Source organism: Uranotaenia lowii, chromosome 1 (assembly GCF_029784155.1).
Source record: "Uranotaenia lowii strain MFRU-FL chromosome 1, ASM2978415v1, whole genome shotgun sequence".
Lineage (NCBI taxonomy): Eukaryota > Metazoa > Arthropoda > Insecta > Diptera > Culicidae > Uranotaenia > Uranotaenia lowii.
Genome location: NC_073691.1, coordinates 72900834 through 72972922, shown reverse-complemented (window position 1 = coordinate 72972922; position 72089 = coordinate 72900834). Strand labels below are relative to the sequence as shown.

At 37.4% G+C, this 72089-nt stretch overlaps 1 protein-coding gene across 3 annotated transcripts; it reads right to left on the bottom strand.

Moving 5' to 3' along the window:
• Window positions 1–25263: 25263 nt before the first annotated feature.
• On the bottom strand, window positions 25264–54221 carry LOC129738875 (myelin transcription factor 1-like protein). Of its 3 annotated transcripts, XM_055730189.1 has the most exons (8): window positions 53099–54221; window positions 31080–31952; window positions 30693–31012; window positions 30383–30617; window positions 30080–30295; window positions 26935–26997; window positions 26566–26855; window positions 25264–26489 (listed from the first exon to the last, which is right to left on the bottom strand). In XM_055730189.1, exons 2-8 carry the CDS (start codon window positions 31751–31753, stop codon window positions 26035–26037), a joined length of 2253 nt encoding a protein of 750 aa, XP_055586164.1. In that variant the 5' UTR covers window positions 31754–31952; window positions 53099–54221; the 3' UTR covers window positions 25264–26034. The 3 variants fall into 3 exon arrangements, with proteins under 3 accessions (XP_055586164.1, XP_055586162.1, XP_055586163.1); XM_055730187.1 differs by having other exon boundaries at window positions 30383–31012; window positions 53099–54220; XM_055730188.1 differs by having other exon boundaries at window positions 30080–30274; window positions 30383–31012; window positions 53099–54220.
• Window positions 54222–72089: the final 17868 nt, after the last annotated feature.

The window sequence follows — 72089 nt, the reverse complement described above, 5'->3', positions numbered from 1 at the left end:
AGCTGGATGATGCTGAACTGCCCTAACGAACGGAGCAGGAGCCGAATCAATGGTCGGAACACGAGACTCTTCGCCAGCAAAGCAGAGATCCGACATACGGTTGTATTCGTTAGTAACTTTTTTGATTTGACGCAAGGTTGCCGTACTCAGGGAGTCTAGTATGATGTTGGAAGGTGCCGAGAATGTAGAGTGCACAGAATCCGGGTACACCAATTCAAAGCGGGCAATGACGAGAGTATCTTCTTCGGGTGTGCAGAGAGAACCACTTTGGATATGTAACGAGAAAAAAGACTCCGCCAGGGAAACATCTCCCGTGCGATCAGGCGGCAGGTACAGCCCGCATACGTAGAGTTTCCGGTTGCCAAGATCGATGCGGGTCCACACAAGTTCTAAGACGTGCCAGGAGTCATCGTCAATAAGCTGTGAATGGAAATTGGATCCAACAGCAATTAAAACTCCACCTCTAGTGTTCTTCTTGCTATTACGGGGACTGCGGTCACAACGAAAAACAACGTAATCTGGTCCAAATATCTGATTCGAGATTTACTAATTTTTGATGACCACAGTCGGACTCATCGTGATTGAAAATTATTCATTTCCAGTGATTTTGTTTATTTTGATCTCAATGGAGCTAAGAACTTGATGCGCTAGTAGATAACTGTGTGAATGCATTAACTCGATACCGCGTCATTCGTCACAAGCGTGCAGCGAGTCAGTCGGTCAGTCAGTCAGGCAGCAAGCGAGCTAGCCTGGTAGCGCAAAGTTCCCTCGGTAGTTCGAGATTGGGTAGCTTCCGGGTTACAAACCTCCGGACAGGTCTGCACATTTGGCGACCGTGGCAGGTAATTTCTTGTTAACATAAAAACGAGAGATTTTAAAAAGAAATCAAACCAAAAAAAAAAGTAAACAAACGTAGTCTTCGACTCACGCTGAATTTATTTTTGTCAAACTTGCTTAAAAATCTATCAGTTTTTTAATAACCGTGATAAAATGAGTAATTCGAGTACTCATTAAGTGAAATGTAGTTGAAATAAAAAGCAGCGCTGTTGAATGATTTTCGGTGGCTATCAAGATTGAAGTGAAAAAAGGGAAAACGTGCCATTAATTAATTTTCTTTATTTGGCAAGTAGGAGGATTGTGAAATAATGCCGAAACTGGAATTGGGAATTCAGCATTGAAGTCCCGTTGAGAAGACAACCTGAAATAAAAATGAAATTTCAAGCGAGTCGTGAGGACAGCTTGATCATGTTCACAATTTCAAGCGGGTTGAGAGGACAGCTTGAAATTGGAAGGCGAGTTGAGAGGACAGCCTGAACATATCGATAGAAATTTCAAGCGAGTTGAGAGGACAGCTTGAAATTGGAAGGCGAGTTGAGAGGACAGCCTGAAAGTATCGATAGAAATTTCAAGCGAGTTGAGAGGACAGCTTGAAATTGGAAGGTGAGTTGAGAGGACAGCCTGAACATATCGATAGAAATTTCAAGCGAGTTGAGAGGACAGCTTAAAATTGTAAGGCGAGTTGAGAGGACAGCCTAAAAGTATCGATAGAAATTTTAAGCGAGTTGAGAGGACAGCTTGAAATTGAAAGGTAAGTTGAGAGGACAGCCTAAGCGTATCGATTGAAATTTTGAGCGAGTTGAGAGGACAGCTTGAAATTGAATGGCGGCTTGAGAGGACAGCCTGAAAGCATCAATATAATGTTCAAGCAAATTGAGAGAACAGCTTGAAATAAGAAGGCGGGTTAAGAGGACAGCTTGAAATAAGGTTGAAATTTAAAGCGAGTGGAGAGGACTATTTTCAATTTAAAAAAAAAAACGTGTTGAGAAGACTGTTTAAAATGATTGTGGAAATCTAGCGGGTTCGGGGAACAGCTTGAGAAATGAAGCAACTATGAGCGTGTCAAAGGGACAACTTGAAAGGGGAACAAAAATGTATCGAGAGGACAGTTTGAAGATTGCTTATAATAAGAATGAACCATATAGCGTGTCGAGAAGAATAAATATAATAATCAAATATAATCGAATAAATTGATCAAAATTTCATGCGAGCTTACAGGATCGATTTGAATTGAGAAAGCAAAATTCAAAAGGACAGTTTTCCCATTTAAGAAATAAATTTGAACTAAACAGTTTGAGATAAGAACTATAGAACGTTTCGAGAGAGCAGCTAGGTGGGATTTTAAAGTGAGTGATAACTGCTCCTGGAACCGAAAAGTATGTTGAGAGGACGGATTCGGTATCTTATCAAATTAATAATCAAGTTGGTTGAAGAGACAGCTTGAGATAATAGCAAACAATGAGAACTGCCTAAAGAATTAGTTTGAAATTTCAAGTGCGTTGGGTTGACAGTTGACAAAAATGAAAAAAGTGTATGTCTTTTTTGAGGGTGAATAGCATACCTTGATAGCATCTTGAGGGAAAAGCTTTAGTTTCTTATAAAATAAATAAACAAACGAGTCGCGAAGATAGTTGAGATGAGAGTTTTAAATTGTTGTTAAAGCCGAGAATCTGCGAGAATGAATTGTTTAAATTCATATCTGGGAACACGTTTAAAAATGAGAAAAGGTTCGCCGATTTGAACCAAGCGGGTTGTAAGAGAAGTTAGAGAAAAAAAATACAAGATAAGTACAATATACAAAAGTTCAATACAAAATAATCCATCTTTTCTGCGTGCTTTGAGCTTACCATCATGAATTTAGATCGGAATGCACAATTAGTTCATTAGAAATCACAATTAGTCAATCAGAAATTCATCTCATAGGTTTTCCCTGGCAGATTTTATCGAAAGTTTTTGTATATCGCGATTTAATAATATTATTGGCGCAGTTGATAACTGAAGCTTCAACGATGATAGTGCACATTTTTTTGAATAATTATTGCTTAGCGTATATTCTCATCACAAAGCTAGTCGATGATCAGATAGAAATCTAATTTCATCAAAGTGCTTAGGATGATTTCGTTCAACGGTAATTGAAAGAGAGGTGGAAATAAGATATGAAAGCATCGGCCACGCAAAGTAGCGTAAGTTGTTTGTACCTACTTCACATCAGTCCATTGATAGGATGCATGGCAGAAGCCAACTAGACGAGTTTCCTAAAAAAGAAACTTACTGTCGATTTGCATTTTTTTTACTGAATAAAAAGAGACGATATCAAAACAGTTTCTTTTTATTTATATTAAATTATTTTGTTTGGGATAGGAGGGGGATGTGTGAATGCATTAACTCGATACCGCGTCATTCGTCACAAGCGTGCAGCGAGTCAGTCGGTCAGTCAGTCAGGCAGCAAGCGAGCTAGCCTGGTAGCGCAAAGTTCCCTCGGTAGTTCGAGATTGGGTAGCTTCCGGGTTACAAACCTAGTGCAAAAAGCCTAATTATATTAATGAGTTAAATGAATGTTTTCTGCATTGCTTACAATCAGAGGTGCCAGGTGGTTTCGTCAAAAATCAGTACATTGCGATGAAAAAAATCAGGATTTTTCAGGACACCACTAACCACTTAATTGGCTAACCTGCATTTTATGTCGAAAAAACACCGTCTAAACTGCCAGGTTGCCCGGTTTTATCCGGGTTTGTCCGGATATTTAATAAAAAAAAAATGGAACAGTCCGGCCCGGCCCGGGTGCCTGGATTTCATTGAAAAGCCCGGATCTTGCCCGGATTTATTCAATTTATTTCAAAAATATATGTATGTATGTGTGGCTCCCCCCATATGTTCCACTCCGCTTGCAATAGTCTCTGCAGATTATCCCCAGATGCATTCCCTTTGAAATATTCAGTACCTACATTTAGTTATTTATACAATAGGTATAACACATCTTACCAGTTGGCAACTTATGGGGTTCGAACCCAAAAGTTTTCTTGCCGATACCGGGAATCGAACCCAGGAGGCTTGGGCTGCCAGATTGCGCCAGCCTTTCCACTAGACCACGCTCTGTTGTAAAAACTTTCAATTATGCGTCCAAAACTAAATTCACAAAAATAATCATAATAGGTATTTTTGTTTATTGTTTATTGTTTATTGTTTAAAACATCAACGGATCACATGTTGATCCCAATGATTACTAACTAACAAATTAAAATTAATATCAACATAAGACTATACAATACTTCATACTTCAATACTTCATCATTTTTCTTCGGAATACGTTCCTTGAGACGTCGAAGTCGAAATGTTCGGAAAACCGATTAAAAGTTTTTAGAATGCCGATGAAAGCGCTGTTAGCCCCGTAATTGTTCAGGCGAATCGGAACGTAGAGCTGCAGGTTCTGGTTTCGTAATCCTCGGGGTCGTACGCTGAGAGGTATGGCCTCCAACAGTTCGGGGCAGTCGATTCTAGCTGTGAGAAGGTCCGCTACAACTAGAGCACGTGTAGCATTTCGGCGTGCTTGAAGCGTATCTAAGCCTATGAGACGGCAGCGGCTTTCATAGCTTGGTAAACGAAACGGATCCTGCCAGTTTAAGTGTCGTAGAGCGTACCACAAGAAACGCCGCTGGATAGCCTCGATTCTTTCAGGGCACCAAACAGCTGAAGCGTACTCGAGAATAGAACGAACTATGCAACAATAAAGGTTTTTCAGGCAGTATACGTCTTTGAAATCTTTGGCCATACGAAACAAAAATCCAAGGCTTCGAGAAGCTTTGTCGACAACATAGTTCGTATGAATCTTGAAATCCAGCCTTCGGTCGAGAATAACGCCCAGATCGTTGATATGGTCCACCCGGATGATGGTTTGGTCTCCGGGTTTGGTCTCCTCTGAAGCCTAAAAGCATTTTTTCAATTTTTTTTTCTTTATTTTTGTTGAGTAATTTTTGGGTTTTAACAAAATTTGCCCGGATATACCTCGGATTTCTGGTCGTCAATTTTGAAAACAAATTCCAGGATTTTGACAGGTTTTTTTAAAGAAATTTGCCGGGATTGCCCGTCCCAGCTACGTGCTGAATAAATTCTGGCAACCTTAGTCTTAACCAAAGATTATCATCTGTGAAACTATTTTATTAGAGATTTGTTTAATGGTCTCATCATGTATGTAAAGTAACTATAAATTCAGTATCAAATAATACATTAAAAAAAAACAGGAAAAATCATGATATTTTACAAAACATTTTTGAAAAATTAGGACAATTCAAGCGTTTTTGAAAAATAAGGACGGCCTCTTGAAAATCAGGACAAATCCAGATGCCAGATGTCCTGATTTACCGGAATTTGTTAGGCCGTGAGACCGTCCTGTTTTTTTCAAAAACATTCTAGTTGTCCTGATTTTTTAAATTGGTCTCTGAAATGCCCTGATTTTCATAAAAATATTCTTGCATAAATCAAGGCATTCACAGCACTTGTATTTCCCCTTTAGTTATGTAATCTAAGTATAGCTGCTTTTTATTTCCATGAATCAAGAGGTGTCCTGAAAAATCCTGATTTTTTGCTTCGCGTTGTCTTGATTTTGGACTCTTGATTTTCTACAAAACCACCTGGAACCCCTGTGTCAATTTCTCACATTGCTTTGTTTTAATATCCTTCACCAGAGGTGCCACAGAATTTAAAATACAAATAATAGCTAAACGCATACAGGGATGCCAGGTGGTATTTTCAAAAATCAGGACAGCATGATAAAAATATCAGGATTTTTTAGGACATCAAAAATTTTGCTTGAAATGCATAAATAAAGACGACATACATATACTGTAGACGCCTTACATTATGCGCTGAAGCGAGCAGAACCTGCAGTTTATATGGAAAAACACCAATTAAATATTATCTGAACCGAACATTATAATCGATTTAAGTATTTTCTTAACGATTTGTTTGATAACCTATTTAACTTTAAATTCAATAATAATTTCCATAATTTTTTTTGAAAATAAGGACAATTCAGTACATTTTTCAAAAATCAGGACAATTCAGGGCTATTCAAAAAATCAGTACAGTCTTCCGAAAATAAGGACAGTCTTCCAAAAATCAGGAAAAGTCCTGATTTATCAGGACACCTGGCACCTCTGAACGCATGTGTGATTCTGCCTTTTCTCAAATCTTTTACTATTCAGTCTCATAAGGCAGAAAAACTTGATAATAATTTTGATGTTCTTTAAATATTTTCGGTTTCTGTATATTTTGTGCGAAGTTCACCTAGAAAAAAAAATTGGATGAACGTAAAAAAATCTTTTTTTTTTGTTTCGATTATAGTCGTTTTACCATCTTTATGGCATTGAAAAACTATCCGGTACAACTGTGTTCGATGTTTACTCTTGGGCTCGAACTCGCGGACATCGGCTCAGAAGACAACAGACTTGCCAAATAAAAAAAAAATCTTATTTTATAGAAAAATCCTAGCTCACGGCAGCATAGTCCAATGGAGAGTATGTTTGTAAAAAATACAGTTGCACGATAAATTCGATTTAAAAGCAGTGATGCCAACCTTCCAGATTTTGTCTGGATCTTTCAGACTCCAGACTTTTGTCGTTCCTTCCAGACATTTCCAGACTTTTCAATTTCGACATGAATTTTTTGACAAAGCGCTTAAAATTACAAATTTTTGTTGCAAAATGGTAGGAAATGATTCGAATTAGTAATTGTAAAATGCGGAATGCCACGAAGATGGTTGTAAAACTGCCGACACCACCACAATGGTCTCAGGCATTGATATTGTACAGAATGTATGATTATTATCAAGTAAGAGTATAATTTCCTGCACTGTAATATTGCGATCTGGCGACCAAAAAAAAAGGTCGTCACCTATAAAGTTCGGCATGCAGACTTTTCCAAACATTTTTTTTTTCAAAATTTTCCACACACTTCTGAAAAAGAGTTGTATCATCTCTGTCTGTAAGGTCTATTATCAATCGATCCATGCGAAGTAAATCGGTACCACCGCAAAATATTTAATCAGTCCATGAAGAGGGTGGAATAAATTGAAATAATTTCGGTGTCCTTATACGACGGAAGTTGGAACCTGGAAAGGGGGAACTTGATTAAGAAAATAAATCATTTAAAGGCTCAAAAGTACTTGATAGATTGTTCACTTCCTTCAGAGTTTTTACAATATTAGAAAGATAGTTTAAGCAATAAATGTCAGTATTTAAACCAACATAGAGGCGATTTCTGTTAAAATAATGAAAACTGCTTCCTTAAGCCGTTGTCTAAGGCGCCTCTATCCTTGTAAATTTCACTAAATTTTCCTTAACTCTGGGGTAAATTGAAGAATGTTCAAGAAAATAGCTCGCCAGATTCAAGAATAATTACTGCAGGCGATGTATTGTGATCCCATTTGGTTTCTCGGGTGGCGGAGCGTAAAGCGTTTAAGGAAAAGTAATTTTTCATGTTCTTTCAAATTCAGCACGGAATCACGCCTTCTTCCAGGCAGCAATATCAGAAGCAGCAAAAGCAGAAGCCGGTCCTTGTCGGGTTGTTGCTTTTAGGCGAAAGGCGAAGGGGGACGAGTTGGAAAATTGAAGAACAAAAAACCCAATAATGCCCCGAAGGATGCAAGGCGAGGAGGCGATCAATTAAAAGCAACAGCAACAAAAACGCAACCCCGGATCGTGATTTCCGACAAACGAAGGCACCCCAAACAGCCAGTAGCCGCTCATTTCACCCGCCGCCAAAATCAAAAACTCTACCCCCTCGCCACGGTCTTAGAAACTCCTGGCCTAGCAGCGGAAAAGCATTGATTAATTGAAATTAATTAAAAATCACTCGAGCTTAAAGGACTGATGTGCTGTTGACAGATTTTTAAGCCGCCCAGAAATGGTTTCTTCCGCTAATGGCGTGCCCTGCCCAGCATTTTTCGACGGGAAGACTGCGGCCGAAGTGATTATGAAGATTTCCAGCGAAGTCATCATCATCATTCGATTCCGACCGATGGGATTGGAGAGAGATTTTCGCTGCTGTAAACTCATTTGACCGGAAATCAGGCGGCATTCAAGCTAAACGCTATTCTAGAAGAAAAAATAGACCGTTTCCAAATTATCACATTTGTTCAACAATTGGTCGAAACTGAATAACTGGATTGTATCATTCAGCTGAAAAACAGTGTTTTAACACTAATCAGTCAGTCAGTCTTGAAAGGGCGGTTGAAAAACTACCTAATGCAACACTAGTTTACAGCATTTCTTGACCCAAATAAAATGAAATCCAAAAAACAAATCTCAGAAAAAAAGCTTTTGAGGTTTGTTCTAAATATCAAATTGTGGAAAAATAAATAAGGCACCAATGGGGTAATATGCAACACTTAACAACTTCAATGGCTTCTAAAAAGTAGGGGAGAGTGGGGATACTTGATCCCCTTTTCTTATTTTCACCATATCTTTTTGGAAAAATTTTGCAACTCGCCGTCTTTGACATTTTCTGACAGCTTGTAACTTCAAGTTTCTATACTCCAAAAATTAGAACGATACTTGAACCCGTTGATGAACTAGAAGCATTTTCGTGGGAGTAAAAAAATTGCGATTTTTCTGAAGTTAGGGGAGACTCGATCCCCTATTGAAGGAGACTTGATCTTTTATTGCAGAAGCCCTAATCCTTGTATAAAAATCAAACAAAACCCCAAGATAGAATGTTAATTGACTATTTTGGTCATGTTTGTTCTCATTTCACAATTTATAGCAGACATAAGAAGAAAATTCTATAACTTTGTTTCAACGCTATTGACATTGCATACTTAAAGGCGCTATTTTTTATAATTAAGAGAAAATTAATTATTTTTGCTCTTTTCTTCAGACAATTGTTTAATAAATATTAGTTTTTGGATAAATATTAGTAATTTCGTAATCAGCAATCATAACGATCAATTCAGAAGAAGAATATGCCGTTTGGAAGGGGGATCAATTGTACCCAACTCTAGGGGATCAATTGTACCCATAATCAACATTTTAGAAAACTTTTTCTGAAAAAAGTTGAGAGTTTTCCATTGCTTTGAAAATATGGCATTATGAAGTTCATTTTACGCTCGAACGATCGATACATTGGAACAAATATTTTTTTCATAATTTTCCCATGTAAGGAACATTTTAAAGTGATGAAAAAAGATCTTCAAGTTACATTTTGTGAAATTTTTCAAACAGAGTTCAATTACTCAAACAATTATATTGTTAAAAAAATTTAAACTACAAGCATTGTTGTTTTGCTCATTTTGGCACATTTTTCTAGAACATTTGATCTTTGTAAGACATTCCAGTCTCGAGATATAGCTAAGGAATCAAGTATCCCCAGGGATCAAGTATCCTCATTCTCCCCTATATATTCACAGACTAAAGCATGGATCACTTCAAATCTGTAAGCATTAAAAATGGTCTATCTCGGAGCTATGTAAACGAAATAGAAATGTTTGTACTAAAATTGTAGGGTTTTTACTGCACTTTTAAGGAAACATAATAAAAAATTATTCCGATGTTGTTTTGGTGAAATTTAGAACTTTTTGTCTAGGACCACTCATCATAGTTTGGAAACCCTATTCGCCGACCTCAGCGGCCATTTTGTTCCACAATCTCTTCACCTCTGTTGCATTCCGAGTCTTTCTATCATTCTTCTTTATCTTCTGATTAACAATTGCCCAAAATTTTTCGATAGGGCGGAATTGAGGGCAGTTGGGTGAATTGAATTGATCCAAATTCACCCGTTGTCCCGATACCACTGAAGTACCTCTTTGCTGTAGTGGCAGCTTGCGAAATCTGGCGAAAACTTTACTGGTCTTTTGTGAGATCTATTGTACGAAAAAAAACATTTTTTAAGGCACTCCTCCTTGTACATTTCGGAGTCCATGGTCTTGTTTTTCACAAAAACCGGGGTTTTTCGTCCGCAGCTGCAAATACCTTGCCAGATCAAACACTTTCTTGCAAAGTTATCGGCAAAAACGAATTCTAACTTGCCGGAGACATCACCCCGACCAGTGCAGTGCACCACTGCAGTGACTTTTCTAAAAATGTTGGCCAGGAAGCTGCCTAAATCCATCTTCACGTACGTTTCGTCATCCATGAGGATGCATCCGTCGTACTTCGTTGGAATCTTGTTGTATAACTTCCGGGCACGTCCTTTGACTACTAAATTCTGCTTCAATGTCAGGTTTGGTTGCTTACTGGTCCGATAGGATCGTATTCCTTCGCGCAGACGAATCCTTCTGACGGTGCATCGGTCGGCGTTGAATTTCTTGGCGATGTCGTAGTCAGACTACCCTGTGTTTGCCTTGATCGTTCTCAACACTTTCAAATGCAGTTTCCGATTCTTAATTCCACTATGACGCTTGGCAAGAACCTGTCGATCGATAGTATGCATTTCACGCAAACGTTTGAGAACGCTGCACACGGTTGATTCGACCTTTTTTAACGATTTCACGAGTTTTTAACCCGATCACGTCGGGTTTTTGACGTGGGTTTCCAAAATTTATTTTCGTTTCGCGGCTTCCATCATGTGTGACTTTTTTGAAACAAAACGAATCGTAATGATATTTTCAACACTGATTGAAGAAACATTCCAAAACAAAGTACTGTCAAAACATTTCAGATCCGACAACTAAGGAGTGTATAGAAAATTAACTATAAACATATTTGGGCCTTCTACTTACTAACGCGTGAACACGCACAACTGTGCTCACCTGTATAGAGCATCTTGATCTGTCAAAAGTGAACCAGCGCGTTGTTTACGTTTGAAACATTCTTTTCTCCAAAAATGTCGCGTATTAAAAAAGAAGTAAGGCATCTCGATGAATGAAGTGGCGAAACGTTTCGGCATTCATCCGGCGAGCGTAAAATCCATCATCCACAAGTTCGGCGAACACTATACGTTCGATGATTTGCCAGGAAGAGGCCGAAAACCAGGACCATCTGACCCAAATCTGGACCGTAAGGTAATCAAACTCATCAACCGATCGATGTCCATACGGAATTTGGCGTAAAAAGCTGGGACATCGATCGGAATGGTAAAGCGGATCAAGAAACGGAACAACCTGAAGACATACAAGAAGCAGAAAGTGTCCAAACAAACGGCTGAACAAAAATCACGAGCCAAATCCAGAGCCCAGAAGCTGTATCATCGGATTTTGCAGAAGCCAGATGCGTACATTCTTATGGACGATGAAACTTATGTAAAAGAGGATTCCAGTACTCTTCCGGGACCACATTTCTACACTGCAGCTATTGGTGAGGATGTGAGTGACCACAAGAAGTCGATTGAGGTGGAAAAATTTGGCCAGAAAGTGCTTATATGGCAGGCAATCTGCTCTTGCGGATTGAAGTCGGCGAGTTTCTTTACAAAAGGAACAATAAATGCTGATATCTGTTTGCAGAAAAGGTTGCTGCCACTATATGAGAAACATACGACTCCACCATTGTTCCGGTCGTATTTGGCGTCAGCCCACTACGCTAAATCCACTCTTAGATGGTTTGAGGCTAACGATGTAGTTTCCGTGAGAAAGATATAAGTCCCACCAAACTGCCCCCAGGTTCGCCCCATAGAACGATATTGGGCTATCGTCAAGAGAATTTTCAAGAAGGATAGTAAGGCCAACAGAACCATGGCGGTTTTCAAGAAAAATTGGAATGCTGCGGCCAAGAAGTATGATCAATCAGCTGTACAAAACCTAATGAAACGCGTCAAGTCGAACTTACTTACTTAGTGATACCGCGCTGATCCTCCGGTGCGTAGGACCGTGGTAAAAGACTTCCACTGTTGACGATTCGGAGCCAGCGTCTTTACCTGGTCCCAATCAAGATTCTCGTCGACAGTTCGGATTTCAGCGGCTAAGCTTCGCCGCCACGAGTTTCTGGGTCTGCCTCTTCTTCGATGAGCTTCTGGATTCCAATCTAGCGCCTGCAAATCTCGTTTTCATCTTTCCGCAGCGTGTGCCCAATCCATCTCCACTTACGTTCCAGAATCTCGATTTTTAGCGCTTTTTGATGACACCGGCGATGAAGTTCATCGTTTGAGATCCAGTTGCCAGGTCACCAAGCGCGGATGATATTCCGCAGGCAGCGGTTCACAAAAACTTGCAGGTTTCGCGTCGTTACCGCATATGTGCACCAAGTTTCACACCCGTACAACAATACGGATTTGACGTTTGAGTTGAAGATTCGGATTTTCGTTCGTAGAGAGATCTGGCGTGACCGCCAGATGTTTCGGGGACTCGCAAACGCAAATCGGGCCTTTCTGATCCGAGTTTCAAAATCTTTCCTGGTACCACCATCAGGCGTTATCTGGCTACCAAGATACTGGAAGCACTCCACTTTCTCAACTTGTTGCCCAGCTACCATGAAACTGGAGGGATTTCCTGTGTTGATCTCCATCGACTTGGTCTTTCCGACATTGACTTTGAGACCTGCTGCCTTAGAACTTTCGGTGAGGTCGTCGAGTTTGCTCTGCATATCCGGTTGTGTTTGGGCGAGCAAAACAATATCGTCAGCCAAGTCAAGGTCGTTCAGTTGCTTCATTGTTGAAGGATTCCACGGCAATCCTCGGTTCGGTGCACAGTCAATCGATCCAATCAGAATCTCATCCATTACGATTGGAAAAAGTAGCGGTGATAAAAAACATCCTTGTCTGACTCCAGCAGTTACCAGGATTGGTTCGGACAAGACACCTTCGTACAAGAACTTGCACGAAAATGCATCGTATTATGCTTCGATGAGATGGACTAGTTTCTCTGGTACTCCTCTTCGTCTTAGAGCCGCCCAGATGTTTTCATGGTTAAGTCGGTCGAATGCTTTTTCGAAATCAACGAACACCAGCAGAAGAGAGTCCTGGAATTCGTTGATTTGTTCCAGTATGATTTGTAGCGTTGTGATGTGGTCCACACATGATCTTCCGAATCGGAATCCAGCTTGTTGACGTCGGAGTGTAGCGTCGATTTTCTCCTTGATCCTGTTCAGTATCACTTTGCAGAGTACTTTGAGGGTTGTACAGATCAACGTTATGCCTCGCCAGTTACCGCACTCTGTCAGGTCTCTTTTCTTCGGGACTTTTACAAGGATACCCTGCATCCAGTCGGCCGGGAATGTTGCAGTATCCCAGTTGTCAGCGAAAAGACGGTGCAACATTTGTGCTGACAGGGCAGAGTCGGCTTTCAGCATTTCAGCAGAGATGCAATCGATCCCAGGTGCTTTGTTGGATTTCATGTTTTTGATTGGCGCTTCTATTTCAGCCAGCGAGGGCGCTTCCAAGTTGACGCCATTTATGCGACTTACTGTTGGTGCTTTGAGCTGCGGGTTTTGTTGGCCATCGCTATTCGTGACTCGGAAGAGTTGTTCAAAGTGCTCAGACCATTGTTTGAGCTGATCTGTTCGATCGGTCAATAACTGACCTGCTCGGTCTTCTAGCGGCATTCTTGCATTAGTCCTTGCACCACTGAGGCGGCGAGAGATGTCATAAAGTAATCGGATATCTCCATTGGCGGCGGCTCTTTCTCCCTCTTCGGCTAGGGAGTTTTTCCAGGCTCTCTTGTCTCGTCTACAAGCTCGTTTAACTGCCTTTTCCAGCTCCGCATATCGTAAGCGGCTTTGGATGACCCGGTACATGCCTGCTCAATTCCGACTTTCGCCTTTTTCCGATCATCGACCATCCTCCAAGTTTCATCCGACATCCATTCACTTCTTCTTCCACAAACTTTACCGAGAGTACCATGGCTCGTCGTGATAAAGGCATTCTTGATTCCACACCACTGTTCTTCGACTGTTCCGTCGGTCGGCAGCTCCGAGGCTCGGGATTCTAGCTGTTCAAGGTATGCCCTTTTCACTTCGGGATTCTCCAACCGGCGGACGTCGTATCGACACCCGCCTTTCTCCTCGAGCCGTTGGACACGCGCAACTCTCAGTCGTATCTCGCCAAGGACGAGGTGATGGTCAGGAGCAATGTCTGCGCTTCGTATGTTGCGGACATCAAGAAGGCTCCTTATCCATTTTCGGCTGATGCAGATGTGGTCAATTTGATTTTTTGTTCGGCCATCTCGGGATACCCAAGTGACTTTATGTGCTAGTCGATGGGGGAAGAGCGATCCACTGATCACCATGTTGTTGTTGCCACAAAATTCTACAAACAGCTCTCCGTTTTCGCTCATCTGTCCTAGGCCATGGCGCCCCATGATGCGCTCGAAGTCCTGATTATCGGAGCCAATCTTTGCGTTGAAGTCGCCCAAATGGATTTGATTGTCACCCTTCGGAATTCTCTCAACCACGCTGTTCAATTGGCTGTAAAACTGCTCTTTCTCCTGCAAATCGGCAACGTCAGTTGGCGCATAACACTGGACCATTGTAAGGTTTCTAACCCGTGTTCTGAATCTGGCTACGATTATTCTTTCGTTTATCGGTTTCCATCTTATGAGGGCCGCATGGGCCTGCGGGCTAAACAGGAAACCAACTCCTCGTTCCCGAGTAGCATGTTCTCCTCGTATGCCAGAGTAAAGCAGGACTTGCCGGATTGTGTCTTGTGTTCTCCAGTATTAGGCCAACGGACTTCGCTCAGTCCCAGAATTTCAAGCTTGAGGCGGCTAGCTTCTCCAGCAAGTTGAGCCAGCTTGCCTTGTTGGGCAAAGGTTAAAACATGCCAAGTTCCAGTTCGTGTCCGTGTTTTCATGCTAAAAGTCGTCGCCAAAGTTCCAGATCGGTCATTTCTTTCGGATTCCGTAACAAGTTTATGAATCGGGAGCAGTAGGTTGTTAGCCTGAAGTCCTATTTCCCGCGATGGGGCTGCCATCTTGGACTTAGCTGGCGGGATCCGCATTTCATAAGTTCAGCCGCTTGCTGCAAGACAGACGCTGTTTGAGCCGCCCTGACCTGGAGAACAGACGCTCGGTTGTTGTTGCACGGGGAACAGACGCGTGCGGCCACCTTCTCAGTCTGCATGCGACCAAAGCATCCACCGGGGTTGGGTACCCGATCTCCGCTTAGGTTACTCGCATCCCAGCCAGAACCGCGGGGAGGTAGAGATAGGAGTTGTGAATAAGAGGTGATATGACCACTATGGGGTCTCGTGTTGCACATTATCCACCGTTTACCAGTCAAGTCGAAAGTCCGAGAATATTACCAATAATTACTTTTTTACTTGTATTTCTTCATAAACTGTAAGAATAAGCTTTTTAAAACACTTCTGAACTGTTTCTTTTTTGAATATATCAATAAAACCAATATAATACGATGAAAAAAATGTGTTTATAACTTATATTCGATACACTCCTTAGGAGCACTATGGTATAATAAACAGTGCGTCCAGATTTATCGTGATCCATGCTTCATGCATCATTTTCCAACTATTTCCTTATATTTACTACATCTAGTTTGCTTTCTACATAAAAAAACAAACGGCAACAGATTCCTATTCCCAGAATTTGTTTCCAAAATTTTACCGGTAAACGTCCGTAATTTTTCGATTTCATTCCAAATTCTAACCTAAGCTCGCCTGGAGTGCCTACAAAGGATCTCTTCGTCAGCAAACAAACGGTTGTGTCCGTATCCCTCCAAACAACGGAATGTCGTCCGTCGTTCGTTGGTGACGCGAATAATAACCGAGGGGAAGTTTTGTTTTTCCGTTTCTCCATTCCGTCGAGAGTTCGCCATGTCGCAGGACGACTGTGTCGTTTGTGGATTTTTTTTATAGTATTTGTAGATGACGATCCTGTTACCCTCCTGTTATTCGGCGGGACAGAAGGTATTGACTTTAATGGCAATTGCAAATGAAACAAAAAGTGCATTTGTTTGAATTGGCCATCAAACGACACATAGAGAGGAGTCGTTTTTTTTGTTGCTTCTTCTAGCTGTGATATTGTTCAGAGTTGTGAGTCGAAAAAAGACATAAAACAAGGCAGCTACCGGTAAAACAAACGACTAAACGGTACTTTAGCGATGGATGAGTCTATTTGTTGCACATTTTTGCGACGCTCTTCGGTGGTGGCATTTTATGTGTGGTTTTTGTGGTCGCGCGTCGAATGTCATGTGGTGGGCTCTCTTTCGGAAGACTTATCTGTTTCCGTGAACGTGTTCAATATTTTTCCTGCTTCCTTCTTTTTTTTTTTTGGTCGTAGACCACGTGTGTGGTGTCAATACTTTTTTAGTCCATTCATTCAGGCCATCGAGTGGCGTTCCCTTGGGATAGAAGAGCGGCAGAGAAAAAAGGAATCGTTTGTTTGCATTCATTCAAGCCAAAGGATACGTACATAGGCATACGGAAAAAGGGAAGGTCCTATCCCTTTCAGTTGATGTCGTTTTCCGGTTGACAGGCATTAGAGCTAATTGGTAGGTACAACATGTTTGTCCAAACGAGACGATGATATTGAAGCTGTCAGGTGGCAGCTCGATGGAACAAGCTGCTGAGCTTATCAGCAGTCCAAAGCGAAATTAATTTTAGGAAGAAGTTTATACAGGCTTCATTCGTATAAAATGAAATTTAAGATACTGTTTCAAATTTTTTTATTTAAAATGTGTTCATAAACATTTGCCCACTTAAAAAGATTTTTAATATAATCATAAGAAAATATAAAGCGCCGGATATTAAGGTTAATCGGATCAGTTTCATATTCATTTTCTTAATATGTCTGTCAAATTACGATCTCTCAGGCCACGATTTGTCGAAGATGGAGAATGTGATGAATGTACCAAATTACTTATTGAAAATAAAAAACTTTCTCGGCTTTGGAATCGAACCCCTAACTTTTCCACTTCAATGGCTTCTAAAAACGTTCCTGATCAGGAGAGCATATCAAAATAATAACTCAAACGTATCTCACCAAGATATTTACATCTGATTCAGTTATAATTAAGTAATTAAAAATTTTGGATTTTAAGTTTCTCCAATATGAATTATATCTTGTTCTGATTGACAGACTTGAATGAGATTGAGCTCATTTTAATGGTAAAGATTTTTTTTCGGATTGTCCTTAAATAAAAAGGCTATATCTTATTTTGATATACGAACAACTTTTTCTGAAACACGGACATCGAAGTCAACGGCCCAAACCGTACTTTAATGAGTTTCGCTCAACAGATTCTTGAAATAGAATCCAAATTTTAGGAAACCATAAATGGAACATGGTTTCAGCAAATAATGTGGGTTATTGACATCCCGATCAAGAGAGAAAAACAAGATTATATCAAGATGAGGTATTTTGATACTAATTTTTTTTCTATCTATATGAGTTATAATTCAGTACTCGTAGGATGTTAAAATATCTCAAATTATAAAATGACAAAAAAAAAACAAAATGACAACAATGACAAAAACGACAAAAATGTCAAAAATGACAAAAATGATAAAAATGACAAACATGACAAAAACGACAAAAATGACAAAAATGTAAAAAATGACAAAAATTACAAAAAATCTATACGATCATAGCTAAATTATATCAGTTTTTGATATGCTCCTATCAAGATTATATCTGGTTTAGATAGCATAGTTTGATATTAGTCAGAACAAATCCTATCAAAATTATAACTTATCAAGATATGAATGCTTCGAGAATAATTTCTACTGGAATGTCAGTATCCACACTATTTGCTTAAATCATGCTCCATTTATGGTATCCCAAAAGTTTGATTCAATTCTATGAATCTGCTAAGCGAAACTTATTGAAGTACGGTTTGGGCCGTTGACTTCGATGTCCGTGTTTCATGAAAAGTTATATGCATATCAAAATAAGATACGGTTATATTATATTATAACAATTTGAAACTAATTCTTTATCGTTGAAAATAAGTTCAATCCTATTCAAGAATGTCAATCAAAATAAGATATAACCAAGATTCAAGAAACTAAGAGTCGAAAATTATGAGAACAATATTCTAACTGAAAAAGATATAAATATCTCGTTGAGATATGCTTAAGTTCTTATTTTGATATGCTCTCCTGATCGGGATTCCACTTGAAAGTTTTCTCGAAGCATGCATATCTAGATAAGTTATAATTCTGATAGGTTTTGTTCTGCCCCGATCAGGAAAGCATATCAAAATTATAACTCAAACGTATCTCACCAAGATATTTACATCTGATTCAGTTATAATTAAGTACTCTAAATTTTCGATTTTAAGTTTCTCCAATCTGAATTATATCTTATTCTGATTAACAGACTTGAATGGGGTTGAGCTCCCGATCAGAAGAGCATATCAAAATAATAACTCAATCGTATCTCACCAAGATATTTACATCTGATTCAGTTATAATTACGTACTGAAAAAATTAGATTTTAAGTTTCTCCAATCTGAATTATATTTTATTCTGATTGACAGACTTGAATGGGGTTGAGATAATTTTCAATGATAAAGAATTTTTTCGGGTTGTCCCAAAATAAAATGATTATATCTTATTTTGATATATGTGCAACTTTTTCTGAAACACGGACATCGAAGTCAACGGCCCAAACCGTACATTAATGAATTTCGCTCAACAGATCCATTAAATTGGATCCAATTTTTGGGAAACCAAAAATGAAACATAGTTTTAGTCAATAATATGGTTTATTGACATTCCACTAGAAATTTTTCTCGAAGCACTCATATCTTAATAAGTTATAATTTTGATAGGTTTTGTTCTGCCCAATATCAAACTATGCTATCTGAACGAGATATAATCTTGATAGGAGCATATCTAAAATTGATATAATTTAGCTATGATCGTATAGATTTTTTGATATAATTTGAGATATTTTAACATCCTACGAGTACTGAATAATAACTCATTTAGATAGGAAAAAATTAGTATCAAAATATCTCATCTTGATATAATTTAGTTTTTCCCTCCTGATCGGGCTCATTTTCAATGATAAAGATTCTTTTCGGATTGTCCTAAAATAAAATGATTATATCTTATTTTGATATACGTACAACTTTTTCTAAAACACGGACATCGAAGTCAACGGCCCAAACCGTACGTTTATGAGTTTCGCTCAACAGATTCATAAAATTGAATCTAAGTTTTGGGAAACCAAAAATGGGCCATGGTTTTAGCAAGTAATGTGGTTTATTTACATTCCACTAGAAAATTTTCTCGAAGCACTCATATCTTGATAAGTTATAATTTTGATAGGTTTTGTTCTGCCCAATATCAAACTATGCTATCTGAACGAGATATAATCTTGAAAGGAGCATATCTAAAATTGATATAATTTAGCTATGATCGTATAGATTTTTTGATATAATTTGTGATATTTTAACATCCTACGAGTACTGAATAATAACTCATTTAGATGGGAAAAAATTAGTATCAAAATATCTCATCTTGAAATAATTTAGTGTTTCCTTCCTGATCGGGGCCTAATATCAAACTATGCTATCTGAACGAGATATAATCTTGATCAGAGCATATCAAAAACTGATATAATTTAGCTATGATCGTATAGATTTTCTGATATAATTTGAGATATTTTAACATCCTACGAGTACTGAATTATAACTCATTAAGATAGAAAATAAATTAGTATCAAAATATCTCATCTTGATATAATTTTGTTTTCCCCTTCTGATCGGGTTATGTCCACAGATAAGCGCTTGCGGTATGCGCTTTAACATCAAAAGTTTTAAGGTTGACGGGACATCAAATTGACGTAGTCTGAAAAATGATTGTTCACTGGAGAGCTGATCGAACAAATGCAACCAATATATGTAGTATGTTAGGGTATATTATTACGAGGAGAGATGCTATGATTAGTTGAGGTCCCTCCTTTCTTTCAACGGGGAAATATAAAGAGGGAAGGGGGTTTCACTATTTTTTTTTATTGTATAAGCCGAGAACTAATTCAGAACCGAAAAGGTTAAATGGTCGTAATTGAATATCATCATAATCATTATCAAGAACTAATCGTCCAAACAAACCAACTTTGGCATCAAATGGTATTTGAGTAAGAAAAATTTTTCAATGAATATCAAGTTTTCAGATAGAAAGAGAGGATTTTATGCAAAGCAAAGTTGCTATCAAATTGTTGAAAATGCAATACAAAGTTTTATATTTATAAGGTGAGCAAAATTTGGTCCGTATATTGCCTCCACTTTGGAACGTACAGGCTCATATAGAATACATCTATACAACTTTTTCAGATTGTACAAAAGTGTGTATATCTCAAAAACAACTGAAATATACAGACCAAAATGTTCACTAGGCGAGAACAAATGAAATCAAATATGGCAAGGGATATATTTTAATACGGGGAAAATTTTGCATTAAATAGGAGGATTGGATCGGTGAACGACATCCATGCGATTTATTTTCGCATAACCCGAGAATTCATCTAATGAAAGCACAAAATTTGACATGGAAAATTATTTGGGTATTTATTCTATGATTATATGAGAGACCACTTTCCATCCAGCGAGTAGGTACAAAGAAAGGGGGGATGTTAGCCCAGTAAAATTTTGTTTGCATAAGTTCTCCATTGTTGTTTACAAAGTATGGCATGGAACGGTATTTGAGAACGAGATATGTTTCTACAATTGTTGTAAACCCTTAAACCTTGCAGTGTGGAGATGGGAGGAGAAGAAGAATTTTGTTTGTGATGCTTAGAAAAATTATCATCAATGAGACTAAATTTGACATGAGAAGGTTTATTGGGAACAAAAAAAATTGATATGATTATCATATCCTTCCCACAGAGTGGTGGGCTTCTTCAGCAAGCAAAAGGGACCAAATTTTGTATGATAGGTTGTTTGAGAACAATTTATTTGAGACCCCTCTTTTTCAAGGTGAGAAGAAAGAAGCAGCTTTTATTCATGTTTTATTCGAAGTAACTTGAAACCTCTATAAAAAAAATTTAGCGAAATGTGGCATATGACTAAGCTTGCCAGATTGCCCGGTTTTATCCGGGTTTGCCCAGATATTTGATACAAAATTTCGAGAAAGTCCGGTCCGGCCCGGTTGCCCGGATATCGTGAAAAAAGTCCGGATATTGCCCGGATTTTTTCACAATTTTCACAAAGAAACCAAAAAAAAATCAAAGTTTTTGAGTAAGTTTCACCAAAATCGATTAACGGTATGGACATTTTCAACAGTTGTTTCAAAAAATTTCGCTGATTTACTTTTATAAACCTTTAAATATTTAAGTGTTCCAAAAAGTTTTTGGAATTCTGCAATTACATTAATAAAATACTAATTTAATTTTCTTGTGCATTTTTTCTTTGCTTTTATATAATATAACACCTAAATTTTACCCGGTTATTGCCCGGTTTTTGGATTTGAAAAACTGAAATCCATGCCCGGATTTTGCCAGGTTTTTTTGAAAAAATGCCCGGAATTGCTAGGCCCGGATGGGAGTGGAAAAAATTCTGGCAACCTTACATATGACGTTTAAAGACACCGTCAACTGAGGGAACTTTGTTCTTTTTTTTTCATTCATTTTTGAATATTTTAGAAGGATAATACCTGAAAGCTTCAAAACACTTACTGAGGTGAAGAGTATTAAACATGATTATTGATTGAATTAAATTCAAACGACATTGTTGGTGGTTATAATTAAATGTTTGTTACAAATCCAGATTTCGAGTTTCGGGGTAACTTTGATCCATATGGATTTTACATATCTCAAAATCTTTAAATTTATTGTTTCGATGCCATTTAGCGCAGAAAGCTCAAAACATCGATAACAGTATTTTTTTTGTTTGGGCTCAATAAAATTTTCAAAGTTTTCTTTCAAAAAAAATATTCTCAAAAGATGAACAATGTTGATGCATACATCTAGGGGAAAAAATTATAAAGATTTTTTAATATTTTCCTTTAATATTTTTTAAGTCCTCGCACTGTAACCATGTTTTTTTTTTCTTCAAACTTAACCATTTGATAGGATTTTAGCCATTTTTTCAAAACGGGGTTTTTTATGGAAAATGACCGTTTTTTTTTTCAATATCCAAAAATTATCATCAAATGACCATAACAATAACACTTAAACTAAACCTTACCCAAGAAAAAAACTGAACTTTCCCCTGAACTGAACCCATTTGTTATTAAAGCTCAAATTTGTGAGCCTGCTAAAAACCAGATATTTTAGGATATTGGAATTACATTTTTAGTAATATAAAAAATCTTCAAATAAAAACCCAAATTTAGCATATTTATAACTCAATTTATTGGCTTAAAACGTAGTTTTCAGATATTTTAACTTTATACTTAGTTTATGATGATGATTTGCAAAAATTTCATGTTGATCAAAGTTCCCCCAGTTTACGGTATTTAGAATATTTCTATAGTATGTTTTGTGAGCACTTCCCGCATAGGAAAGGGGAAAGGGTCGGATTTTATATCAATTAAATAAGTAAAGAACTCATAAAGCTTATAACATAGATTAATAATTTCAGATCCTGGAAACAAGTTTATAGATTAAGTTTCAGAAAATAAGTTTAAGTCATCTTTGTATTGCCACGCGAAACTCCAACTGCAGCTCTTATTTAAGAGCGGCCGCTTTTGAATTATATTGTCATTTGATTGAAAATGAAGCCCTCAACACAGTTAAAATATGAATAATTTTTAGAACTTTTTTTTAATTTTCGAAAGGTGTACCAAAGAATACCGAGTCAGCTGGTCAAAAATATTTTTAAAAATCAAGTGTAATTTTAATATTATATGCTTCAAAAGTGAGAACGGTATATGAACTCGTATTTTCGTGAGACTTAAAAAAATTGTAATATTTTTTAGGTACCTACTGAAAGTCAAGTTAGTTTGTCCTTGTGGTGATAAAATTTTTGAAAAATTTGTCAATATTTTTTCCTTATCTATAAAATTTTAAGTCGAAGAAAAGTTATTTGAAATTATAAAACTAACCCAGCAAACATAAAATCGCATTAAAAATGATAATTCAAGACATCAAAAATGTTACTGCGAATCGTAAATGGTTTAAATCGTATATGATAAAAAGGTCCGCCATGTTTGCAGATTTTGAAGAAGATTTCGTTCCTTTTTTTCTCCCGCGAGGGTCAAGTGAGAGAACAGTTATGATGTTCTCTCTGCGACCAGCAGTATAACCAGATTGCTAAAAATCAGATGGTGTATTTGCAAGAATTGCCCAATGACAGAAGCAGCAGATATTTTCGCTGGCAACGGTTCGCATGCGTTGAGAGAAAAAACTTGTACTCTCCTGCATTCATTTAGTAGGTATCGTCAACTGGGGCAACATGCAACAATTTTCAACTTCAATGGCTTCTAAAAAAATTATGATCACAGTCAATTCTACCCCTTATGCATCAAAAGTTTTAAAGATGATGGGACATCAAATTGGCGTAGTTAGAGAAAGTATTGGTTTCTTCAGTTTATTCAGTTCAGTTATTTTTAATTTTCTAAAAACATGTGATTTTCACACTTCTTAGAAAATGGGGTAATTTGCAACAAACATTGTTTTTAATGACAAATCTTTTGAACACGTATGAAAATTTATAGTTTTTAATATATTTGCGATGACTTAAAGACCATTACGCATGAAAACACCAATTGCAATAATTTTTTGGTCTGTAAAAACTGTTTTTTCTAATTTTCTATTTTTTTTCTGAAAATGAGGATGCTGCATACATTTAGGGGTTAAATATTACTACGAAAAATTCTACAAGCTGAAATAAGAAAAATAATGTTTGGATGAATGAAATTTCAATGTTTACAAACGTGTGATGCAAAACATTCATATTCCAGCACATAGAAACAAGATTTACAAGGTATTTCTTTGATTTGCATTTTACCCCAGACACCTAACTGAATATAAGGGATGAATGACTTAAGTTAAAATCCAACCAAATAAATTAAAACTTAACTGAGTGTAAAGATTATTTATTAAAAAAATGAGAGATTGTTTTAAAAAGATTTTTACACCAACAGTGTTGGTATGGCATGAGAAAACCAGTAAAAAGTTGGAAGGTAATATCATCAAGCCAATCCGTCATACACGGTTAAGTTTTTTACTTCATCGTAAAATATTAAAATTTGTACATTTATTGCTCCATTTTTCAAATTTTTCATAAAAATAAAAAACTTTTATAAAAACTAGTTTAAGATGCGAGAAATTATGTCATCTTCTTTTTGTTATCATTAAAAGATAACTTTATTACAATATTTAAAATTAAAAATTGATTCAGTGTGATGTTATATAAATGTTGCATCTAACCCCGCTGTTGCATGATGCCCCGTCGTCCGATTCGTACAATCTTATCGCTATAGTCAGAAGTTGAAAATATGTATGTATGTTGCCTCCACTTTAGTAGGTAAAAGTTGTTTTTTCGAGTTTCAAACGATCATTCTATAATGTATATGAAACGTATAACAAAGTTGTTGAGAAATATACCTACAAAAATGTTTACTGGGTAGGTCTATGTGCCGAAAGTGCGCTGGAATATACATTGCGCCAATGATTATATTATTCCTTTCCCTAACCCGGCATAAGACTCGAGCTCTCGGGCAAAATTAGACAGGACCACTGCAAGCAAACATTCAAGCCAAACAACAAAAGCATTTAATGGGATTTTCATCCTATTGAATATTTCATCTCAGAAACAAGAAAAAAAATTGCCATCGGAGAGAATCGAATTCACAACAAGTATTTAGCTTCATCTTTCCTAATCGGCAGCTCATCCAGTGTAAATATCACGCGAGCCAGTTGAAAAAAAAGTTTAATTGTCATAGTCTTTCTGCCACGCCGATCACCAAAAAATACACAGTGTCTGACATTCGGCCGAGGGTTTGCCAATATGTCAGCGGCTTTGGCGTAGTGGTTAGAGTTCGAGTCATCTACGCCAAGGTTCATGAGATCGATCCCGCTCATGGCATACATAGCACACTTTCTGTGGTCTGGTGGTTTTAACATTTGTAAGATGCTAGCCATCATAACTTCGAAAGATGTGCGCTTAGAGTTAAGGAAAGAAGATCTCTTCAACAAAACATGAAGATTCACTGAGGTCCTATGTGTGTGTGTTCATTTAAATATTGTCTTATGATGAGAAAGGAAATTGGAAACGGGAAACTGTTTTTTTTACTTTCCTACTGCCTGCTCACTAACACACGTACAGCCAGGCAGATTGACCGGAGATTGTTTGCCGGTGGTTTGAAACAAGGTAATGTTTTACCTCTGTAGTTTTCCTAAAGCCGCTTCACATACTTATTCACAGCATTGCCCGAGCGGATCAATTCATTCATGCATTGTGTCAATCCTCTTTAGCCGTCTCATGCCAATGACGTTAAAATATTGTGAACTCATGATTGGAGTAAAGGCTGAATTTTGGGTGCACCGTACACACATACATAGATTCAATTACTCACCTTATGGCGGGATCTTCCAAAAGCCATGGTCTCTCAAAGGTGTGTCATCTCAAATCAATCAGCAACCAACACATGAACACCGAATTCGAATTAGTATCACAAATATGTAATTTTTATTTATCATTTTAAAATTCATAACTGGGTTACATACAATAATGACTTTTTATACAATTTTACTAATGTGTTGTTCTTATGCCGTACCGTATGGGGATGCCACATTTGTCCACCGTTTCTCGCTTTCGGTTTTGCAATTTAGCTCTGCCACTTTTGTTTTGTGGTTTTTAGTTTTTTTGTTGTGTTATTATCAATAGTACGATTCTCGTGTAAAATAATAGCATTAATAAGTTAAGGTTCCTTGTTTCTATAGTTTCACTGTTTTACAACTTCTTCAAACTGCTGCTGTTACTGCACACGATTGGATTTTGATTAACCTCATTCTTACTTACCCACGAGTAATACCGATTTTTTTTTGTTCTGGTGATTATAATTAAAATGAGTCGTATAGCACATTTCGACTAGGTATTTTATTTGAGTTTTTTTTTTGTTTCTGTTTCAGTGAGATTTTAATTTTTATTACACAAATTTTCAAATGTACACAGTCCTTCCACCTAATAACGATCTTCACTATAGACAAAATTCATTCGTTTTCTACATTTTTGTTTGTTTTTTTTTTAGTTTTAGTATACACTGCTTCGTAGTATTCGTGTTTTGTTTTTGTGTTGGGGTTTCTACTAAGTATGGAATATTGCACTCGGATTTTTTTTCTTTGGTTTTCACTCACTCGCGCTCACTCGCATTTCGATCGTTCGTTCTCAGTCATGCGGAAACTTAAAAGCTCTAACAGGTCAGGAAATTTCATGTGATCCCCCGGGTCCCAATCTCGAGTAGTTTGGGCTCGTTGTTGTTATTGTTGTTCAGCTGAGACTCCATGGCGTTGATGTTCGATTTGAGCCGCAGCATCTGCAGCTCGACGCGTGCATTTTCCCGTTTCAGTTCGCAGATTTCCTCGTCCAGGGTGAGGAGATCTTCGCTGCCGTTCGCTCCGGGAGTTCCGGGTTGCGGCTGTTGTTGTTGTTGTTGGTGTGGATGTTGTTGATGTTGCTGCTGTTGGTGGGATTGTGGGTTCGTTGGAGGAACACCTACTCCCGGGTGTATGATCGAGGATTGTTCCTTGGAGCGGACGTGGTCATCGATCGTGGTCCCTCCTCCGATAACCCCGCCCACCAGACCCGACGGTCCCGTTGCAATGGCGGATCCTCCACTAGTTCCCAGCAGTCCATTCTTCACCGGGTTGTAGTTCGAGGCCAGGTCTGCTGGGGGGCGAGAGAGATCTGGAACTTTAGAGGGCACAGGACTACTACTAGAGTCAATCTTCGATCAGCTTACCGTTGAAGGGCTTGGCGGCCGAGGGCGAGTTCATCGAGAGGATCTCGTCCCCGTAGCGAGCCTTTTTACTCGGCTGCTGGCCCTGGGCTGTCGGGCAGCTGGCCACCGATCGATGGCTCGTTTGAGTGCCATCCGAGTGGCCATTGCCGTCGCAGCCCGGCGTTGGACAGATGAATGGTTCAAACTTGCCCGCCGCGGCCGCTGCCATCGCAGCCTTGGCCTGTTCGATCGTACCGCCACTTTCCAGGATATGCATCTTGTTGCGGAGCGCTATCGGACACCCGGACGCACTGTTGAGAAGAGAGGAGGCAAAGCAAATTGTAGTTTTGGTTTTCTGTTGGCGTTGCGTTCTGATTCGCTAGGGCCTACCTTCGGTGCGACAAGAACTTGCCCGTCGAGTGGCCGGATCCGTCACAACCGGGAATGGGACATCTGCGCATGGGGAGAGAGCGAGAAAGGAGAGCAAGATGGAAGAAGAGAAGATTAACTTTTGAAAAAAAGAAGAGACAATCCGGAAAGAGACAATCCGAGATTCCAAATGACCTAGTTTAGAAATACTGTTGCTCAATTTAGACCAAAAATTGCAGGTGTGGCTTTCTGAGTATTACTCTGTTGTAAGGAAGATAGAAAAGCGCATGCAGAACATGGAATTTTAAACAATCGCTAGCACAGCTGATTGCTGCAGTATCACGATATTGATGAGGTTATAAGTGCGGAAGTTTAGGTTGATTGGTGATCAGGACTTGTCCTTTTATAAATTATCAACCTAGATTTTTTTTAAATATTTAAACACCCTTTTTTAAAGTCTACGTTGATATTTCAAAAAAGGACAAGTCCCGATTACCACATTGGCGATCCTGCCAGTTAAACGTACAGTGCTCCTTCCTTTGTTGCGGGGCATAAACGAAACAGATGGAATTGAGGAATTCGATCAGTTCAAAAGGGCAAGACGTACAATCATCTTATCGATGAGGCTCATTGTGTAGCAGTCTAGATGAAAGCATCAATAAGGGCAAATTTTTAACACTAGGGAAAATATTGCATAAGCAATGCTCAACCGCTTTCCAAAAGATCACGAATTTAGTATTTGTAATTTTTGTAATTTTTGTATTTTAAGTTATTTATCATCTTTGAAATTTTTGTAAGTTTTGTATTTTTTGTAATTCTCGTAATTTTTCTTATTTTTGTTTTGTTTGTAATTTTTGTAATTCTTGTAGTTTTTGTAATTTTTGTAATTTTTGTAATTTTTGTTATTTTTGTTTTTTTTGTAATTTTTATCATTTTTGTAATTTTTCTGATTTTCAATATATTTATAATTTTTGTAATTTTAATTATTTATTTAATTTTGTAATTTTTATAATTTTTATAATTTTTGACATTTTTGTAATATTTGTGAGCTTTTTGATTTTTGTGATTTTTGTGATATTTTGTAATTTTTAAATTTTTCTGTAATTTTTGTTATTTTGGTCATTTTTGTAATTTTGTCGTTTTTAAAATTTTTCTTATTTTTCCAAAATTGCTTATTTTGCTAACTTTTTCAATTTTTCTTATTTTTGTCATTTTTGTAATTTTTAATTGTTGTTATTTCCGTAATTTTAAAACTTTTTGTTGTGTTTGTAAGTTTAGTTTTATTTTGTAATTTTTGTAGTTTTTGATTATTGAAATTTTTGTCATTTTTTTTTAATTTTTGTAATATCTGTCATTTTTGTTATTTCTGTAATTCTTTTTATATTTGTAATTTTTGTAATTTTTGTAATTTTTGTAATTTTTGTAATTTTTGTAATTTTTGAAATTTTTGTAATTTTTGTAATTTTTGTAATTTTTGAATTTTTTGTAATTTTTGTAATTTTTGTATTTTTTGTAATTTTTGTAATTTTTGTAATTTTTGTAATTTTTGAAATTTTTGTTATTTTTGTAATTTTTTGTAATTTTTGTAATTTTGTTATTTTTATAAATTTTGTCATTTTTGTCATTTTCGTCTATATTGCTAATGCTCATTTTGGATAAAAAAAATTGTTAGTCGGTCTGAAAATAAACTGAATTTATGATAATCCTAGCTTACATCATTCTTCGATTTAACAGGCGTGGTGCACAAAGCTTCGATGTAAAGCTATCGTTCGGGTTAAATAGTTCACCAAACATATTTCAAAGAATGATGACTATATTCATCAATACATAAAAAAAGAGTAAAGTTGTGTGTAATTTTTGTCGTTTTTGTCATTTTTGTCATTTTTGTCATTTTTGTCATTTTTGTCATTTTTGTCATTTTTGTCATTTTTGTCATTTTTGTCATTTTTGTCATTTTTGTCATTTTTGTCATTTTTGTCATTTTTGTCATTTTTGTCTTTTTTGTCATTTTTGTCATTTTTGTCATTTTTGTCATTTTTGTCATTTTTGTCATTTTTGTCATTTTTGTCATTTTTGTCATTTTTGTCATTTTTGTCATTTTTGTCATTTTTGTCATTTTTGTCATTTTTGTCATTTTTGTCATTTTTGTCATTTTTGTCATTTTTGTCATTTTTGTCATTTTTGTCATTTTTGTCATTTTTGTCATTTTTGTCATTTTTGTCATTTTTGTCATTTTTGTCATTTTTGTCATTTTTGTCATTTTTGTCATTTTTGTCATTTTTGTCATTTTTGTCATTTTTGTCATTTTTGTCATTTTTGTCATTTTTGTCATTTTTGTCATTTTTGTCATTTTTGTCATTTTTGTCATTTTTGTCATTTTTGTCATTTTTGTCATTTTTGTCATTTTTGTCATTTTTGTCATTTTTGTCATTTTTGTCATTTTTGTCATTTTTGTCATTTTTGTCATTTTTGTAATTTTTGTCATTTTTGTCATTTTTGTCATTTTTGTCATTTTTGTCATTTTTGTCATTTTTGTCATTTTTGTCATTTTTGTCATTTTTGTCATTTTTGTCATTTTTGTCATTTTTGTCATTTTTGTCATTTTTGTCATTTTTGTCATTTTTGTCATTTTTGTCATTTTTGTCATTTTTGTCATTTTTGTCATTTTTGTCATTGTTGTCAGTTTTGTCATTTTTGTCATTTTTGTCATTTTTGTCATTTTTGCCATTTTTGTCATCTTTGTCATTTTTGTCATTTTTGTCATTTTTATCATTTTTGTCATTTTTGTCCTTTTTGTCATTTTTGCTAATGCTCTTTGTGGAAAAAAAAAATTTTTAGCTAATCTGGAAATAAACTAAATGTACGATTTTTCCAGCTTACACCATTCTCCGATTTTACAGGCGTGGTGCACCAAGTGAAATAGGTAGTTACGAAGTTTTTAAACTACCGTTCGGGTTGAATATTATATTAAACAGATTTCAAACAGTGATGGCAATAGTCCTGAATAAATATTCAAAAATATTAAAATTCTGGTAGTATAAAACTTCTATACGTGTGTTTGACGTTTGATTTAACACTTAAGTTATTTGGTTGGTATTCTTTAGGTATCAACCAAATTTTAAAAATCTCGGAAAGTCTCTGAAACCAACTAGAAACCCCAACTTACCTCAGTGGTTCCGATTCCTGCCCGTCCCTGGGTTTGCTCTTAGGCTTCGAAGCCCGCGGACAGCCCGAAAGACTTCGATGGGAGCTGTAGTTGCCGGTGGCATGACCGGACCCGTCGCAGCCCGGCGTTGGACACTTGAGTTCCTGCGATTGGGAGGGAAACTGGGGCCGCTCCAGTCGCTGGTATCCGGTCAGGCTGTACATGTACAAAGAATCACTGGTGTAAAATATTTTGGTTTTAGGAAACGGGGCAGCTTTAAGTATATTGAAGTTGTTTTTTTTTTTTGTTTGGGGTGTTACCTACCCGGCTTTGAGCAGGTTGTCGTGCGGAGAAAGGTGCTGACCGAGGGCCGGAGGTGTTACGAAGCTGGTGCCGCTGCTTGGAGGGTATCCGGAGGGAACCGTTGGCGGGTAGACGCTGGATCCTAGCGAGCTGGCGTAGGGTCCACTGTATTGGTAGGCGTTCGGTGCGTAGCTTGGGTATCCGTTGGTGTAATCGGGTTGAACCACCATTCCGTAGCTGGTGTGTGGACTGTAGCCTGTTGAATACGGAGAAAGATTCTCGCTATTGAAGAAGCTCTGGCCTCGGTCCGGTTGCTGGGCGTTGCACTCACCACTGGCGGTGTCACGGTAAGTGTCCGCGTAGTACGATCCTCCACTGTCCGGGGTAGACTCGCGGCTGTAAGGTGCTGACGGCGGTTGAGGACGGGCGAAACCGATTCCTAGCGGACGATCGTTGTTACTGTTGTTGGTGAATTCAGGCTGCTGTTGGTTGACTTCCGAGGCGCGTGACTCCGGAACATCGTTCGTATACACTGGATTATTGTTGTTGGTTGTGGTGGTGTTATTGTTGATCGTAGTGGTGGTGGTCGTGGTGCCGGTGCTACTCACTATCGCTGAAGGGTTTCGGGCAAAGTGAGGACTAGTTCCACCGCTAGATTGGGGGTGAAATGGTTTGGTTGGAGTAGAGAGTTCATTTGGAATAGCGCTCATTGACTTACCTATTGTTGGAGCTGAGGTCCAGCGATGCTTGGGGACTGCTGCGTTGATGAGGACTTGCACCCGGCCCAGGACTGGTGGAGGATATTTTGTTCGTTCGAGGGTCTTCGGGTTTGCGATTCAGGGAATTTGGAGAGGGTGTGCTTGTTTTGTACGGGAGAGGTGGACTGGCTTCCTTGACGCTGAGGTTGATAGCCGAGAATCCAGGAGGCATAGTACCACAGGCCGGGTCGTAGTGATACATAGGTCTCGGGTAGATTGGACCGGTGTTTTCGTCCATTTCCACTTTCATCATCGGATGATGACGGTCGGTAGGAACAGTTCCCAAAGCTCCGAGGTGATGTTGACTGGGTTGGACTTCCGGAGGAGCCGGAGGTTCTGCGGGAAGATACTTTTGCTCCTCATCGATCAGTGGCTGCGTATATCCGTAGGAGGGGTACAGATTGGTGCGCTGTGGTGCGTAACCTGTGTCATACCGCTCGAAGGCGGTCTGTGGAGCCGGCTCGTAAGGACGGTGATTGGTTAAATGTGTCGCCGAGGTATCGTACTCCCCTAGCCTGTTGCTCATCGATGGTGGCGAGGCCAAGGTACTCATTTGAGCGTACGATCGGCTATCGTTCAACTCCGTATACCGTAAGTTATCCCGCGTTACGTACGAGTAACTGTTGTCGATCATTTTGAAACTTTACACTACCGAGTAACACTAATCGTAAAAGGATGTGGTAACGCTTCTTACACGTTAATTGGTGATATTTCGTATAGATCGTATTGATATTGCACTTTAATTACTGACTGTCCCAACCTATTGCACTTTCCCCCTCAAAATGTTTGGCGTTTGATACTTCACTTAAACCAATTCATTCGCTCGTTGTAATCTGAAAGAGAAGAAAAAAGATTGAGGTTATTATAGTGCTGAACTTAGTTAGAATGTTTTTATATTTCTACATTGTTAAAAAAGTTTTTTGACGCATAATACAAATTAAAATTAAACATCCTAAACACAAAACAAAGATGTTTTGCCATCCGGTTTGGGATTAGTTCAACGTCGATACAACACCACCAAGCCAAGCTCGAGCAATTTTTATCCCTCTTTCAAAACTCTTTAAAATACATTCCCACTTTACAAAGGGAAAATCAGCTTTAATTATTGACCGCCTGGAGCGGATTTGCGCCAAAAACCGGGCCATTCCGTTCGGATCGAAACGACCCAGCCAGCAGTCGCCGCAATCATCATCGTCGACGTCGTCGTCCTGCTGCCGAAATCAGGCAGGACCGCAGCAGCACACATTAAAAATCGGGGCCAATCTTGCCGTTCGAGATTTTAAAGTCTGCTCCTAGCCGAAAGTGCCGTAAAAAGATAATGAGCATCTAGAGAGAATCCTCACCCGTTCGCTTCCCTATCGTCCTTTGGACGCCCCCGAGGCACACATGGATGTTCCGTTCCGCCACAACAGAAAAGCCAAAGGCAGCTTGAGACAGAACCAGAGATAATAGCCTTCAACCGTAGGTACACGCCATCATATTTATCTCGTTCCCATTATGCGACGGAAATAAAATCATACTTTCCCCATACCCAGCCCAAGCCATGGACCTCCCCCTTCGAGGGACGGGAATCGGCATTGACGTCGTCGGCTGGTTTGGTCCTGAGTAGATGGACACCCCTCGTGGCATTTTTCCACGAAAACGGCAAAAGAAAGGATTCTTCCGGGGTACACACTCTTTCGCCCGAAAGACACGTCAGGATATGATTTATAGTTCTGCCTTCTGCTACCGGCAACGGAGACGGCTTTTGGGAAGGTACCAACCCTAGTCAGCGACTTCTCTTCGGGAGACAATTCTTCAACCGGGTTTTTGATTCCTCTCGCCTTCACAAGGGCAAACCCGGAAAGAAAGGCACCATTTCAGGATCAACTGGCTACGCCAAAAGACGAAAACGTCGTCGACGAGGCCAACAACGGCGAAGGAATTCCGAGAAAAATAGTGACGATGACAGTAAAGAGCACTTGTGACATTCATAATTTTTATTGATTATACACGGACGATAAAGTAAGTCTTGGCAGCAGCAGCAGCAGCACCCCTCGAGAGGAATCCGGAGAATATGGTTTAATCGGAAAGGGATTTTTCTCCTGTTATTCTTTTTGCCTTTTCATCCTAGCAAAAAGAAGTTGACTTTGAACAAAACTCGCGGTGCGCGGCAGCAAACGAAAAAAAACACATTCGTCAGATTTATTTGCAGCGAAAGGTGGGTACGACCGGTGGATTATGTTCTCAAACGACAGATTTTGTTTTTCTTTTTTTTTTTTTTGTTGAAGGGAATTTATCGCAACTGCTTTGTAATCCGTGTTGTCATACATTTATTCATAAGTGTTGTTGGTGAAGTTAGAACGAACATGAGTTTTCTTTCTATTTATGCGACGAGAGTGCTTTTGCAACGCAGATGATTTATGTTATGTTTCCGTTATTCTGGCTATAACGCACTCGATGACAGAGTATTACACCCACACTTCTGACTCTACTCCAATAATGAACTTCCTTGAAAGTGAAATTATTGATATAATATTCTATGCCGGACCGGCATTAACGAGTTTCCTAATAGCTCATCGGAGAAAAAATTGTCATTTCAGCGATCCAAACTTACCCAGACAACCTGAAGTACTCGAAAATACTCATTTTCGTGTATCTACACCTACAATGTGCGGCCTATGCATATTCTTTATCGTATTTATATGCATTGCAAGATTTGATTACGACAATCCGTATATCTGCACCTACAATGTGTGGCCCATGCATATTCTTTATCGTATTTAAAAAATACATTGCATGATTTCATTACGACAATACAATCCAAATCAAGCAAATGTGTGCTAATGTACCTATATGACCTCCAAAATGATACATACCGTCAACTGGGGCAACATGCAACATTTTTCAACTTCAATGGCTTCTAAAATCTTAGTGCTTACATATAATCATACCTCTCGTTCATCAAAAGTTTTAAGGTTGGTAGGACACCAAATTGACGTAGTCAGAAAAATTATTGGATCTACCAGTTATTTTTAAATTAACAAAAACATGCGATTTTCACCCTACTAAGAAAAAGGGGTAAGTTGCAACAAACTCTGTAATTAAAGAAAAATCAATTGAAAACGTTTGAAAATTTATAGTTTTTGATACATTTGTGATGCCATAACGCATAAAGCACCAATTGCAGCAATTTTTGGTTTTGTTCGAATTAAATTTAACATTTTTTCTGTCAAAAATGTTTTTAAGAAAAAAGGTTTAATCTGCTGCATACATTTAGGGGTAAAAAATACTACAAAATATTCTATTATCTTAAATCATGTAAATAAATCTTAGCATGGATGAAATTTTAATGTTAACAAACGCATAATGCAAAACAATCATATCCCAGCATATGGAAACGCGATTTAAGAGATTTAGTTCTGATTTGCATTTTGTTGCATTTTGCCCCAGACAGCTAACTGAATTATAAAAATATTTATTTAAAAAAATTTGGAGATTGTCCGACAAATATTTATACACCAACAATGTTGGTATAGGATAATGAAAGCAATATAAAGTTTGTAGGTGATATCATCAAACCAATCCGTCATACTATGTGAAGTTTTTTACGGCATCGAAAAATGTAAAAATTTGTACATCTATTGCTCGATTTTTTAAATTTTTTATAAGAATCAAAAACTTTAAAAAACTCTTTCACGATGTTGAAAACTATGTCATCAGCAATTTGTAATCATTCAATGATAACTTTATTACAGTATATTGAAATAAGAATTGAATGAGTGTTGTCGTATACAAATGTTGCATCTAACCCTGCTTTTGCATGATGCCCCGTTTGACGGTATATACTGGTTTTACTGCATTATATACGATATGTTTACACGTATATTTGCACGTATATTCGTGCAAATTAATTTTGTGCAAATTCGAAATACCCATTGTCTGGGTATTTTTTCGCTTATTCAAATTAAAAATTCTGGTATGAATTTTGCCTTCTCTCTTGCCGATCATGTGCATCCCTCCGACGTATGATTAGAACTTTGTGGAAATTTTTACAGTGTTTTCATACTTTTCCACCATTCACACACAGATTTTTTAGGAATAATCAACGGTTTTACCTTGGTCAGCCAAATAGAAATTTACTGCAGCATTTTAACAGCACTTTTTTACTTTTCGGCAAAAAACTCAGCATTGTTTGAAAGGAGTTTCTAACTTTTAAGATAAAAACTTGTGCTAGACCCAAAAAAAATCAACGAAACTATTGTTTTATAGATAATGCATGCTCAGATTGGTAAAATTTGCAAACCTGTTCAAACCAAAACTCTTTTGAAGACATAAAAAAAAGTTTTCATAATGATCATTCTAAATAAACAAACGCTAGCTGCTCACTGGTCGGTGATTCAATCAGACCAACTTGCATTTGAGCGCTTTTTTTATTTTTCTTCTGTTTTTCAGCCCTGGGGTTTTATCAGCTATCGATTTGATAATAATGGATTTTAAAGGAAACTGTGCAAAATATTTTGTTTTGTTTTCCTCTGAATCGAAAACGCGAAATATCTCGAAAACGCGTTAGTTTTAAAATTAAAAAAATAGGTCTGATGGTACTTTTTACAGGCAAAAAATGTTGTCAAAATTGTCGGACAACTAGAAAATGAGCTATCAACAAAAGAGAGTGTTCCATTTCTAAATAAACTAAGCTTTAAATAAAGTTTGATCGTCTAATGGTTTTGCCGAAGCTTAATAGAAAGCCCTCGACTAACCATTCAGCCTTGATTGGACTTATAAAGTGCTTTAACTGGACCGAACCCGCTACCTGGCAACTTTGGCTTGACTGGATTGAAATTCTAAACTGGACCAAAGTCTTCCACTGACTACTATGCCCTAACTGGACCAATGTCCCTGACATGTAACTGATTTGAAGTCCCCGATTAGTAACTTTAGCTTAACTGGACTGAAAGTTCTAGACTAAACCAAAATTCTAGACTGGCAACTTTGCCTTGACTGAACTGTCCTAAACTGGGCCTAAGTCCTAAACTAGACCGAAGCTACCGATTGGCAATTTTTCCTAATCTGAACCAATATCCTTATCTGTACCAAAATCTACAACAGGTAATTTTGCCTTAACTGGAACTAAGTGCAAACTAAACCAAAATCATACACTTATCAAAAATCTTTAATTGGCAACTTTGCCTTAACTTGCCTAAATTGGACCGAAGCCCTTGACAGCCAATTTAGCCTTATCTACACCGAGTAAAAAACTGACCAAAGTCCTGAACTGGACCGAAGTTCTTAACTATTTAGACCGAGGTCTTGAACTGGACCAAATCCTAGCTGTATCAAAGTCCTAACTGGACCAAAGTCCTAAACTGGACCGAAGTCGTAATTGGACCGAAATTCTAACTGAACCGAGGTCCTAAACTGGACCGAGATCCTAAACTAGGCCGGAGTCCTAACTGGACCGGAGTGCTAAACTGGACCTTAAATCCTAATCAGGACCGAATTCCTGGTCTGGCAATTTTACTATCAACATCCGCTCTTCAACCGCTTTTCCACACACTTTTCCTTGTTACGAAAAACTCGACTCTTTTTGCTTGCAATTAATCAAATAAAAATCCTGGGAGGATCGCCATTGTGGAAAACGGACATCAGACTAGCAGAGGAAATCTCTGATTGCTCGATTGACCTAAACCGTGAATCTGCCGAGCATCTTTGCTGCGTACCGCGTGAACTCCGACTGGACGCGAACTTCGGTTTTTTTACTGATGTTACATGTGGTGCGAGAGCAGGAGTGTCAGGTATCCTGATTTTTCAGGATTTGTCTTGATTTTCGAGAGGCCGTGCTGATTTTTCGAAATCGCTTGAATTGTCCTGATTTTTTAAAAATTATGAGAACATCAAACAAATCTGTAAAAAAATAGCTTAAACGATGATGATCTTTGGTTCAAATTATATTTCCCCCTTGTTCTGCGCCGCGCGTGAAGTGACGATAGTCGAGTCACACGATTCCAGTGAGAAAAGTCTTTTAGAATGATTTTTTTAAGTTCTTATCCTAATCTAGTAGTCACCGTGAGTAACAAATCGTATGCTCTTGCATCGGCTTCGGGAATAAGGGGACAAGACTCACATGACTCCGACTTGACTCAACTATCGTCACCTCCCGCAGCGGGCAGAATAAGCTGCTGCATGTTATTTTCATCGCGCTGTCCTGATTTTTGACAAAACCATTTCATCTCTTTCAGCCATACGAAAAGCGGTTGAGCTGGGAGGATAATGCAGGCGGCCGAAATCGAATCATCAACACGGAGAATGCAACGTAAAGTTAAAACAATTTTTAGCATGTCATTCTGTTTATAAAAGTGTATTTAATTTGATTACACTGCTGTTCCAAGCAAGATTATCACATGTGGAAAAACGTGCAAACGAGAAAACGCGATTGAAATTTCAGCTTTATATTCAAGTTTTCTCTCAAACTCAACCGTCAGTTTTTTTCGTAGTGAACAGCTCAAGTTAATCATTTTTCAATGTTTTCTGACAAAAGAAAAAAACGTTTCGTGAAAATTTCTCTGTATAAAACACTCAAGGCTTCTCGCTCCTCCTCCGCCCTCAATTATAATGTTTTTTTTTCAGTGAAAAACAATGTATTCAACAGTTTAAACTTATCTTAAGAGAATTTTTGATAAAATATGCATTTTTAAAAGAATTTTCTCTCATGTGGGTGACATTCTTGCGTAAATACATTAACATAGAGACTACTACCTTGATTAAAAAATTTCGTATAAGTTCAGAACAAAGTATACTTGTTTGTGTTTTTATTCAAAAGTTACCGCTAAAAAAGAGTGTTTCCAGCAAAAAAAGTGAAAATGACCAAAAAGGCACATGGGACAGTCTTGCTAAGAAAGGCAATACAGCTACGAAAAAAATCAAATATTTATACCTAGTTGATTTTTTTCGAATTAAGTGTATTTTAATATACATTTGAATTTTCTAGCCTGAGAGTGTTGAAAATTCTGTACGCAGAAGAGAAAAAATAAGCCAGCAACGGAACAGAACCGCGGTTCCTGACAGTAGTCGTGTAGTAGGCCGACAGTTCCTGAAATTGGAAAAGTTACAACTACTCTGGTTGCCCGCGAAATCGACGTGGGTCTCGACATAGATTGGTGTCATGATAATGAGTGAATTTTTCCCCCACAAGGTAATCTTCGCCGGGTGCAGACGCACCGACTTCTTAGACGCACAATTTGCTAGGCAACCATGCATCAAAATGCACAAAAAACAACAGCAGAGGATCATGGGTATCGGGATTTCCGGTCAACTTTTCTTGCATCGTGTCGGCTAAAACGAAATAGATGCAAAATGCAGAAAGAATAATTTAAAAAAATAAATCGTACCTACCCATAAAATTATTCTGAAGAAAAACATCGTATCTATGATATAATGAGATATGATAACTAAAAATAAAAACAAAATTTAAATTTACAATATTTAAAGTTGACCTCATTGAATCAATGATAGAAATATAATTGAATCCATCACAATCATAATGGAATCAATCACCTTATCATAGTTGAATCTATCATATTTACAATTAAACCGATCATATTATAAAAATTGTATCTATCATATTTCCAATCGAACCAATCATATTATTATAGTTGAATCTACTATAATTATTGCTGAATGTATGATATCAATTGTAAATTATAGTTGAATCTATAATATTGATAGTTGAATGCACAAAATCAATCATACAACCATAGTTGAACGTCTTATATATATTGTTGAATGCACGAAATCAATCAGATTGCCTGTTATATGTATTGTTGAAATTTTGATAGTTATAATTGGTAGAGAAGCATTCAGATATATTATAATTGGGTTATTGCTGGAAAAACAATACTTTTTTTTCCGTGAATGGCGTTGAAATATTGAGAACCGTAATCCGGGGTAATATTGATCACTTTTTTCATTATTTTTTCCTGTTAAGGGGAATGTGGCATGATTTTTAATTTTAAAACCAGTACTGGACTCCTACGAACGTAAACCATGGTTGCAGAAATTTATTAGACATCTTTAAAATTGATTTAAAAATCGATTCCTCCTCTGTTTTAAATCTGATGCTTTGGGGTAACATTGGTCAGTCTTAATTTTCAACGGTTTTAACGAGTTTTCTTTATCATAAAGGATACAGAACACCTTCATAGTATTTACAAATACTTGTTTGTAAATTTTACCTAGCTTTTTAACGTTTTGTCTTAAAAAGATTTATAATCAAAAAAAGTATTATTATGGTGCATACATTTAGGGGCAAAAATTAAATTCATTGCTAAATAGTTTAAGCTATAAAATACGAATGAAATTTTACCTTCACACATTCCTGTAGGCCCTCTTAATATTTCGATTTTCAATTTTTCTTCAAAGTTAACCATTTGATAGGGTTTTTTTTTTCAATTCCTCCAATACGGGCTTCCTCTTGGAAAATGTCCTTATTTTTTTAAATATAAAAAAAAATATCACTAAAAAATTATAAAAATAGCACTGCAACTATACACATAAAAAGAAAAAAAAGTAGTTCTTTCACTATCAACAACCCGTTTGCTTCTAAATGCCTTTTGGTATCATCAGAGAACTGTTTGTTGGCGAGCCTTGGAAAAATAGATAATTGTAGATTTTGAAAATACATTTTTACTAACAGAAAAGAAATTCAAATACAAACAAAATTTTGCCTATATGATACTGAATAAATAGGCTTTCAAATGTAGCAAACAGTTTTTAAAAGTTCAAACTTTAGATTATGTGGAAAAAATTATTGTTGGTCAATGATACCCCGTTTCTCGGTACGTATTCTTATTGTCAATACGAATAATTTAATTTAATTTATTTTATTAGAGCGGTTTGCTTGGTAGATTCGCCTCTATCGATACAAATAATTGAAAAATGCACTATCTATATCAATACTTGACCTGGTATGCTTTGTTACACCTTGTAAAATTGATAGAAATTTTAATAATTATTAAATTTAAATTTGTTTGTTCAATATTTTATATTTAAATCTCAACACTATTATTTATCAACCCCTTCACATGAAATCTACAACTTGAGTTTTGAACTGCAATACAACAGGAATTAATTCTGATTATCTTAAATATTCTTCTCTGTTCTCAGAACCTGACCTAAAAGTGTATTTCTAATTATTATTTAGGATCTACAATTAAAAATTCATAAGTTCCTTAATTTTTCCAAAATAAATTATCTTGTATGAAATTCCTCACCCCTGCCAAATTTGGTTCCATTTGCTTGATCAATTGCCAAGTCATTAAACAAATATTTTCAGAGTCCTTTTGTTTAATAATCGAGAAAATACTTCTCATACATCAATCAGGGGACTGAGATAAAGGGAGAAGATACGTCAATGATCACACAAGTTGTGCAACCAAAGAGGCAATTTGTGCGGGAAAATGAGAAGGTTTGAGTTAAAATGAGAGAAGCCAGTGCTCAGAAAGCGAGAAAATGTGCGAATTGTTGCAAATTGTTGCAATTTGTGAAGCAATTGTGGAATTTTCATCACTATCATTCCAAATGCAAAGAATTCTTTGTCTTTTGCAAACCCTCGACATCAATTATATTATAAATTATTATCAATATTAATATCAATATTATTATCAATATTATTAAACAAACACTTTAACACTTTCACTTTTCTTGCTGCCCACTTGAAAAGAAATAAGGTGTCTAAAATTCTTATTTCTATATACTTTCCCGTGATAAATTTTGTCACATTTGATTAAAATTTTAACGAATTATTCCTACCCCCACTGGAGGTTTCCCGAATAACCATAGAAACCTTTCTTCGTCCCAATTATCCTCCCATACGAAGTTAGTTTCTTTCTTTATACTAATTTTAAGATATGCGACATAAATTTTTGGGGCTCTTATCTCATATCTCATTTGATGGAAGAAGGATAGGGTCCCAAGTAAACATAACGCGTGCCAAAATCCAAATTCAAACAAAATTCGTATCCTTTCGACTGATTAATTCTCGACATCTGATAAAATCAGTGGTGGCCCTCTTACGTTTTACTTTTTGCTAGCCGGGATTAAATAAGAAGAGGTCGCGAAATCCATAGAGTGTTTTTCCGTCCCATGTCAAATTCAGTTCCATTTGCTTGATTTAATATTTCTCCAGTTATGCCAAAAACTGTATGAGAGCCCCCTCCTCCTTTCTGTTTCTCCAATGGAAGGTAAGAAGGGCCCTAAACCGTCTTGGGAGCATTTCCCTTCGCTTGTTCAGTTCAGTTATATAATATTGCAAAAAATTGAATGGTCTCATTCTCCTTTTTCCATGCTTCCAATGCAAGTCTGGACGAGTCTCAAACAATCATAAAACCTTTTCCCCATGCATGTCAATTTCCATGCCAACTTGGTTCCATTCAATTGTATGAATGCCCCCTCCCCCTTTCTTTCTCCCCACTGAAAGAAGAGGGGTGTCTCAAATAATAATTGAAAAAATTTTTGTATCCAAATACCCTCGAATGCCAAATCTGGATCCATTTACTTGACTAATTCTTGAGTCATGTAAAAATTGTAAGAGAGCCCCCTCCCGCCTTAAAATCACTCCACTGAAAAAGGAGGAGTACCAATTATTCATAGAAATATATCTCGTAACCCGTAATACCCTTTCACGCCAAATTTGGTACCATTTTCTTGAATGGTTCTCAAGCTATGCAAACAATTCTCTTCTGCTTGGGAAACTCCCTTCCGTTTCCAGTAAGAGGGAGAAGTCTCAAATTGTAATAGGGACCTCTCCCAGTCTCAGAAACACTCACCCACCAAGTTTCAAGCAAATCGTTCCAGTTGTTTCCAAGTCTATAGGGAACAGACTAACAGAAATCCATTTTTTATATATAGACAATGCGGTTCATTAAAAATTGTTTATTAATATAAAATCGTTTTTTTCTAGTCAATGTGTGTAAAGAGAGCTTTAGGAAAGCAGAAGAGCACTTGAAGGCTCTATAAAGTAACTTTTCAATGGCGACCGTCAAAACAGGTTTCATAAACTCCAACTTGATCCTTGCATTTTGAATCAGTCAAGACAAAGTTGCATTTAGTATCAATTGAATACAGTGGGAAAAAGCCACGATGCTGAAAGTTCCACATGTGGGCACTAGAATGAAGACAGTTTAATCCTTTCAAATAGGTAATTAGACAATTTTAAACGAGTAAACTCGAAACGTAACATCACAATGTTGCCAAATTGTACTTGAGCTTAAATGTTTATAAAAATAAATTGTTTTTTCTTGTCTTAACGTTCACGAATTTCAACTCAATAATTTTCTAACCGATTGACGAGAATTCCCTGCTACCAAAGGGTTTTGTTCTCCGAAAATTGCTCCAAGGCAGTGACCATGAACTCACACACGTCGTCGTCGTGTCGTCGTCAAGAAAACATTTCAAGGCACCAAGAAAACAGTGAAGTATTTACAAATTTCCGGTTCGTTTTCCGGCTCCGATATCGGGAAAACCCTTCGCCTCGCACCAACATCAACCCTTCCACGCACAATGGGAATCGAAATCCGATTCTCCAATTTCCTTGCTGCTCCGGAGCTGGAACTGAGGAAAACTTTGCGTGCAATCATCAATTGGACACTACACCGCCGGGGGAAACGTTTGATTGAAATTTCCCGTTGCTCCGAAATGCCATTCAGCTTTGGCGACGACGAGCGACGTTGAGCTCGCCGGAAACTAAGCGCGCCGTGGCTCAATTTCCAGCAAATTCCCGATTGTTAGCGCCGGCACGGAACCGGAAATCATTGGAATTAAGAATGCTGACGCTCTTGCTCGCTACCGGTAGCAGCGTTTGGCCGACCGGAAACGGAACTCGCAAAAAGATTCGGGAGCAGCTGCGTGAGGGTTATGTAGAAGTGCGAGCAAGGGGCCTTCCGATTCCGAATCTCTCGGTCGCATGTCATCACGTGAAGTTTCTTTTAAAAAGAAAAAAAACATGTGCAAGACGGCTCGAATCGAACTAATCTTGGCATGTTCTTTCGGAAAAACGAGGCACCAAAACGCGGTGCATTCGAAGTCTTAAGTCGATCGGCCCCACGAGTTTCGCCTTTTTCCGATAGACATACATATCGTTTTTATACGAAGGCAAGGAAATGCGTTTTCCCTCGATGAAATGTCGTGACACGCTCTTCTGCGAGTGCATGTTTCCTTTTTTCATAGGGTCTGATGGACGGATTTCGGGATGGATTTTTAGTTTCACCAGGCGGACAGAGCCCCTGGCAAACGAAAGTCGTTGCTGGTCGAAGAAAACATTTATCAAAGCCCACAAAAAGGCAAGTTCTAAAGGAGCCGATGAAAGACGGGTGTCACAAGTCTAATATTGGTAGACATTTTCCTCACCAGCTCACAAGTTAAGGGACAGCTGACTCAATTCCAGCTCCAGCCGACAACTTTTTGAAGTTGATTTCGGTGGCAGGGCGGCTAAATGTTGAAACCTACCCAGCAGAAGACGGATGTCAACCCCAGAGAAGAAGAAAGTGGCATGCAATGTTGACGAGTTTAGGAACATTTTCAGCTCCTGTTTCTCCAGAATGAAATGAGGGGCTTTTGCAGAATCGAAACACATTAAACCCATGTTCCTCCGGAGGGAAATCCCCAGTTGGTCGTGGGAAAGTGGCAAGAAGGCACCAAGCCCGTGTTTATTGAGTTATAGTTTCTTCGTTTTTGTTGATGATTGGAACGGTTTAACATGTGTTTTGGCGGCACATGACTAGTGAAAGTAACGTCAGGTTTTTTTATGGGGCAAAAAATTATGTGAATTACTAATTGCTACCGGGCACGCGATTTGCTTGTATTTACATTGTCCACAGAATGTTGTGTTTTGGGTTTGGGCAAAAAGTAGACACAATGGAGAAAAAAATGCAACGACATCAATTAGCTTTCAACGCAAAAATCAGAGAAGGGCGAATGATAGGCTGATTTGACTGCGACGCTACGTTTCACCAATTTTAGGAAAACCTTAACCTTAACTGCTTATTAGACACGAAAACAAATGCCGTGGTTTATTACAGCTGCATTTTTGAACGATGTTAATTAAATCTCAGGTTAAATAATGAACAAACAGAAAGCCAATAGAAAAATTAAAATAATTTTAATTTTTTTTTAAACAAGCTCAAAATCGAAACTAGTAGTCGCTAGTAACTAGTAGTAAGTAAGTAACCAAGAACAATTTTCACCATTATTCTACTCTTGTGCCTTATAAAGTGGATGTTTTATGGAATAATCTGTATTGACTAATACTTTTTGAGTCCCTTAAGACTACCATGGATTTTTTTTGTTTGAAAATCAATTCACAAATGGATTGGGCCCATTTTATTTCTTATAACCAGAATTTCAAAGGGCAAAAATTAGTAACCATATAAATAAAAGGAGATAAAATCATCAAAATTCAAAAGTAAAGCAAGTCAAAACATGTGATTTATCCTTAAAATAGCAACAATAACAATCAAATCAAGCATCCACTAAGGCTATTTTTGGCATGGGAAAACTGTACAAGATGCTCCTGCGTAGTAAGATGGCCCATTATTTCTTAAAAATACGCCAAGCTATGACTTCGAATGATGTTTTTCTTCATTTTTATTGTAGCAAACAAGCTGTTCTACCCTTTATTAGGTGAAAAGTTAACTAAAATGACATAAATTCTTAGAAACAAAAGGATTAATCGAATCTGCGTGATACATGTTATTTTTCGTGGTTGTCATATGAGGTTTCATGGTAGATCAGCCTGGTTTTTCCTCTCGTATGTACTTTCGGAAGATTTTAAATATTTAGTTGAATTTCACTAACTTCCCTCAAATTTGAACCAAAAACAATCCTATCAAAATTGGGACAAATGCACGCCAGACCATTTGTGTTAAAAGCTCAAATTGTTAGCTGTTAACTATTGTTAACTTTTGGGAAAATCCGAATATCCAAACAAAATGTCTTTCTTTTTTATTTGCAGACGCCCAAATTACGACGAGAATGCATAATTATAACAAATTTAGTCTTTGTTTGAGTTAAGAAGGTGTGCCAATATTTCATTCGAAAAAATTTTCTGCCGCCTTGTTTACCGCGATACTAACCAAGAAACTGAATTTCGTTGCCTACTTGAAGGCGTTTTACCAATGAGGATACCAAGTACCTAATGAATTTTAAAAACAGGAAATTTTCGATAATTTTTGCAATAACAAATGATTTTTTCTTTTCCAAAATATGATATGTTAAGAAACAAACGATAAACGTGTTATTAAACATTTGATGATTCAATTGTTACATTCCGTATACACTGCGGTTTTTTTTTACGCGGAGTTTCGTACCGCGTTAAAAAAATCCGCGTAAAAAACCGCTTTAATTCGAAAGTCCGCGCAAAAAATACCGCGTTTATTCGAAAACCCGCGTAAAAAAAGCTCGTTAATTCGAAAATCCGTGAAGAAAAAAATCCCGTTGTTCGAAAATCCACGTAAAAAATCCATTTTTATTATAAAAATCCGCGCAAAAAAGCACGTTACTGAAAAAAACCCGTAAGAACCATGATTATTTAAGAATTTGCGTACAATGATAGGTTATTATTTAAATAAAAAACAAAATCTATTAGATTGATAGAATAGCAGAATGTAGTGAGGCTTATTTGATAGTGTGGAATTCAGATCGTCTCATGTCTCATGTTTCAGGTCTCATGTCCCATGTCTCATGTCTCATGTCTCAGGTCTCAGATCTTATGTATCACGTTCTTAGTCTTAGAGCTAAGATTTTCACAACTACAAAAAGATTCTAAATGTTTTTTTCCTTTGAAAAAGTCTTAGAATATGTTCTCTCAAAAACCGCGTTAATTCGAAAATCCGCGTTTAAAAAACCGCGTTAATTCAGATCCGTGTAAAAAAACCGCGTAAAATGTGTAATCTAATGTCGCCAGAATTTTTTTCAGCACGTATCGGGGCCGGACATTGGACAAATCCGGGCTATTTTAGCTAAAAAAAACCGTGCAAAACCCGGGCATCTGATGACAAATTGTCGACAAAAAATTCGAGCAATATCCGGGCAAACTTGGTCAAAACCCACGATGAACTCAACAAAAATTAAGAAAAAAAAGCCCGGAATTTTTTTTCATCAAAACTCGTCAGCCGATTAAATTGTAGTTCAGGCTTCTAAAAATCTTGAATGACTGCTATTTTTATTAAACATGCTTAAAATATTTCGTATTGGACGCATCAATAAAACATTTACAGCACAATTTGTTACTTTTTGTTTTGTTTGATTTGGCAAATAATGTGAATAAAACTGGGTATTATCTGGGCTTTTTTCAATGAAGTTTCGTATTAAATACCTGGGCAAACCCGCATAAAATATGGCAATCTGGTAACCTACATAAGTATTAACATTGTTCCATTTCTTGTAACCCTTTCGGTATGGTGCGTACTGTTTCTAGCTGTTTAAGTTTTTTAACAAAAATATTGTCAAAATCGTTTTTTTTTGTCATTGTTTTCTTAGTAAGACGTAAATCAGATCCCTGAAAAGTCGTAAACGTTAAATCTGGTTCTTGAATGATAGATAGATATGCTGCATGGAGTTTAAATTTGAACATTTGAAGGTATTTTGAGCCGTATAAGGATATTATACAGAAAAAAAAAACTAAAGAACACACTCATATAGGATCCCAGTGAAACTTCCTGTTGCTTTGAAGAGATCTTAGTTCTACTTAAGGTTTTACAACGTGCATCTTCCAAGGATATAATGGCTAGCTTCTCACTAATACTACCACTTCCGGAATTTTGTTGTTATTCAGAGGATTCCTACATCCATGAATGGTTTATGAAGTTGAAATTCGACAATTTGGAGGTATTTTAAGGAATTTGGGGATGTTATACAGTGTTTACTGTCATACAAAATGATCGATTTTCTCAGGTTAAATACCGTACTGGAAAGAGTTATCACGTAGTAGATCCAATTTCTTCTCGAAAAGCTGCAGGTTATGGTATAGAGTGGTCTGGATTGTTCATCCATTTGGATCATCGTTAAGTTGAGAAATTCTATGCTTTATTTAGAATAAGTCAGTAATGTTTATCCCATAAAACATCCACACAAGAACTTGGTGTGCTTGGTTTCTAACTTTTGTCACTGACTGTAGATATTGACTGAATACAATATAGTCAAATCAAAAGTAAAATCAATACTGAAAAAAAGGAAAAATGGCAATGCCTACCAAAACCAAGTATTAATAAAATTTTTAAATTTTTATCATGCCTTAAATTGATAAAGTAGGACCATACTGATTAAAGTTTACTTGTAAAAAAATAAGTTTGTTTGCTTTGTTGAATTTATTTCATTTGAACTTAATTTTTTTAATTCTATATACACCCCAAGATTGGAAATTTTTCCCTCGGAATAATGACTCTCCGAACCACAGGAAAATAGCTGTATCTATTCGAAATTCGTATGGGTACTCTCCCGAATCTCGGGAGGCACAATTCCTCCTGAAATCCGTGACATAATTTCCACGAATGCACAGGCTTTCTAACAATCGTCCTGTATCACTGGGAAACTTCAGCTGTCGAAACTTTCCTGTCGCGTTTTTTAATAGTTCATCCTTTTCTATCTTACGCGTAATGTTCCGGATATTTTTTCCGTTTGAAATTAACTAATAGTCGTTCAGTTGGAATAGCAAGAATTGCTGAAAGGAACTACCGTAGGAACTACCAGGTCGAGGAATTGCCTGTCACAGCATTTTATACCGATACCGATGAAGCTGCTGCTGACTGCTGGAAATCTACTCCACAACACTAGGCCATCCGAGGACATGACGACTAAGTAAATTATGTTGAAATCAGCAGCGAGTTAAAATTATGAGATAGAAATACTTAGTTAATTGAGTGAAAATTTAAATAATTTCAAAAAAGAGTTATTTTCTATGCAAAAATATCTGCATTCCATGTAAGCATCGGATGGAAGCCATTTCGAACCTACAAGAATACTACGGAATTTCCTGAAAATTACAGGAGAAAACTTTTTCAAACCTCCAGGTCCATTTGACAATTGTTTTGCTGAGCTGATTTACTGTCCTGAAATTGTCCTGTATTTTCAGCTGATGAAAATACAAGAAGAAATCGTCCCGACCACAGGAGAACAGATTAGGTGTGTACACATTAAGATTGCAATTTTTCCGCTCAGGACAATGGCCCTCTGAATTATGTACAAACAAATGGCTCAAATGACTTCAGAACTGTCAGAAAACAACAGGTTTTCCTGATGCATAGAGAGATAGCCATTCGAATCTCATGGGACAAGCCCCAAGAAATCGCTGTTGCCAACTTTTCTCCTAACTTTTATTTTCGGACTCGAAAAATGTGCGCGACCGAGTCTCTAGAACCAAATGATTCGATGATGAACTCACAGAACAAACATTTTCACTTGAGTTCTTGATTTGGACTCCTGACTGAACATGATAAGGCTAAAATGCAGTGCACGTTTATTACATGCAAATCATAATTTTTATTTTAAGCTCCAAATCATGTAGGGGGAAGTCGTCTATGACCGGACACCTCCTATGGCCGGACAACATTGATTTTTCGAAAACGCAATATCCAAAAAATGTTTTAACACCATGGAAATAAAGTAAATAGAAGCCTAATATGGTGTTAGAAATATGGTAATCCAATCTGAAAAGGTAAACCAATTATAGGCTTTGAAAGCTTTCGCCTAGTAGTTCGGCGAGGATCGTCCAAACTTTACATTTATATTGTGATCAGTATTTACGACTTGTCAAATGTGAATTGCACATAAACGTCATCGTTGGTTGGTTATCTTTCGACTTCAGCAGGTGTAAGATAACAAATCGGAAGCTCAAAGAAAATATTAGGAAAATAAAAAAAAAATCGATTTCTCTATGACCGGACACCATATTGTTGTCTATGACCGGACAAGAAAATATTCAAAATTATAAATGATTTCAACTTGAAACTTTCATTATTTTATCTCTTTAGCACCCTCAAATGGTTCGCTGAAGATACGAATTCAATAACCAAACTATTTTGATCCTCTGATAAACTTTAAATTTTGCTGTCCGGTCATAAACAATTTTACTCTAGTTTTTTTTCGAAACAAATGTACATTCTGGTTTGTCAAAAAAACTTTTATGAATGGCTTCATAGAATGTTCAATATTGGAAAACACGTACTCACAAGACCTAAGCAAGTGATTTCAATCATTTTGCTACGTTTATGTGCCATTGGTGACAACTTTGGGGATGAAGTTCGTAGTGTCCGGCCATAGACGACACTTTTGGAAATGAGTGAAAACTAACATAAAATGATTTCTCTTACCATATGAATTTGTTGTAAATTATTTTTTTTCTAATATTGTTTAGTGATCATAATATTGATACTCTTCAAATCAGTAGAGGAACCAATATTTACAAAAAAAATTTTTTGAAGTTATTGCTCAAAAACCTTAAGTGTCCGGTAGTAGACTAGAACTTCCCCCTATTAATTAGATAAAAAAAAAAACTTCAGAGATTACGCGATTTTCAGTTTTCAATAGTCAATCTAAATCTCTAAAGAGGGCTAGGAATTCCAGGGTGCATCTGCAAAAATAAAATCATTCAACGTTGAAGATCCCTTGAATTTCTAAGAGAACCCAGATAAATTCTTAAAATGGACAACAATGCTTCAAATTTTCTAAATAAAGTTATGGTTATTTCGAACCGAAAAAAAAGAAGTGTGGTACCGTTAAATCCGGAGAACGAGGAAGCTAGTTCACATCACCATTTTAAGGACAAATTTTTTTTGCGATTAGTGCTCATAGTTTTCACAACTGAGGGTAGTTTTCGATGCTAAACACTACAACTTCAGAATGTTGTTTTGGTCTGTATCGACTCATAGTTAAAATGGTTTTCAATGACGTTTCGAAACTGGACACATTTTGATAGTGCATTCATCTCTTTTAAGAAAATATTTTTGTGTTCTTAGCGCTTCCGAACACTCGATGGTTGATTTTACCTATAAAGCTTTCCAGTGAGGTTTAAAGAACTTTCAAATTATGAAACTTTTACGCAAAATATTTAAACGATGTTTTTTTTCTAAATTTTCATTGAAATTTGTAAAAGCTTTACAAATTTTCTTTTTTTAGTTTTACTGTTAAAAAGAAGAAAAAGATTATCTACAAAAATATAGAAGAGTGAAAGTACCACTTATCGAATTTTTAAGTGGATTATTGTGGATTCTAACAGAAAAAGTTATGGTTGAAAGCAAAACGTAACTGTTTCAGAATGTATAAATTGTTAAATTTTGTCGAAAAAAGAACTAGAAAATTTTGTTCACAACTATCCAATTATCCACATCTGCGTAAACCGATTCTTAAAAACTGTTTTTTTAAGTATTTAGTAAATTTATTCAGTAAGGACAACCTAATAAAAACTTTATAAGAATGAAGAAATTGAAAGCCAGAATAAAGAAGAATTTTGTGTCATGACACATTTTCTTTTTTCAAAGTCAAATGTTAAGGGTGAACAGTTCTCTGTTTAGCTTAGACGATGCAAGAATAAGAACTAAATTTTTAAAATGAATATAAAGAAAATTGATACTAAAAGAAAGGATGATAAAGCTTTTATGGACCCGTTTTATGGGACTTTTTGTTACTTCGGTACGATCAGTGATTTTAAACAAATTTTATTTTACTGAATACGAAATTGATCCTTAAACTAAATTGACGTCCTCTGTCTGAACGAGTCAATGAAAAATTCAGTAATGGAATAATTTGATAGCATCAGTTTAAGTACTTCCTTGGTCCTAATTTTGACAAACTTTAATGATTTTATTCATCTTATTTTAGAGTTAAAATTAACTATGTAAAAAGCAATATCTCACCAGATATCACGAAAGTGAGAGATAGTTTTCATCAGGAAATACTTTGTTTTGATGTTTTCACTTTAAAACATAATTTAAATGACCAAATTGTTGGAAGTATGTCTTAATGCTGTTTCCACGGGATAAAATAGCACATGAACTCCTCAAAATGGCTTTAAATACCTTAATTATAGAAAATTTGTTCTTAAACCTTGAAATCGTTCAGATAGCTTACCCGACAACAAATGGTGCTTTACCATTTGAAAAGCCTTTATTTGATTTTTTTCAATTTGAACATACCTTTTTAATGCTTATAAATCAAAGAATGACACAGTAAAGAGGATAATTAATCCTTAACACGTTCGTCGCCACGTCACCCATATATGGGTGACGGCTCTCTTAAGCAAGGTTGCCGCTCAGTTCTGCCACGCGTTGTAAATCTGAAGCTCTCTCGCTTTACTTTCATGCTCTGAGATTTTTTTTGGGCGACGAACGTGTTAAGAAGATTATTGAAAGAAAGATTTACGAGAAATCTGGAATAAAAAATGAGGCTATAACCTCTCGATCAGATCTCATGTATCAAAATCAGCAAAAAAAAAAAAATACTGCAAAATGGTTGAACAACTTTTGCTATCTAGGTTTGGGTAAAGAAAATATAGTTATGGTTATCATAAAAACGGAATTTTAAACAAATATACAAAAGCAAATTTCAAACATTAAAGTTAAAATGTTCAAAATCGACCACAGGATTCTAAAACCGAATTCAGAATCGAATGTCTGAATCAGGATAAGATTTAATATTCAGATTCAAAATAAGAATCATCATTTGGCTTTCCGAATCGGAATTCAGAATCAATATCCAGAATTAAAACTCAAAATTTAGATTCTGAATTCTGAATTCAGCATTTAGAATACAAAGTTCCGAGTTCAGAATTGAAAATCAGAATTCAGAAATCAGAATCAGAATTCAGAAGAAGAATTCAGAATCAGGATTCAAAATTTCGAACCTAAAGTCGGAATCAGAATTAAGAATCAGAATTAAGAATCAGAATTCAGAATCAGAATTCAGAATCAGAATTCAGAATCAGAATTCAGAATCAGAATTCAGAATCAGAATTCAGAATCAGAATTCAGAATCAGAATTCAGAATCAGAATTTAGAATCAGAATTCAGAATCAGAATTCAGAATCAGAATTCAGAATCAGAATCCAGAATCAGAATTCAGAATTCAGAATCAGAATTCAGAATCAGAATTCAGAATCAGAATTCAGAATCAGAATTCAGAATCAGAATTAAGAATCAGAATTCAGAATCAGAATTCAGAATCAGAATTCAGAATCAGAATTCAGAATCAGAATTCAGAATCAGAATTCAGAATCAGAATTCAGAATCAGAATTCAGAATCAGAATTCAAAATCAGAATTCAGAATCAGAATTCAGAATCAGAATTCAGAATCAGAATTCAGAATCAGAATTCAGAATCAGAATTCAGAATCAGAATTCAGAATCAGAATTCAGAATCAGAATTCAGAATCAGAATTCAGAATCAGAATTCAGAATCAGAATTCAGAATCAGAATTCAGAATCAGAATTCAGAATCAGAATTCAGAATCAGAATTCAGAATCAGAATTCAGAATCAGAATTCAGAATCAGAATTAAGAATCAGAATTCAGAATCAGAATTCAGAATCAGAATTCAGAATCAGAATTAAGAATCAGAATTCAGAATCAGAATTCAGAATCTGAATTCAGAATCAGAATTCAGAATCAGAATTCAGAATTCAGAACCAGAATTCAGAATCAGTATTTAGAATCAGAGTTCAGAATCAGAATTCAGAATCAAAATTCAGAATCAGAATTCAGAATTCAGATTCAGAATTCAGAATCAGAATTCAGAATCAGAATCCAGAATCAGAATTCAGAATCAGAATTCAGATTCAGAATTCAGATTCAGAATTCAGAATCAGAATTCGGAATTGAAGTAATATTTTATTTCTATCATACTTCAGTGCTTTTTTCATTTAAAAAAAGTTCCTTTTATAAATCAGAAACAAGAAGCTATAACCATAAATTATTGTTTCTATTTGATGAATTGCAGAAATTGATTCATGATTACTTACCACATTAAACGTCTGCACTTCATGTTCCATATTCCTGTTTTATTCTTCAGCACCGACTGTTGATGTTTAGTAAAACTATTGTCTGGTTGATTTTTTATTTAAAAAAAATTCTACTGCACTATTCGAAGAAGCGTGCGTGGGTGATTTCAAAATCCCGAACTTCACCAGCAATCAACTTCGCAACAATTGTTGCACTTCCTGTGTGTTTTTACAGCTTCGAAACTGTCAGTCATGGAAGGTGAAAACTTTTCAACAGGAAACGAAAACTTTTTCTCAACACTTCGAAACGAAAACAAAATTGTTTCAAACACAACTCACTAAAATTTGAAACTTTTTTTCCGGGAGCAACTTAAAACGAGGTTAAGGTTACTTAACTGGCTTCACTTTTCGATTTTCTTCAGACTTCCCGACAAGTTTTGCTCCGCCTGAAAGTAGGCAGTGACAAAACTTTTTCGCGCAAAACTTTTCCTCCAAAATAGGTAATTGTTTGGTTTTTTGTTTTGTTCAGTGGTGTCACAGTTTTAATTTTGTCTCAACCACCGATGATCACTGCTAATCGAAGCCTCTAGCGAGTTAAGTGTGGGGAAGTAGGGATGGGGCTGCTTTTCGCGAAAATCTTGTTGTTCCCGTCGTCTTCGCGGAGTTTTAATTTAAGTTTTCGGGCGCGCGCGTCTCAACAATTACTACGCCGAGTGGGTGAAACTTTCGCGGAAAACTTTGTTCTTGTTGCTGTCGCGGAAAAACTTTTACCACCAAAATTCACTTCTCGGCTGCTGTTGGCTGGCTGGCTGACTGGGGCCGGGATGATAAACTTTTTATTTCGGGGTCCTCTCCAAAGTCGAAAGTTTTCCGCCAAAGTTTTAGCTGAAGGCGAAAACTTTGTGCCCGGTTTTCTTGATTCTCACACAAAACTTTGCGGGCCCCAAACTGCAAACTTTTTTGTTGCTTCGGGGGGAACCGTTCTTCGGAAAAGTTTTCCTGCAACTGGAGCTCTGATAATGGGATGCTCCCTTACAACTCTCTAGGCCTGAACCGAACTTACAGGGACCAACAAAGTGACGGACCAGGGTTGAAAACTCATCTTTACCTTCACCGAGTTTACAAGCTACTGACGACGGAATTTCCTCCGGTCCCGACCGGCTGTGGAAATTCGGACGTCTAGAGCGGGCACCAACACCGGTAAACCTGTTCCAGGATTCGTCCTGGTGTTGGTGAATGAATTGCTTGGTCATGAATTGCAGACTGCAGCGCAATCCCGAGTGCAACCACCTCGAATCCTCCCGAGCGCCGGAGGAATGAAAGAGACCAGTCGCCTCGGCCCAAATCGGAAAGGGAAAACCAACAGCAGCCGGCCAACATTAGGATACACGTGAGACGAAACCGAGGAACATCGGGGTGGCCACGCATGCGCCTCACCCGGACAACAAACCAACCGAATTCATTCAACGGAACCGCCTTTCCGTTGATGACGACGACGACGACGACGAACTGAACTGGACTGGACTGGAAGTCCCGATGAAGGAGAAGACAGCCAAAAAGAAGGGGAAACATCCTGGCTCTGTGTAATTCCGGTGTCGGTGTTCACAAAAACTGCATTCGAGCCAAGCATTTCGAGCTCCGTCAAACGCATCCAGATAACGGGAAGCCTTCTTCGGTCTCATTCCACTGATCCCACGGAATTCAGGCTGCGGAGCAAAAGGACAAAAACGCCAACGAAGCCATCAGGTACTCAACCCCAAGATTCAATAACGGCAAGAGTAGAGTGCAAAAAAAATTCGAAAAAAAACACAGCCCAAGCTTTTCCCGTTCCGAACTCAACTCGGGCAACTCCCGAGCAGCACACAAAATGGATGGATGGAAAATGATTTTGTTTATAACAAATTACCAACAGTTTTTCATTCATTGCGCGCTCCAACCATGTCCCGGACCCCCTTGGCCACGTGTCCCCCAACAACAAACCCCCCCCTCCCCAGATCCTGGGGCAACCGGGGAACCCAAGAACCAGAAATTGTAATTTAATTACCAAGTCTGTTGTGCACCGGAGCCTCCGATGGGCCCCCACTTTTTGCCCCGGCGAGCAAGTTTTGTTCCGGCTTCCTTGCTTTCTTCCTCGGCGACCTTCCGCCGCCCCGTGGACTCATTTGCCGTCGCCAAGAAATGGGGAAGGGGGTTAAGTTTTCGCAAACTTGAATTCTTTTGAGCGGAGTTTTTCCCGAAGACAACGCCGGCAGTAGTCGGAGGAAGAAAAAGCTTTCGAAAGTGCATGCAATTGAATTGTTGCTCCCGGAAAGGGAACATCAACAAAAACAGTCACACAGGACGCAGGCAGTATTGAAGTTGTGTTTCCGGGAGTCATTAGTTGGGGATGATTTTGGGGGATGGACGGTTCTCTTGGCAGTTTTTTTTTTGGGTTTTCCCGATCGATGGTAATCAATGCAAATGGATATAATTGCTGAAATGGACTTCTCCGGTTAAAAGAAAGACAAAATCTATTCAAATGTTTTAAATTGTTTCTTCGATTGTTTCTAGTGATTTTGTTGTTCGGACAAAAGTCGTGGAAAGAATAGCCATCTAATAGACTTTTTGTTTGAGGTTAACAGACACACTTCCTCGAGGAATGAGCTAACAATTTGTCCAATAATACAAATTTCTGGCCTTAAGTGGGCAAACGTGACACCACGCTCAGGTTTACACTTTGCTTATGCGTGACACCAGCCTTATTTTAAAGCTAGAAAATAGCAAAAACGTTTAAGTTTAAATTTGCACCCCTACTTGTTGGTGCGATTTAATACAACAGTTTTGTAACCAATCGCGCCGTGTTATCTTCCATTTTGCCGAAAATCTGAGCTACTCGCACGCAAAGCTGGCAAAATCGCAAAATGGCAAAAGTTACCAAATAAACCGTTACAAATGTAATTAAAGTGTTTGGGGAACGTTTTTCGACAGCCAGGAAGTCTGGATCGGGGGAAAATCGAAAAACGGAAGCCGCTGAGACGACAAAGAGAGTTGCCGGTAGTTTCAAGCGAAACTCTAACCTCTCTCTCCGAGATGCCCCAAATAAGCTGGGTGTATCGTCTACAACCGTGCATCGAGCCAAAAAAAAACGAGCCGGACTATCGACTTACAAGAAGGTAGTGACTCCAAATCGCGATGATAAACAAAATACGACGGCCAAAGCGCGATCCCGGAGGCTGTACACGACGATGCTGACGAAGTTTGACTGCGTGGTAATGGACGACGAAACCTACGTCAAAGCCAGCTTCCGGGACAGGAGTTTTATACGGCAAAAGGAAGGGAAAAGGTAGCAGATATTTTCAAGCACATGAAACTGTTAAAGTTTGCGAATAAATATCTGGTTTGGCAAGCCATCTGTACCTCTGACTTGAAAAGCAGCATTTTCATTGCTCCCGGGACTGTCAACCGAGAAATTTACGTGAAAGAGTGTTCGAATAAACGTCTGCTGCCTTTCCTGAAGAAACACGGTTGTTCCGTACTGTTTTGGCCGGATTTGGCATCTTGCCATTACGGTAAAAAGGCCATGGAGTGGTACACCGCCAACAACGTGCAGGTGGTTCCCAATGACAAGAAGCCTCCCAACACGCCAGAGCTCCGCCCAATTGAGAAATACTGAGCTATTGTCAAGCGGAACCTAAAGAAGATCAAAAAAACTGCTAAGGTCGAGCAGCAGTTCAAGGCCATCTGGCTTTCAGCGGCGAAGAAGGTGGACAAGGTTGCTGTACAAAATCTTATGACAGGGGTTAAATTCGGATTTGGAAAAGCGGAAGCCTAACTGAATATTTTTCCTGAATTTTAAACTAATTAAACTTGAAAAAGAAATTAAATTTGATTTAATAAAAAAACGATTTCACCGATTTACACGCGTTTTCCCTTGACCAAATTTTGACCGTATCACCTTTTAGGTTTCATCGTCCATGAGAATGCACGCATCTGGTTTCTGCAAAATCCGATGATACAGCTTCCGGGCTCTGGTTTTGGCTCGTGATTTTTGTTCAGCCTTTTGTTTGGACACTTTCTGCTTCTTGTATGTCTTCAGGTTGTTCCGCTTCTTGATCCGCTGTACCATTCCGATTGATGTCCCAACTTTTTTCGCCAAATCCCGTATGGACATAGATCGATTCTGGTTGATTGTAATATTTGAGTTTAGTTTGATAATTTGTTGCTCATATATTCGTTGCGTGTACCTGTCATCATCATCATTTGAGTAATTTGTACAATTGATGGCTAAAATGTTCGTTGCGTGTACTTGTAGTCATTGTCATCGTTATCGAAAATTAAGATAAACGTGTGTTGTTCCTGTTAATTTTGGTCTTGACTGAGGATTCCGTCTTGGATTGATAGCTGCTGCCGGATCCTTCAATCTCCAGACATCAGGTCAGTAGTTCGAGTTGACGAGGAGTTTGCAAGCGAACCAAACCACAAGACATTTACCAGTTATGCTCACCTAGAAATCCGCCCTCAGGAACAGCTGACAGAAGGTCCGCGCAGTAATAAGGTTGGTTGGATGAATCCACACCGTCAACACAACCGGTCAAAACGTCTCTAGAACCAGTAAGTGAATCATTGCTGAGAAAAATAGCATGTGCTTTATACTCGTTTCGTCTTAGATTCTTATGTGGACCAGCACCGACTAAGAGGCCCAAAGAATTGTGTTCCCAGGCCCCAGATTGGGTGAGTGCGGATATTTGAATGGAAAATCGATTTTGCTGATTGGATGTTGTATTTTAAGGGCTTTCTATTGGGAGCTGAAAACTGACTTTGCCTGGAGTCAGTCTTTTTGCCAGAGCCGAAAGTTGTTCCGCCTGAGAACTGGTGCCATATCCTGCCGGAAGCGGAAGCTGCTTCGGTCATCTGATGACATCAAGGTTGCTGAAAAGAAAAAGGTGAAGAAGAATAAGAAGTAAGTACTAGCGCTAGTCAGAAGAAAAAAGAAGAAGCTGCAGCAAAGTAAGAAGAAGAAATAAGAAGCAGGCAAGCAAGAAAAAGAACCAGCAGTAAAGAAAGAAGAAGAACAAGAGCGGTATGGAAGAAAAAGAAGAGTGGAAGCAGAATGGAAGAAGAGTAAAAGCAGAATGGAAGAAGAAGAAGAGGAATATGATCGGGAGGAGAAGAAGAAGGAGAACGATAGAGCATGCGGTCAGAAAAAAGAAAAGAATTAAGCGATAGTTGAAAATAGATCATAAACAACAAATTTGTTTTGGTTTTGTTTTGTGGCGTAATTTTATGAATATTAGTGATTTGTGTTTCCTCCCCCATTGCTAGCCGGGAGTGAAGCTAAAGAACTTCAACATGATGAGGTTGATTACCTTTGTGTCAAGATTTGGGTCAGATGGTCCATGTTTTCTGCCTCTTACGGGCAAATCATCGAACGTATAGTGTTCCCCGAACTTGTGGATGATGGATTTTACGCTCGCCGGATGAATGCCGAAACCAGTGATGGTAAATTTCGCCCGTCACGCTTGACCCGACTAGTTTTGTTTCATCAAACGACTGGCACTGTTCTCAGTTGACGGAGCCCCACTACTCGCATGACGGATGAAGCATGACAACAATCAACATTTCTCCATCATCGACTGGCGAAGCTCCTACACATGGTCAATGTATGTATGTATGTATGTGTCTAACTGGTTGGCAGAGAGTTTGATACTCTATATCACCACTACATTTCGGTTTTTATTGTTGTTTCCGATGAGATTTTAGGGGTGTTCCTTAATCCATGATTTTCGATTAGTCGTTAAACTTTAAACTTTTATTCGAGCTTTCTCCACTACACATGGTCAAAATTTCTCCTGAGAGTGACTGGCAAATCTCTTCACACTTCGACCGGCTGCTGACGGCAGGTACAACTAATTGAACGACTTGCTGGCAAAGAGCAACAATAGCAATAAAAAACTGAAAACGAGCTTGCTGGCAGGAGCAACAATAATAATAAATGCTTTTCTTGTTCCTCTTTGGTCGTCTTCGGCTTGCTGGCAGGAGCAACAATAATAATAAATGCGTTTCTTTTTCGTCATCGGTCGCTTGAATGCGATTGCTTGACTAGGTTATTATTTTAGCTTCAAATGAATGGGGAATGAATGACTGGCAAACGAAGTGACTGGTCGTTAAGGAACAGTCAATTGAGTTTGACGGACCAAGAGGCTTCACAGTCACAGCTTCACGCCTCATGACGATGACTTTTGCCAAGCATGGCCGAAACGTTTTGCCACTTCATTCATCGAGATGCCCTTCTCTCGCATCCAAGTGTCCAACACACGAATTTTAACTTCTTTTTTAATTTGCGACATTTTGGGAGAAACGAACGTTTCAAACGTAGACAAAGCGCATACAGGTGAGGACAGTTGTGCGCGTTCACGCGTTAATAAGTAGAAGGCCCAAATATGTTTATAGTTAATTTTCGAAACACTCCTTAGGATAGCTACTTGTCAGTACTGTTGTATCGACTATAAGCATTTATCCTTTTTTTTACAGATCTGTCATTGAAGGAAAAAGAGGATAAGCTCGGTAACCGATCTGACGCCTCAATGCGGCATGTAAATTTCTTTGGTGGAACAAAAGTTCAGGAGAAATATCATTGGTTTAAAATTCGTGTTCGTGATTTCAAGTAAATTTTTATAAAAGAGGTTAATAGGGAAGTTAAAAATAAATTTTATGCAAGGAAAATGTCTTATTTCTAACTAAAACGAATTACAGCAGTTTTGGTTTTTCATTATTTTCGAAAAATCACCATAAAACTTAACCAACCTAAACCATTTTTTTCCAGTACTGTAATTTACCACTGGCCTGTATTTCATTTACAGGTACGTTTGAAATTACAGTACTGTCAAAATAAAGCCACGTAATTTTATTTCAACCTGTAAAATTAAGGCAAATGTCCTGCTCCTTTTTGTTACAGGACATTTGCCGAAATTTTACAAAAAGTTTTGTTTGCTGTGTATACAATCTCAGAAAATTTTACCAATAATTGGAAAACTTTTTTATTTAGTTTATTTAGTTATTATCAAAAGTGGCGTAAGACCATTGTCTTTATATGTTGGCTTTAAAGTATTGATGAAATGCACTATCAAATTTACAATGGTTTGCTTCGCTATTTTCGATTATTCGTTGAATTTTTCTGATTGTTTTTTTCATTTAACTAAATAGTATTGAACATTGCTTCTTGAATGCGCTAAAATTTAAAATATTTTTCGTTAAAGTTGGAAGTGAATTCCGGAGAACTACATCTCTGACAAAAATTGTGCAATTATAATATGTGCTTGCATGATTGGGTATGACATAATTCCTCACCCTTGTCCCACTGAAGGGTTGAAGAATGTTAAACAGATATAAAGGACATTTAGTATTGACGATTTTATGGAACACTAGCTGACCCGGTGTGCTTTGCTACACCTTTCAAAATCAAATTATATCTTCAAAAATTATTAAAAAAAATATATAAGTTTTATCGGCATTATTTTAAATCAAATTATAACATAATTCATGAGCAACCGCTATAAAATGAGAGCTGCAGCTGGAGTTTTGAATTGCAACACAAAGATAACTTAGACTAATATTCTGCATCTTGCTTTATGAATTTGTGTTAATGATCTGATAATTTTAATTTGTCTGGAGGGTTTCAAATTAATCGTACGCAAACAATTTAACTTATAAAATATGGTTGTTTTTGCTTGATATGTTCTGGATTTATGCTAAAAAACTGATAAGAGAGCCCCCTCCCCTGTCCTTTTCTTCACCTCTTGCTGCATGGAGGTCGTGATCTTTAATAATCAAATATAGTTTCATTGGTTGATAAGTTTTTAAGCTTTACAACAAAATGTATATGAAGCCTCCTCCTTCCTTCCCCTTTCTACACTGTAAACCGTAAGGGTCTATAACAATCGTAGGAACATATCTTGTAACCAAGTTCTTTTCCATGTCATATATGTGTCCATTTGTTGGCTTCGTTAGAACTTATTCGTTGAGAACTCATGCTAACACAATTGTATTGGGCTCACCTCCCTCCTCCTTTGTACCTACTCACTGAAAGTGTGTCAGATAATCATAGAATCATACCAAAATGATTTTCCATGTTAAGTTTTGTCAATTTCTCGGATTTTGTAAAAAAAAAAAAGTTAAATGTAAGCCTCCTCTTTCCTTCCTATATTCCCAATTCTATCATCCTACTGCAAGAAAGGAATTGTTTCACATAGAAAAAGTATTTTTCGAACTCAAATACTATTTGATGCCAAATTTGGTTTTTGCTCGATTAATTCTCGAGCTATGCAAAAAAAAAATGTATGGAAGCCCCCCTTTCCCCCTTTATATCTTTCCGCTAAAAAAGATGGGGCCCCAATTTACAATAGAAACATTTCTCGTATCCAAATACCCTCACATGCCAAATATGGTTCAATTTGATCGATCAACTCTCCAGTTATACTGAAAATTGTAAGGGAGACCTGGGAGACCTCTACCCCCCCCCCCCCTTTTCATCCACCAGTGAGGGATACCAAATATTCATAGAAGCATTTCTCGTACCCAAATATCGTTCCATGCCAAATTTGGTTCCATTTGCTGTTGTAGTTCTTGAGATATGCAGTAATAACTGTATGAAACTTCCCTCCCTCTTCCCTTTCTCCCTGCTAGAAAAAAGGAAGGCGTCTCAAACAATCATAAGAATATGTCACGTTCCCAAATAGCCGCCCATGCCAAATTTGGTTCAATTAGCTTAATTAGTTATTGAGTTATGAAGAAATTATTAAAGAGGCCCCCTCCCTCCTTTATATCTCCCTACTGGAAAGAAGGAGAGGTCCTAGATAATCATAGAAATATTTTTTTTGTATCCAAATACCCTCCCATGCAAAATTTGGTTCCATTTGCTTTATTAGTTTTTGAGTTATGTATAAAAATATGGAAGAGGCCCCCTCCCCCTTTCTACTGGAAAGAGGCAGGGGTCTCAAATAATCATTGAAATATTTTTCGTATCAAAATACCTCCCCATGGCAAATTTGGTTCCAATATCTTGAATAGTCTTCGAGTTATATGAAAAATTGTAAGGTAGCCCCCCTCCCCCCTTCCTAATATCCCACTGAGAAGAGGGAGGGGTGTCTTATATTCATAGAAATATTCCCCGTCCCCAAATACCACCCCATGCCAAATTAGATACCATTTGCTTGATTGGTTCTCGGGTTATGCAAAAAATAGTCTTTTGTTTGGGAGGCCCCTCCTCCCCTTACTGTTAGGGGGAGGGGTCTCAAACCATAATAGGAACCTTCCCCGGCCTCCAATATCTCCACCTGCCAAGTTTCACGCAAATCGGTTCAGTAGTTTCAGAGTCTATAGGGAACAGACAGAAAGACAGACAGACAGACAGACAGACAGACAGAAATTCATTTTTATATATATAGATTAAACATGATCTAACTTTGATAAAATTATAAACAGAATAACCTAGCAACTTATGTGGTAAATGGGTAACTCGATCTAAGCGATTTAAGCTAAAAACAAAACGGACGCATGAATTTAGTGCAATTCTCATTCTGTAGAGTGCTTTGGCTGATAATGAGGGTAGAAGGAAATCATACGCGATGAAATATGGCAAAATGAATGTCTTAAAAAGTTTCAATTTAATGTTCTGGTAAAGGAAACAAGACTTGAGATTTAAATTTCTAAGCATTCCGTAAATTTTACCACACTGCTTTAAAACATGACTATCCCTATCAAATTTGTTGTTTACCACAAATCCTAAACTGGTAGCTTTTTCCACGAAAACTATTTCATTTCCTCCTAACTTCAAATACGGCGTTTCTGTGCAAGCGGTTCGAGTTACCAGAAGTTCATTCGGTTTACATGCGTTCAACGTCATCAGATTGTTCTTCGCCCTTTCATTAATTGATTCTAAATCAAGGTTCACTAACCGACAGGTTTCAACAATATTACGTTCTTTACTATTTGAATACAGCTAGATATCGTCAGCAAAAAAAGTGTAGAGTACAATGATTTACAACACTTGGAAGATCGTTTATACACATTGTGAACAATATTGACCCTAAAACGGATCCTTGTGGCACTCCAGAATTCACGGCTAGAAATCTCGAAAATTCTTCGTTGCTGTAAACTGCCTGTTGTCTGTCCTCCAGGTACGAAAGAATTAAGTCAACGGCTACCGGCTTGAATTTGAACTTTCTGTTTAGTTTTTTACATAGTTTACTGTGAAAAAATGGAAAGAGAAATACTAAGGAGTCAAAAATAATTAAATTGTGATAAAATGCAAAATGTGAATTTCTAGCGTAACGTTTCATAAACGTGAAACTAGCAACTTCTCATCAAATCCTATTTATATAATCGACCACTTTTTGTTCAAGAATCAGGTCGGTGATTGAACATGCTTCTATTGTCTGGGTTACTCGCAAGTCAAATTCACCGAACTTCATACGGCTTCAACGAGCCTTTAAGTGCAATGATGCGTTTGTTCCGGGATACTGAACATCTATACCAGTTTGGAGAGCCTACTAGTCGTTTTGTTCGTCGTATACGCCAATCCAGGTTTGTTAATTCAGTTTGACTTTGTTTTTAATATTCATTTAAACTTTAATGTTCGATGAATTAATAATAATAATAATAATAATAATAATAATAATAATAATAATAATAATAATAATAATAATAATAATAATAAGAATGTGTCAAGAAATGTGCATTATATTCACTTATTGTTCATCGGTTATCAAGAACTTTTACTTTTTTCACTAAATTTCAGATATTTTTGAGTTTCACGCTATTTTGTTTCCGATTCCAGTTACGCCTGCAAGTTTCGCCCAATTGATCGGCCGTTTTTGTTTTGGTTTTTAAGTTACGCCCTTTGGCCGAAAAAACTAGTTAGGCCGTTTTCTCAAATCTAAAAACCTCTGACAAAACAAAGCGAAATTAGGCTCACTTACCCTACATCAACACAATACATCCGCTCAATAACAGTTCATACGAAGCCATGGGGTCCGGGTATGGTGTACGATCTTCTGATAATCTTAAGAATGCATGTGAGCACATACTTAGGCAGAAACTGCGGTGAATCCGTGCACCCTTGGTGGATAACCAAAAAAAATCAAATGTACACGGAAAAAAATTGAGTGGTTATCCCAAAGACGTTCTTAGGATAATTTTACGATTTCAGCGCTATACTATTTTCAACCACGAAAAGTATAACATTGATCTTGTGAAAGTGCGCATGAAACATTATTAAAATTACTATGTACCTGGTAATTTTCGATAACTCTCAATGTTTGTTGTCGAAAATACTATGGTCATGATAATTTCATCATAATTTCTATTACAACTAGCGTCCGCATAGTAATTTAGACATTGTGGCACCAATTCATATCAACAAAATACTACGCACATGGTACTTTTGAGCACAAAACATATTTGACTCAAAAACATCAGTGCGTATGATAATTTTACTATTGTAAACATTCTTGTTGTTTATACTAATTGAGGATCATTAATCATCAAACCCGTGAGTAAACAAACAAACTTTGAGCTGCTTTCAAGTTTCATAACTTTGAAAATCTTTCCAGATCATCGGGAGAACACACTAACATTAACGGACGTGTGTTGGAAGTGTGAATTTTAATGTTTTTAATCATGTAATAATGCATGCATGGAAATAAACAAACAAATATACAAAGTAATTTTTTTTTGAGCACATAGTAAAATAGCTATGCGTAAGGTATTATAAACAACAAAACATATTTTATTCGTATATTTTCCCGTCTCATGTCCAATCATTATTCCTTAAACGCGGTACTCTATCGTTTTGATATTGCTGGCAGTAAGGTTACCATGACATCGAACATATTGTCTGGTCGTGTGAGGTCCATCTTGTCGCCAGAACGAATTTCATAGACTCCCTTCGGGCCCGAGGAAAATCACCTAACGTTCCTGTGAGAGATGTACTAGCTGTGCTAGATTTGGACTACATGTTTGAAATCTACTATTTTCTACAAGCTATTGATCTTCGTCTATAATTCTATTTTATTTTCACATTTCCCTTTCTATCTTCTTTTTTCTTTTTAAAAAAAGTGCTAAGCTAAGAAAACGATTGTAAAAACAAAGTAAACGAGTTTGGCTCCTTAAAACATAATCGTATGAGCCGTTTCAAATAAAGAATTATAAAAAAAAACATATTTGACTCAAAAATATGGTTGCCTGTTGTTCATTTAAACCACGGATTTAGTAGTTTTACTATGCTTTTTTTCGTGTGTAGTGAAATCACAGAGAACAGACGTACAAGCTAGCCCACGAAACTTGTGTAAAATTTCCAACGATCGTTTTGAACCAATTTTTGTTTTTTGGCTGAGCCACATGTCTCCGAACACACCAAAGAGAACTGTCAAAACCAAACTGAGAAAAAAAAAACAAAATTTTGTACAGGTCTTATGAACTGTTTTTCATGTTTCAAGAAAATTGCTGTTAAAGTTTCGTAACATCGTAGCACTTTCGTCCGGTTGCATAATGGAAAAAATATCTTAAAATTTAATCGCTATTTTTTTCAAGTTAGAAGTGCAAAATTTTGGACAATGAGATGCAAAAGTGATACTTGAAAGTAACCAGCTTTAAGATGTCTATAATCAGCTCTGATGGGTAAGACTGATCGTCAAAAATGTTTCTTATTGACTGGATATAGCCGATTCGTTCTCTGGGTAAAAAAAGGAAAAAAAGTGGTTTCACTCACCGAAAAAAGTCAATAAGTAAAAAACCGTATAAAATAAAGGAAGTGAAATTCAGTCCTGTCAAAAGTAACTCTTATTGCATTTATCTAGAAATAAATTGCACCCGTCTATTTAGAGCGACATTAGTTTAACAATTATGGAGTTCATATACGATTGCGCCTTTTCGAAAACTGGGTTCTTGAAAATTTGATTTATAACTTTTCAACGGCGCAACAGATGGCACTGTTTCAAGTTAGAGTTCAACGTATTTTTTTGGATGTCAGCATTTGAAATTTTTCACACCTTTTTGAAGATTTTTTGTTCGAGCTTGTACGTCTGTTCTCTGTGGTGAAATGCTATTCTGGACGAAAATAGAAAGAACATAAAAAGATACATAGAAACAGGTAAATTTATTTTAAATAGAATCACCAGAGCAAGTTATGAAGACTCCTTGGTACGAGAAAAATATTCAAGCGAGTTGTGAGGGAAGCTTATTATAAATGAAAAAAGCACCGATAAGCAAATTGAGAGGACAGCTTGATAGAAATGGAACAATAATCACCGATAAACGAATTGAGAAGACAGCTTGATGATAAAGCAGGTTGAAAGAACAACTCAATACAAACGAAAAAGAACATAGGAAGAGTTCAGAGGAGAGCTTGATGAGACAGGAAACTCAAGCAGGTTGAAAGAACAGCTTGACAAAAAAACAACTTCATGCGTTTTGACAATACAGATTGCTTAGAAATAAAAACACAAACGAGGACAGCTTCACATAAAATCTAAATACAAGAAAAACTTTGAAGCAAGTTGAGATGGTTGTTGGGTGAAGATGAAAAATCCAAGCTGATTTTGAGGACAGCATGAAAGAAATATTTTAAAAAAATCATCCCAGAACGATTTGTCAGGAAAATGAGGAATGAAAAAAAAATACCGTAAAAGAAGTAAGGAGAACACCTTGGAGTGAATGGAAACTCAAGGGAGTTGAATAGACATAATAAAACAAGGTTTAAAAATCCATTGAAAACAAGGTTTAAAAATCCATTGAAAACAGTTGAGATTACAGTTCGGAAACTCAACTGGAGTGAATTGAGAGGACAGCTTGAAAAGAAAGTAGCCTAATGGTATTGATAAAAACATCAAGCGAGTTCGGAGAACTGCTTGAAAATACGTAGGTGAGTCGAAACGGCAGCTTGAACGTGTTATAATGACAAAAAAAAACGAAGTATATTGCAAGAACGGTTTAAGCAAATCAAAAAATAAATTGGTGGAATAAATTGAAGAACACACGGATCAAGGACTTCTGAGGCCACCATGTTGATTATTTTTTAGAAAAATGGGTATATTTTCAGTAATCTTATGTTTTTAAATTAAGTATATTTGATATTTGGATTCAGTGTCTCTCAATCAATTATAATCAGCTCTCAAGTTACTTGCAATTGCAAATCGATTGAATGGTTATTTTGTATTCTTATGAATTGATTGAATACAATCGTTTAAAACTTTTCTTTTTCGTCTTTGGATGTATCAACACCTGAAATATTTATCTGTGAACATTTAGCGAAACTCATAGATTGCGAAACTTTCACATCCACTTAGTCAATAAAATCAAACGAAAAAATTAATCTCAAATGGTATCTTCATTATATTGGTTCAAGTTAAGTGTGTCATGGTTAAATATCTTGTTTAGCGAATCATGCCAGAGTATCAGTAAAAAAAAAGTTTATTACTTACATTATATAGGTACATTTAGTTTTATAAAAAGTCTAAGAAATGTCAGAGAAACATTAAAAAACAAAGATCTTCATGAAAAGGATCCGACAGGGTAGCAGTCAGCCGCTGTCAAAACTGCCAATTGCATGAATCATTCCGAAAGGAATTTTCAATTAACCTCGTTTGTGCTGGCTGACCGCAATAACAATCGGTTCTGCACTTTTCCCAACCCCCTCGGGGTACCGATAGGAAAAAAATGTCAATTCTAAAGAGTTGATCGAATATCGGTATGTCGAACCCCACAGCAGGAAAAACCCACAAAACTGTCATGTTTATTTAACGCAGTGTCACTTATCGAATAACTAGCTTCCCGTGCCTCGGTCCAGTTTCTTCGTTTGCCTCGTGCGAGCCCGGAACCCGAAACGTCCGGAAATGCCACCGCCTGATGTCGTTTTCGGTGAACGGAAAAACGAAGCCTGAAATTTTAATGCTAATAGTAGGTAGCTACGTTGGCCGATATGAAGCAATGGCCAACCGGGAACCGATATCGGACGCCATTTCGGAGTGTCACCACAAGAAGCCCGGTGCAGAAGATAGATGGCGCAGGTAGGGCCTCAAAGCTGCTAGCTAGCTACTGTCCAATCATCGCTGCCGATTGCATTTTACCGGCGCGCAAACCGACAGCGAACGTCCATTAGGGTTGCGGTTTGGAGCGAACGATAAAACTAACAGTGAGTGGTAATGAAAAATTTAAAGTTTTCCGGCAAAACCGACACCGTTTGCTGTCAAACACGTTTGGTTGAGTGCTGGACTGAACTCGGAAGTGCTAAATGGCGCTTCAGATGCAATCGGTCGGTCTGTGTGGTCATTTTCAAACGACCGCGGTTGTTCCGGATCGATGGAATGATTTAAGTTCGAAATAATGAAAAATATTTGAATTTGAAAATTTTTTGTTGTTAAAACTCATCAAACGGCTGCAGACGATTTCTGCATCGCCGTGCAGCACCAAAGCACGGGATTTTTTTGGTTCTCCACACTCGGCAACTTGAAGTGCAATTCCGGTTGATGATACTTGTTTATGTTTACATTTTGGTTGCAGAAGGTCTCCCATACTTGTCGGGAGACTTGAGACATGCATCTCACCGTCTAGTTCAAAATGTAAACATAAGAAAGTCTCAGCAACCGAAATCGCAGATGAAGTTGCCGAGTGTGATCTAGGCTGAAGAACAATGGATCAATAGTTGCTGATTACATCATCACACGGTAAAGCGAGACTACTTATATTAGGTTCATGTTAACACAATTGTGATGCCAGATATTCTGGGTAGAAGTATCATTTTACTCAAAGAGAAATGAGTGCTTTCCCAGTCAGGGAATCCAAGTGTGAATAGGGACAAATAAGTTATCGCTAATGATACAAGTAACATAGTAACGAGTAGAGGAAGAATGAGAATAAAGATTAACTCTATTCCACCACTGAAATCTGCTTTTTCAACACTTGCTTCCACCTAGAATGACGTCTTATGACAACACTATAAGAGTTCTATTTACAAATTTTTGACAGATCCCACGTCATGAAGAGTTTCCGCAATTGACATCTCTCATTGACCTTCATTTGGCACATAATTTCATTACGAAAATTATGTGTAAATAAACTCTACATAAAGGTACAAGTTTGAAATGTGAAAAATTGCAGGTTTACGAGAAGTTTGAACGATAGCTTCTTGAGAAAGAATTTAAGAATCCAAAGATGTCATAGAACAACCTTTCCAACCAGCTTTTGATAAAAAAATGTGACGTTTAACAGAGAAGATATGGAAAGAAGCTGATCAGCTCTGGATCCAAAAATGTTCCCCTTAAGCTAAGCACCAGAATATTTTGATCACCCATGCATGCATAAATCTGACAAATGCGGTCACGAACACTGGCTGTGGCTGATGATTACCTTTTTGAGCGGCAAATCTTTCCGAAACATGACAGCAGCATTCCCGCTGTGTCTTGGGAATGGATTCCTCCCGCAAAAGACGTCGAACGGCTCATATGTGCGATCAATGGTTGGAGGAATTTCACGGGTTCTCTCTTCCCGAATCAATGAAAGGACCGGGGCGTTGGTCCACGAATTTACTTCTTCTTTTGCTTCTGGGCCCGTTTTCCCGGGACAGGTGGCAAAAGTTCATAAATCAAACGTCAAAAGCATTAGGGTGATTATGCTTTGATCTGTGGGAGTGAAAGTTTTGGCCGAGGGCCGAGGAGCATGGGCAAGGATATTCCACGAGGACGAAATTGTTCCGGCATGCATGAAAAGTCCTGCCTAAGCGTGTGAAGGTAGCAATCCGATGGCCATAAACCAGGACTATTTATGGGCCAGTTCCCCTACGGGTTTCCACTCGCATCATCGTCAATACACAGATTCTTAGAGAATTTGCCATAGAAAGTGGATTTATCAATTTTATTCGGGGGTGGAAGCGATTCGTTATGTTATGCTATTTTGCCATTTGGCTTCCAGAACATTTATGACGTGTGATGTACGTGTTCTTAGAGGAATCTCCGTTTCTGAAAGGCCTTTAGAGAGCACGATTGTGGCACATTGCGATTTTAAATATTTCGTGGGTTATTATAACTGAAGCGTGTGAACGGAAAAATCCTAGATCTGCATCGACAATTCACAATATCAATAGAGCCTAGCCATGAAAAGTGACAGATCTCGTAGTCCAGCTCTTAAGTTAGAATGTTTTTTTTTTAACTTTTTGCATCACTTAAGGTAACAGTTCAATAAAAGAGAATGAAAATTCCGGTTAATTGGACACAATATCTCGTTTTTATTCAATTGTCGTGAGAGGGCTATGTAAAGGTTGTCCACAATGAAATTGCCACACACAAAATTGATTCGCAAAACTCGAGTTTTCATGCGATTGCCATCAAATTTTCAGGGATTGAAAAATAACTATTAAAATTCATTTACCCATATTGCTCGTATTTTATTTACAGTCCATACACAAATGCCCGCACGTTGGCTTTAACCCTGCCCATAAGATTCTGCACAACCTGTGAATCAACCATTTATTTGTATGTAAACCCATAGGTACTTTCTTCAGTTCGTTGACTGCCTTCACTACCTTAGGTCGTTTAAGGGGGGAGTAGGGTCTATCACTTTCAAAAAATCGATTTTTCTTTTTTTTATTTTCTTATTGTAAAATATTTCAAGAATGTTGTGTCAAATTTACAAGTTCATCGAAGCAAAACTGTAGAAATTATAGGCCTTTATCTCCTCTTATCTAATACTGCAAGAATTCGGCGTCGATCTCGGCAATAATCTTGGCGATAATCTTGGCGTCAAAAGTCGGGAGCCAGAATAAGACAGAGACATGAAAAAAAGACGCCGAAGACAACGAAATTGCTGCAGAGAACGTACTTTATGGAGCTGGAATCGACGATTCAGTGTGAGTTGAAAAAATAAAATGTTTCTTTCATTTTTAGATCAGAAACTTCAAACGCGTTTTTCTCGAAAGCACATTTTTAAAGTCAGTGGACATCGTCATTTGAATACTACTTCAACGATTCTTTTCAAATTTTGGAACATATTTTCTACATATAAAATAACAAACCCCAACGTTTTTTTTTACTTTGTGGAGATTTTACAGATAATAAATGGCAGATTTTTTCGTGAAAAATCGTAGTTTTTACTTCAAACAGCGACAAAAATTTCATTAAAAATTAAAAGTTAAATAAAATCGTTGGGGTCCAGAAAAACATCTATTAAAAATATTTTACTCTGATTTTTTGACTTCAGATTCTGTGCTGAGTTACAGTGTCCTCCAAATCCTGTTTTCTAAAAGGCATCCTCGAAAGTGCTCCGTCACCGGCTCATTTTTCAATATTTTTCTATGAAAAAATTACAAAATGATCTTTTAACAATGCTTTGTATAATGCAAAAAATTTGAATACATTTGTTTAAAGGATAGCTCTAAAAAAAAAATCGTGAAAATGGTGTTTTTTTTACCCGTTAGACCCTACTCCCCCCTTAAGAAGGTGCTGCTTCATAATTGCCCAGCACTTCTCGATGGAGCGGAGCTCCAGAGTGTTGGGAGGGTTGAACATTTTCGACAAGAAATTGACCTTATTGTCCGCATACCACTTCAGCACGTCCTTGGAGTAGTGGCATGAGGCCAAATCCAGCCAGAAGGTTGTTGTGAGCCCTCAGGAGAGGAAGCAGCCGCTTCTGGAAGAACTATTTCATGTGCCTCCACCTGTCCGTTCATCGTGTCCTGGGTCACGAAAGGTACACTTCACTTCCCACACGTGAAGATAGCTTGCCAAACCAGGAATTCATTCGCAAATTTGGACATCTTCTGAGTGCGGACATGGTCCGGAACGCTGAACTTATCCTTGGCCGTGAAAAACAGATTGCCGGGGATCTGTTTGAAATCGGTCTTCACATATGTTTCGTCGTCCATGATCATTCACCTTTCGCCAGCATGTTGAGGTGCAACTTTCTGGCATGGGTTTTGGCGGACTCGTTCTGCTTCTCGTCGCGATTAGGGGCCTTTTGTACCTTGAACGTTCGAGGCCCAGCCATA

What these genes read in the sequence shown, in the direction of transcription:
- LOC129738875 (XM_055730187.1), bottom strand. Translation starts at nt 31,753, where the DNA reads ATGATCGACAACAGTTACTCGTACGTAACGCGGGATAACTTACGGTAT. An exon ending in CAGGAATCGGAACCACTGAG is followed by an intron (nt 26,998 to 30,079) that starts GTAAGTTGGGGT and finishes CCCCATGCGCAG; the next exon opens with ATGTCCCATTCCCGGTTGTG. An exon ending in AAGTTCTTGTCGCACCGAAG is followed by an intron (nt 26,856 to 26,934) that starts GTAGGCCCTAGC and finishes TCTTCTCAACAG; the next exon opens with TGCGTCCGGGTGTCCGATAG.